This window comes from Saccoglossus kowalevskii, chromosome 18 (assembly GCF_978046115.1).
Source record: "Saccoglossus kowalevskii chromosome 18, keSacKowa6.1, whole genome shotgun sequence".
Taxonomy (NCBI): domain Eukaryota; kingdom Metazoa; phylum Hemichordata; class Enteropneusta; family Harrimaniidae; genus Saccoglossus; species Saccoglossus kowalevskii.
In genome coordinates this window covers 2,293,993-2,366,081 of record NC_140658.1, presented here as the reverse complement: position 1 = coordinate 2,366,081, position 72,089 = coordinate 2,293,993, and the positions used below count along the sequence as shown (strand labels likewise).

The following is a 72,089-nucleotide window of genomic DNA, read 5'->3' as shown; positions in this document are numbered from 1 at the left end:
TTGGTTGAATTACTAAGCAACAATCCAATCACAGCAATATGACCACTCTGTGCTGCTAGATGGATTGCTATGGTACCCTAAAACAAATGAAACAGTTGCCATAGAAATATCATTGCCTGTTTTTTATAAAAGGAACATTTACATTATCTAGATAGTCCCATGACTATGACAGAGCCCCATGGCTATGTGCTGATGTTTGTGAAATATGGAAATTATTTTCACACGTGATGCAGTGAACTATATGGCTAATGTATTTATGAACAGAGCATGCATACACTGAATCTTTGCCAAAAATAATTTCCTTACCCCACAAAACTTAAATGTAATTATGATGAGAGTCTCAGTGATTACAGTGAACTGGAGTAATTATGATGAGAGTCACAGTGATTACAGTGAACTGGAGTAATTATGATGATGAGTCACAGTCATTACAGAGAACTGGAGTAATTATGATGAGAGTCACAGTGATTACAGTGAACTGGAGTAATTACTATGAGAGTCACAGTCATTACAGTGAACTGGAGTAATTATGATGAGAGTCACAGTGATTACAGTGAACTGGAGTAATTATGATGAGAGTCACAGTCATTACAGTGAACTGGAGTAATTATGATGAGAGTCAGTCATTACAGTGAACTGGAGTAATTACGATGAGAGTCACAGTCATTACAGTGAACTGGAGTAATTATGATGAGAGTCACAGTGATTACAGTGAACTGGAGTAATTATGATGAGAGTCACAGTCATTACAGTGAACTGGAGTAATTATGATGAGAGTCGCAGTGATTACAGTGAACTGGAGTAATTACGATGAGAGTCACAGTGATTACAGTGAACTGGAGTAATTACTATGAGAGTCACAGTCATTACAGTGAACTGGAGTAATTATGATGAGAGTCACAGTGATTACAGTGAACTGGAGTAATTATGATGAGAGTCACAGTCATTACAGTGAACTGGAGTAATTATGATGAGAGTCAGTCATTACAGTGAACTGGAGTAATTACGATGAGAGTCACAGTCATTACAGTGAACTGGAGTAATTATGATGAGAGTCACAGTGATTACAGTGAACTGGAGTAATTATGATGAGAGTCTCAGTGATTACAGTGAACTGGAATAATTATGATGATAATCTCAGTGATTACAGTGAACTGGAGTAATTACGATGAGAGTCACAGTCATTACAGTGAACTGGAGTAATTACGATGAGAGTCACAGTGATTACAGTGAACTGGAGTAATTATGATGAGAGTCACAGTGATTACAGTGAACTAGAGTAATTATGATGCAAGTCACAGTGATTACAGTGAACTGGAGTAATTATGATGCAAGTCACAGTGATTACAGTGAACTGGAATAATTAGATGAGTCGCAGTGATTACAGACAACTGGAGTAATTACTATGAGAGTCACAGTGATTACAGTGAACTGGAGTAATTAGATTAGTCGCAGTGATTACAGTGAACTGGAGTAATGAATATGAGAGTCGCAGTGATTACAGTGAACTGGAGTAATTACGATTAGAGTCACAGTCATTACAGTAAACTGGAGTAATTATGATGAGTCACAGTCATTACAGTGAACTGGAGTAATTACGATGAGAGTCACAGTGATTACTGTGAACTGGAGTAATTATGATGAGAGTCACAGTCATTACAGTGAACTGGAGTAATTATGATGAGTCACAGTCATTACAGTAAACTGGAGTAATTATGATGAGTCGCAGTCATTACAGTGAACTGGAGTAATTATGATGAAAGTCGCAGTGATTACAGTGAACTGGAGTAATTATGATGAGAGTTGCAGTCATTACAGTGAACTGGAGTAATTACGATGAGAAACATTACAGTGAACTTGAGTAATTACGATGAGAGTCACAGTGATTACAGTGAACTGGAGTAATTATGATGAGAGTCACAGTGATTACAGTGAACTGGAGTAATTACTATGAGAGTCGCAGTGATTACAGTGAACTGGAGTAATTATGATGAGAGTTGCAGTGATTACAGTGAACTGGAGTAATTATGATGAGTCACAGTCATTACAGTAAACTGGAGTAATTATGATGAGTCAGTCATTACAGTAAACTGGAGTAATTACGATGAGAGTAGCAGTGATTACAGAGAACTGGAGTAATTATGATGAGAGTCGCAGTGATTACAGAGAACTGGAGTAATTATGATGAGTCAGTCATTACAGTAAACTGGAGTAATTACGATGAGTCACAGTGATTACAGTGAACTAGAGTAATTACTATGAGAATCAGCAATTACTGTGAACTGGAGTCATTACGATGAAAGTCGCAGTCACTACAGTGAACTGGAGTAATTACAAATACATCTGTACATTTATGACAGGATCTATAATGAATATATAAAATTTGAACATAATCAGTCAAAGCTTGGCAGAGATATGGCACTAAAACTGCAGTGAACTCTATGGCTAATGTTTTTATGAGCAGAGCATGCATACACTGAATCTTTGCCAAAAATAATTTCCTTACCCCACAAAACTTAAATGTAATTATGATGAGAGTCTCAGTGATTACAGTGAACTGGAGTAATTATGATGATAAAATTTGAACATAATCAGTCAAAGCTTGGCAGATGGCACTAAAACTGCATTCATTAAAACAATATGGCCGCCAATCACCGATTTGAAAAACAAAATAATGTGTATCAAGGTCCCATAATGTCCAACTAATGTACCAAGTTTGAAAAAATCCATCTATAAATGCTTGATTTAGATGATTTTTCAGCACAAAAATGGCCACCATTCAGCCATCTTGAATCAGATCGTGAAACAAATTGATGTACATATGTATAATATTATGTATGTACGAAGTTTGAATGTAATCGGTTCAGGCATGTCTAGAATATAGGTCCATGCATGCACACATGGACACCCGGACGCACAGAGTTCAAACCATAAGTCTCCGTTTTCGGACTGTGCCGAACGGGTACTAAAAAAGGTGATAAAAGTGTTTAAGACATACCTTTATGTTTAAGGCAACTTTACAGTAGGTAACTAGCTTGGTAAATAGATCCAGAGAAGCTGGCATGGCTGACGTTCTGTTCATATTACGTATCAGTTGAGCACATCCACTCTGTATCAGATTGTGTTGGATCCTTTGATAAGTGTCACTCATCATAGCAATCAACAAGATGATCAACACAATTAAAGTCACTATAAGTTAGGTGCCAAAAACCATCTTAACTAACATCAGCATGATGTAGGGATTCCTATGCACAGGAGGTAAATTGTCTGGTTCCACTAGTCCGAACAATGAAAAGAAAAGTAGTACCAATGTCTCCAGAGGGGTTTGGACTTCAGCTCCACCACTTCCATCACCATCTCCTTCTACACTAGTATCGTTAGACACTGGGAACACTGGTTGATGTATTGCATGTAGTTGTAACGTAAATCCACTGATAAAAATACTGAGGATAACCATGAATCGTAACAAGTCACACATCAAGTCTCGTATAATAATTGCCCATGCTCCGAAAAGATGGTGTAAGGAGTGAAATTCTGAAACTGCACAAAGTAAAGAAGAAGACATGTAGAAAAGAACAAATTCCTGGCATGGATGATTTCATTACATGCAAATTTAAGTAAATGACAGAAGCAGGCGATCGCTGCAATTGCATTAAGAACATTAATTGCAATCAATATTATATAAAAACATGTGATTGGTTAGATTTCTACACCTAAAAAATTGTCAAATACAATTCTATTTCTTTTCCTCAAGTCACATGACAACAAGCATTTAGTGAAAGAAATGTACATTTGCTCATACCTTAAAATAGATACAGCAAAACAAATGGACACAGATATCCTATTAGTGACTCTACAATATCAGATTTATGGGTATAGTATTTATTCATTTGTTCTTGGTCACTAATTTGATATCATGTTCAATGTAGATATTATCACAGCAATTTGTGAGTATGTATTCAGGGTGCACTGTTCTGTCATATTTGTGTAAATAATCTCCATTCATAGACACTTTTAGTTGGCCTTCTTGCAATAAAACACATCAACATATTTACATTTCAGATACACATTGGTCACTAATTATGAAGACAATTCACTACATGAGAGATGGTTACTGTCTACAGACAAGTTAAAGATGGAAGAAATAGACATGGTGTCTTATACATACAGTATGTTGAACACATATTGAAGCTGATATATAAAACTACCTGAAATATACAAATTACATGCACATACCACCTACATATTGAAATATTGGATTATTTGGAACTTATCAGCCATGATGTCAAAAGTACAATGTGTTTGCATGAACCAATCAGATTTGTTGGTATTTCTGTGTTTATAATATGAAGACACTGAACTTCACTGGTTTTATTTCACAGAACTGCCATGATATATGGGATAAAATGTTTTATTCAATATATCATTGCAGATAAATGCTTGGTCATGTGACAATCCCAGTAATCTGGTTGGTCATGTGACAATCCCAGTAATCTGGTTGGTCATGTGACAATTTCAACAATCTGATTGTTATTTGACAATCCCAGGAATCTGGTTGGTCATGTGACAATCCCAGTAATTTGGTTGGTCATGTGACAATTTCAACAATCTGATTGGTTAATATGACAATTTCAATATTATTATTGATCATGCAACAATTCCAGTTATAAAATTATACTAAGATCTGAATGGCTGGTAATTTTATTTGTTAGGAATTATAATAATTTGAATATTTTTAGTAGTTCCAGATATTAGTTAATGTTTATTTGTTCTTTAAACCTGCATGAACACCAATTCTATTTGTTGTATCTATGTACTTTTGTTTCACCATTGAAGTAAAATTAGTGAAACTCCAAAACTCATGGTTGTTATAGCTACCTTATCAAATGTATTAATATCTGCTCCCTGTCCAATCAATAAAGCTACCATATCATAATGTTCATTAGACGCTGCTAGATGCAAACCAGTTCGACCGCACTTGTCTTTAATTGGTTGATTTACTAAGCAACAATCCAATCACAGCAATATGACCACTCTGTGCTGCTAAATGGATTGCTATGGTACCCTAAAACAAATGAAACAGTTGCCATAGAAATATCATTGCCTGTTTTTTATAAAAGGAACATTTACATTATCTAGATAGTCCCATGACTATGACAGAGCCCCATGGCTATGTGCTGATGTTTGTGAAATATGGAAATTATTTTCACACGTGATGCAGTGAACTCTATGGCTAATGTTTTTATGAACATAGCATGCATACACTGAATCTTTGCCAAAAATAATTTCCTTACCCCACAAAACTTAAATGCAATTATGATGATAGTCTCAGTGATTACAGTGAACTGGAGTAATTATGATGAGAGTCACAGTGATTACAGTGAACTGGAGTAATTACGATGAGAGTCGCAGTCACTACAGTGAACTGGAGTAATTATTTTGAGAGTCACAGTCATTACAGTGAACTGGAGTAATTATGATGAGAGTCAGTCATTACAGTGAACGGGAGTAATTATGATGCAAGTCACAGTGATTACAGTGAACTGGAGTAATTACGATGAGAGTCACAGTGATTACAGTGAACTGGAGTAATTATGATGAGAGTCACAGTCATTACAGTGAACTGGAGTAATTACGATGCAAGTCACAGTGATTACAGTGAACTGGAGTAATTACGATGAGAGTCACAGTGATTACAGTGAACTGGAGTAATTATGATGAGAGTCACAGTCATTACAGTGAACTGGAGTAATTATGATGAGAGTCACAGTGATTACAGTGAACTGGAGTAATTATGATGAGAGTCACAGTGATTACAGTGAACTGGAGTAATTATGATGAGAGTCACAGTCATTACAGTGAACTGGAGTAATTATGATGAGAGTCACAGTGATTACAGTGAACTGGAGTAATTATGATGAGAGTCACAGTGATTACAGTGAACTGGAATAATTATGATGATAATCTCAGTGATTACAGTGAACTGAAGTAATTACGATGAGAGTCACAGTCATTACAGTGAACTGGAGTAATTACGATGAGAGTCACAGTGATTACAGTGAACTGGAGTAATTATGATGAGAGTCACAGTGATTACAGTGAACTAGAGTAATTATGATGCAAGTCACAGTGATTACAGTGAACTGGAGTAATTATGATGCAAGTCACAGTGATTACAGTGAACTGGAGTAATTAGATGAGTCGCAGTGATTACAGACAACTGGAGTAATTACTATGAGAGTCACAGTGATTACAGTGAACTGGAGTAATTAGATTAGTCGCAGTGATTACAGTGAACTGGAGTAATGAATATGAGAGTCGCAGTGATTACAGTGAACTGGAGTAATTACGATTAGAGTCACAGTCATTACAGTAAACTGGAGTAATTATGATGAGTCACAGTCATTACAGTGAACTGGAGTAATTACGATGAGAGTCACAGTGATTACTGTGAACTGGAGTAATTATGATGAGAGTCACAGTCATTACAGTGAACTGGAGTAATTATGATGAGTCACAGTCATTACAGTAAACTGGAGTAATTATGATGAGTCGCAGTCATTACAGTGAACTGGAGTAATTATGATGAAAGTCGCAGTGATTACAGTGAACTGGAGTAATTATGATGAGAGTTGCAGTCATTACAGTGAACTGGAGTAATTACGATGAGAAACATTACAGTGAACTGGAGTAATTACGATGAGAGTCACAGTGATTACAGTGAACTGGAGTAATTATGATGAGAGTCACAGTGATTACAGTGAACTGGAGTAATTACTATGAGAGTCGCAGTGATTACAGTGAACTGGAGTAATTATGATGAGAGTCGCAGTGATTACAGTGAACTGGAGTAATTACGATGAGAGTCGCAGTGATTACAGAGAACTGGAGTAATTATGATGAGTCACAGTCATTACAGTAAACTGGAGTAATTATGATGAGTCAGTCATTACAGTAAACTGGAGTAATTACGATGAGAGTAGCAGTGATTACAGAGAACTGGAGTAATTATGATGAGAGTCGCAGTGATTACAGAGAACTGGAGTAATTATGATGAGTCACAGTGATTACAGTGAACTAGAGTAATTACTATGAGAATCAGCAATTACTGTGAACTGGAGTCATTACGATGAAAGTCGCAGTCACTACAGTGAACTGGAGTAATTACAAATACATCTGTACATTTATGACAGGATCTATAATGAATATATAAAATTTGAACATAATCAGTCAAAGCTTGGCAGAGATATGGCACTAAAACTGCAGTGAACTCTATGGCTAATGTTTTTATGAGCAGAGCATGCATACACTGAATCTTTGCCAAAAATAATTTCCTTACCCCACAAAACTTAAATGTAATTATGATGAGAGTCTCAGTGATTACAGTGAACTGGAGTAATTATGATGATAAAATTTGAACATAATCAGTCAAAGCTTGGCAGATGGCACTAAAACTGCATTCATTAAAACAATATGGCCGCCAATCACCGATTTGAAAAACAAAATAATGTGTATCAAGGTCCCATAATGTCCAACTAATGTACCAAGTTTGAAAAAAATCCATCTATAAATGCTTGATTTAGATGATTTTTCAGCACAAAAATGGCCACCATTCAGCCATCTTGAATCAGATCGTGAAACAAATTGATGTACATATGTATAATATTATGTATGTACGAAGTTTGAATGTAATCGGTCCAGGCATGTCTAGAATATAGGTCCATGCATGCACACATGGACACCCGGACGCACAGAGTTCAAACCATAAGTCTCCGTTTTCGGACTGTGCCGAACGGGTACTAAAAAAGGTGATAAAAGTGTTTAAGACATACCTTTATGTTTAAGGCAACTTTACAGTAGGTATTAATAAACTAGCTTGGTAAATAGATCCAGAGAAGCTGGCATGGCTGACGTTCTGTTCATATTACGTATCAGTTGAGCACATCCACTCTGTATCAGATTGTGTTGGATCCTTTGATAAGTGTCACTCATCATAGCAATCAACAAGATGATCAACACAATTAAAGTCACTATAAGTTAGGTGCCAAAAATCATCTTAACTAACATCAGCATGATGTAGGGATTCCTATGCACAGGAGGTAAATTGTCTGGTTCCACTAGTCCGAACAATGAAAAGAAAAGTAGTACCAATGTCTCCAGAGGGGTTTGGACTTCAGCTCCACCACTTCCATCACCATCTCCTTCTACACTAGTATCGTTAGACACTGGGAACACTGGTTGATGTATTGCATGTAGTTGTAACGTAAATCCACTGATAAAAATACTGAGGATAACCATGAATCGTAACAAGTCACACATCAAGTCTCGTATAATAATTGCCCATGCTCCGAAAAGATGGTGTAAGGAGTGAAATTCTGAAACTGCACAAAGTAAAGAAGAAGACATGTAGAAAAGAACAAATTCCTGGCATGGATGATTTCATTACATGCAAATTTAAGTAAATGACAGAAGCAGGCGATCGCTGCAATTGCATTAAGAACATTAATTGCAATCAATATTATATAAAAACATGTGATTGGTTAGATTTCTACACCTAAAAAATTGTCAAATACAATTCTATTTCTTTTCCTCAAGTCACATGACAACAAGCATTTAGTGAAAGAAATGTACATTTGCTCATACCTTAAAATAGATACAGCAAAACAAATAGACACAGATATCCTATTAGTGACTCTACAATATCAGATTTATGGGTATAGTATTTATTCATTTGTTCTTGGTCACTAATTTGATATCATGTTCAATGTAGATATTATCACAGCAATTTGTGAGTATGTATTCAGGGTGCACTGTTCTGTCATATTTGTGTAAATAATCTCCATTCATAGACACTTTTAGTTGGCCTTCTTGCAATAAAACACATCAACATATTTACATTTCAGATACACATTGGTCACTAATTATGAAGACAATTCACTACATGAGAGATGGTTACTGTCTACAGACAAGTTAAAGATGGAAGAAATAGACATGGTGTCTTATACATACAGTATGTTGAACACATATTGAAGCTGATATATAAAACTACCTGAAATATACAAATTACATGCACATACCACCTACATATTGAAATATTGGATTATTTGGAACTTATCAGCCATGATGTCAAAAGTACAATGTGTTTGCATGAACCAATCAGATTTGTTGGTATTTCTGTGTTTATAATATGAAGACACTGAACTTCACTGGTTTTATTTCACAGAACTGCCATGATATATGGGATAAAATGTTTTATTCAATATATCATTGCAGATAAATGCTTGGTCATGTGACAATCCCAGTAATCTGGTTGGTCATGTGACAATCCCAGTAATCTGGTTGGTCATGTGACAATTTCAACAATCTGATTGTTATTTGACAATCCCAGGAATCTGGTTGGTCATGTGACAATCCCAGTAATTTGGTTGGTCATGTGACAATTTCAACAATCTGATTGGTTAATATGACAATTTCAATATTATTATTGATCATGCAACAATTCCAGTTATAAAATTATACTAAGATCTGAATGGCTGGTAATTTTATTTGTTAGGAATTATAATAATTTGAATATTTTTAGTAGTTCCAGATATTAGTTAATGTTTATTTGTTCTTTAAACCTGCATGAACACCAATTCTATTTGTTGTATCTATGTACTTTTGTTTCACCATTGAAGTAAAATTAGTGAAACTCCAAAACTCATGGTTGTTATAGCTACCTTATCAAATGTATTAATATCTGCTCCCTGTCCAATCAATAAAGCTACCATATCATAATGTTCATTAGACGCTGCTAGATGCAAACCAGTTCGACCGCACTTGTCTTTAATTGGTTGATTTACTAAGCAACAATCCAATCACAGCAATATGACCACTCTGTGCTGCTAAATGGATTGCTATGGTACCCTAAAACAAATGAAACAGTTGCCATAGAAATATCATTGCCTGTTTTTTATAAAAGGAACATTTACATTATCTAGATAGTCCCATGACTATGACAGAGCCCCATGGCTATGTGCTGATGTTTGTGAAATATGGAAATTATTTTCACACGTGATGCAGTGAACTCTATGGCTAATGTTTTTATGAACATAGCATGCATACACTGAATCTTTGCCAAAAATAATTTCCTTACCCCACAAAACTTAAATGCAATTATGATGATAGTCTCAGTGATTACAGTGAACTGGAGTAATTATGATGAGAGTCACAGTGATTACAGTGAACTGGAGTAATTACGATGAGAGTCGCAGTCACTACAGTGAACTGGAGTAATTATTTTGAGAGTCACAGTCATTACAGTGAACTGGAGTAATTATGATGAGAGTCAGTCATTACAGTGAACGGGAGTAATTACGATGCAAGTCACAGTGATTACAGTGAACTGGAGTAATTACGATGAGAGTCACAGTGATTACAGTGAACTGGAGTAATTATGATGAGAGTCACAGTCATTACAGTGAACTGGAGTAATTACGATGCAAGTCACAGTGATTACAGTGAACTGGAGTAATTACGATGAGAGTCACAGTGATTACAGTGAACTGGAGTAATTATGATGAGAGTCACAGTCATTACAGTGAACTGGAGTAATTATGATGAGAGTCACAGTGATTACAGTAAACTGGAGTAATTACGATGAGAGTCACAGTGATTACTGTGAACTGGAGTAATTATGATGAGAGTCAGTCATTACAGTGAACTGGAGTAATTACGATGAGAGTCACAGTGATTACTGTGAACTGGAGTAATTATGATGAGAGTCAGTCATTACAGTGAACTGGAGTAATTACGATGAGAGTCACAGTGATTACAGTGAACTGGAGTAATTATGATGAGAGTCAGTCATTACAGTGAACTGGAGTAATTACGATGCAAGTCGCAGTGATTACAGTGAACTGGAGTAATTACGATGAGAGTCACAGTGATTACAGTGAACTGGAGTAATTATGATGAGAGTCACAGTCATTACAGTGAACTGGAGTAATTATGATGAGAGTCACAGTGATTACAGTGAACTGGAGTAACTACGATGAGAGTCACAGTGATTACTGTGAACTGGAGTAATTATGATGAGAGTCACAGTCATTACAGTGAACTGGAGTAATTATGATGAGAGTCACAGTGATTACAGTGAACTGGAGTAATTATGATGAGAGTCAGTCATTACAGTGAACTGGAGTAATTACGATGCAAGTCACAGTGATTACAGTGAACTGGAGTAATTACGATGAGAGTCACAGTGATTACAGTGAACTAGAGTAATTATGATGCAAGTCACAGTGATTACAGTGAACTGGAGTAATTAGATGAGTCGCAGTGATTACAGACAACTGGAGTAATTACTATGAGAGTCACAGTGATTACAGTGAACTGGAGTAATTAGATTAGTCGCAGTGATTACAGTGAACTGGAGTAATGAATATGAGAGTCGCAGTGATTACAGTGAACTGGAGTAATTACGATTAGAGTCTCAGTGATTACAGTGAACTGGAGTAATTACAATGAGAGTAGAGGTCATTACAGTGAACTGGAGTAATTACGATGAGAATCAGTCATTACAGTGAACTGGAGTAATTACAATGAGAGTCACAGTCATTACAGAGAACTGGAGTAATTACGATGAGAATCATTACAGTGAACTGGAGTAATTATGATGAGTCACAGTCATTACAGTAAACTGGAGTAATTATGATGAGTCACAGTCATTACAGTGAACTGGAGTAATTACGATGAGAGTCACAGTGATTACAGTGAACTGGAGTAATTACGATGAGAGTCACAGTCATTACAGTGAACTGGAGTAATTATGATGAGAGTCACAGTGATTACAGTGAACTGGAGTAATTACGATGAGAGTCACAGTGATTACTGTGAACTGGAGTAATTATGATGAGAGTCACAGTCATTACAGTGAACTGGAGTAATTATGATGAGAGTCACAGTCATTACAGTGAACTGGAGTAATTATGATGAGAGTCACAGTCATTACAGTGAACTGGAGTAATTATGATGAGAGTCAGTCATTACAGTGAACTGGAGTAATTACGATGCAAGTCACAGTGATTACAGTGAAATGGAGTAATTATGATGAGAGTCACAGTGATTACAGTGAACTGGAGTAATTACGATAAGAGTCACAGTGATTACTGTGAACTGGATTAATTATGATGAGAGTCACAGTCATTACAGTGAACTGGAGTAATTATGATGAGAGTTGCAGTCATTACAGTGAACTGGAGTAATTACGATGAGAAACATTACAGTGAACTGGAGTAATTACGATGAGAGTCACAGTGATTACAGTGAACTGGAGTAATTATGATGAGAGTCACAGTGATTACAGTGAACTGGAGTAATTACGATGAGAGTCGTAGTGATTACAGAGAACTGGAGTAATTATGATGAGTCACAGTCATTACAGTAAACTGGAGTAATTATGATGAGTCAGTCATTACAGTGAACTGGAGTAATTACGATGAGAGTCACAGTGATTACAGAGAACTGGAGTAATTATGATGAGTCACAGTGATTACAGTGAACTGGAGTAATTACGATGAGAGTAGCAGTGATTACAGTGAACTGGAGTAATTACGATGAGAGTCACAGTGATTACAGTGAACTGGAGTAATTACGATGAGAGTAGCAGTGATTACAGAGAACTGGAGTAATTACGATGAGTCACAGTGATTACAGTGAACTAGAGTAATTACTATGAGCATCAGCAATTACAGTGAACTGGAGTCATTACGATGAAAGTCGCAGTCACTACAGTGAACTGGAGTAATTACAAATACATCTGTACATTTATGACAGGATCTATAATGAATATATAAAATTTGAACATAATCAGTCAAAGCTTGGCAGAGATATGGCACTAAAACTGCAGTGAACTCTATGGCTAATGTTTTTATGAGCAGAGCATGCATACACTGAATCTTTGCCAAAAATAATTTCCTTACCCCACAAAACTTAAATGTAATTATGATGAGAGTCTCAGTGATTACAGTGAACTGGAGTAATTATGATGATAAAATTTGAACATAATCAGTCAAAGCTTGGCAGATGGCACTAAAACTGCATTCATTAAAACAATATGGCCGCCAATCACCGATTTGAAAAACAAAATAACGTGTATCAAGGTCCCATAATGTCCAACTAATGTACCAAGTTTGAAAAAAATCCATCTATAAATGCTTGATTTAGATGATTTTTCAGCACAAAAATGGCCACCATTCAGCCATCTTGAATCAGATCGTGAAACAAATTGATGTACATATGTATAATATTATGTATGTACGAAGTTTGAATGTAATCGGTCCAGGCATGTCTAGAATATAGGTCCATGCATGCACACATGGACACCCGGACGCACAGAGTTCAAACCATAAGTCTCCGTTTTCGGACTGTGCCGAACGGGTACTAAAAAAGGTGATAAAAGTGTTTAAGACATACCTTTATGTTTAAGGCAACTTTACAGTAGGTAACTAGCTTGGTAAATAGATCCAGAGAAGCTGGCATGGCTGACGTTCTGTTCATATTACGTATCAGTTGAGCACATCCACTCTGTATCAGATTGTGTTGGATCCTTTGATAAGTGTCACTCATCATAGCAATCAACAAGATGATCAACACAATTAAAGTCACTATAAGTTAGGTGCCAAAAACCATCTTAACTAACATCAGCATGATGTAGGGATTCCTATGCACAGGAGGTAAATTGTCTGGTTCCACTAGTCCGAACAATGAAAAGAAAAGTAGTACCAATGTCTCCAGAGGGGTTTGGACTTCAACTCCACCACTTCCATCACCATCTCCTTCTACACTAGTATCGTTAGACACTGGGAACACTGGTTGATGTATTGCATGTAGTTGTAACGTAAATCCACTGATAAAAATACTGAGGATAACCACAAATCGTAACAAGTCGCACATCAAGTCTCGTATAATAATTGCCCATGCTCCGAAAAGATGGTGTAAGGAGTGAAATTCTGAAACTGCACAAAGTAAAGAAGAAGACATGTAGAAAAGAACAAATTCCTGGCATGGATGATTTCATTACATGCAAATTTAAGTAAATGACAGAAGCAGGCGATCGCTGCAATTGCATTAAGAACATTAATTGCAATCAATATTATATAAAAACATGTGATTGGTTAGATTTCTACACCTAAAAAATTGTCAAATACAATTCTATTTCTTTTCCTCAAGTCACATGACAACAAGCATTTAGTGAAAGAAATGTACATTTGCTCATACCTTAAAATAGATACAGCAAAACAAATGGACACAGATATCCTATTAGTGACTCTACAATATCAGATTTATGGGTATAGTATTTATTCATTTGTTCTTGGTCACTAATTTGATATCATGTTCAACGTAGATATTATCACAGCAATTTGTGAGTATGTATTCAGGGTGCACTGTTCTGTCATATTTGTGTAAATAATCTCCATTCATAGACACTTTTAGTTGGCCTTCTTGCAATAAAACACATCAACATATTTACATTTCAGATACACATTGGTCACTAATTATGAAGACAATTCACTACATGAGAGATGGTTACTGTCTACAGACAAGTTAAAGATGGAAGAAATAGACATGGTGTCTTATACATACAGTATGTTGAACACATATTGAAGCTGATATATAAAACTACCTGAAATATACAAATTACATGCACATACCACCTACATATTGAAATATTGGATTATTTGGAACTTATCAGCCATGATGTCAAAAGTACAATGTGTTTGCATGAACCAATCAGATTTGTTTGTATTTCTGTGTTTATAATATGAAGACACTGAACTTCACTGGTTTTATTTCACAGAACTGCCATGATATATGGGGTAAAATGTTTTATTCAATATATCATTGCAGATAAATGCTTGGTCATGTGACAATCCCAGTAATCTGGTTGGTCATGTGACAATCCCAGTAATCGGTTGGTCATGTGACAATCCCAGTAATCTGGTTGGTCATGTGACAATTTCAACAATCTGATTGTTATTTGACAATCCCAGGAATCTGGTTGGTCATGTGACAATCCCAGTAATTTGGTTGGTCATGTGACAATTTCAACAATCTGATTGGTTAATATGACAATTTCAATATTATTATTGATCATGCAACAATTCCAGTTATAAAATTATACTAAGATCTGAATGGCTGGTAATTTTATTTGTTAGGAATTATAATAATTTGAATATTTTTAGTAGTTCCAGATATTAGTTAATGTTTATTTGTTCTTTAAACCTGCATGAACACCAATTCTATTTGTTGTATCTATGTACTTTTGTTTCACCATTGAAGTAAAATTAGTGAAACTCCAAAACTCATGGTTGTTATAGCTACCTTATCAAATGTATTAATATCTGCTCCCTGTCCAATCAATAAAGCTACCATATCATAATGTTCATTAGACGCTGCTAGATGCAAACCAGTTCGACCACACTTGTCTTTAATTGGTTGATTTACTAAGCAACAATCCAATCACAGCAATATGACCACTCTGTGCTGCTAAATGGATTGCTATGGTACCCTAAAACAAATGAAACAGTTGCCATAGAAATATCATTGCCTGTTTTTTATAAAAGGAACATTTACATTATCTAGATAGTCCCATGACTATGACAGAGCCCCATGGCTATGTGCTGATGTTTGTGAAATATGGAAATTATTTTCACACGTGATGCAGTGAACTCTATGGCTAATGTTTTTATGAACATAGCATGCATACACTGAATCTTTGCCAAAAATAATTTCCTTACCCCACAAAACTTAAATGCAATTATGATGATAGTCTCAGTGATTACAGTGAACTGGAGTAATTACGATGAGAGTCACAGTGATTACAGTGAACTGGAGTAATTATGATGAGGAGTCACAGTGATTACAGTGAACTGGAGTAATTACGATGAGAGTCACAGTGATTAGAGTGAACTGGAGTAATTATGATGAGAGTCACAGTGATTACAGTGAACTGGAGTAATTACGATGAGAGTCACAGTCATTACAGTGAACTGGAGTAATTATGATGAGAGTCAGTCATTACAGTGAACTGGAGTAATTACGATGCAAGTCACAGTGATTACAGTGAACTGGAGTAATTACGATGAGAGTCACAGTGATTACAGTGAACTGGAGTAATTATGATGAGAGTCACAGTCATTACAGTGAACTGGAGTAATTATGATGAGAGTCACAGTGATTACAGTGAACTGGAGTAATTACGATGAGAGTCACAGTGATTACTGTGAACTGGAGTAATTATGATGAGAGTCACAGTCATTACAGTGAACTGGAGTAATTATGATGAGAGTCACAGTCATTACAGTGAACTAGAGTAATTATGATGAGAGTCAGTCATTACAGTGAACTGGAGTAATTACGATGCAAGTCACAGTGATTACAGTGAACTGGAGTAATTACGATGAGAGTCACAGTGATTACAGTGAACTGGAGTAATTATGATGAGAGTCACAGTCATTACAGTGAACTGGAGTAATTATGATGAGAGTCACAGTGATTACAGTGAACTGGAGTCATTACGATGAGAGTCACGGTGATTACAGTGAACTGGAGTTATTACGATGAGAGTCACAGTGATTACAGTGAACTGGAATAACAGTGAACTGGAGTAATTATGATGATAGTCACAGTGATTACAGTGAACTGGAGTAATTATGATGAGAGTCACAGTCATTACAGTGAACTGGAGTAATTACGATGAGAGTCACAGTCATTACAGTGAACTGGAGTAATTATGAAGAGAGTCACAGTGATTACAGTGAACTGGAGTAATTATGATGAGAGTCACAGTGATTACAGTGAACTGGAGTAATTATGATGAGAGTCAGTGATTACAGTGAACTGGAGTTATTACGATGCAAGTCACAGTGATTACAGTGAACCGGAGTAATTACGATGCAAGTCACAGTGATTACAGTGAACTGGAGTAATTATGATGAGAGTCACAGTGATTACAGTGAACTGGAGTAATTACGATGAGAGTCACAGTCATTACAGTGAACTGGAGTCATTACGATGAGAGTCACAGTGATTACAGTGAACTGGAGTATTTACGATGCAAGTCACAGTGATTACAGTGAACTGGAGTAATTACGATGCAAGTCACAGTGATTACAGTGAACTGGAGTAATTACGACGAGAGTCACAGTGATTACAGTGAACTGGAGTAATTATGTTGAGAGTCACAGTCATTACAGAGAACTGGAGTCATTACGATGAGAGTCACGGTGATTACAGTGAACTGGAGTAATTACGATGAGAGTCACAATGATTACAGTGAACAGCAGTAATTATGAGAGTCACAGTGATTACAGTGAACTGGAGTAACAGTGAACTGGAGTAATTACGATGCAAGTCACAGTGATTACAGTGAACTGGAGTAATTACGATGAGAATCAGCCATTACAGTGAACTGGAGTAATTACGATGAGAGTAGCAGTGATTACAGTTAACTGCAGTAATTAGATGAGTCACAGAGATTACAGTGAACTGGAGTAATTACGATGAGTCATAGTGATTACAGTGAACTCGACGAAAGTAGGTAAAACAATAGACAGATTTAAAAACTGATATGAAATACTTACCAATTCAAAAACAGCTCTCTTAAATTTTTTTTTTTTTTTGCTATTTTTTTTTATTTTTTGTTTTTCTATTTTTTTGTTATTTTCTTTTTTTCTGAGAAACAGCAACAACCCCTGCAAACACAAGAACTTCCAACAGCAGCAGAAAAATTGACATCAGTTAAAAATGCAACAAAACAACCAACTTCAAGAATAGCATCAACTTTTGGCAAGACAAGAACGTCTAGAACAGTAATTAACAAACCAACCAACTCATTCATGACAAGAACAACAATCGCAATCACCATCACCACTCACATCCTCACCCATACTCCACTACCATCAACCCCATTGTTAATCCACTCATGCCATCAACCCAGCTGCATTATTGAACAGTCAAACCTGTGTATATCTAGCCATGAATGATGTTGAAAATTACTGATACTAACACAGGTTTGACTGTAACACATACCTCCCATTGCCCCCCACTCACCATCCCTGCCACAAAAACACAAACCTGCTTTCATCACCACAATGTGTGCTATCATCAAACCATCTGTGCTATCAACGATACCATCTAAGCCAATACATGTATATAGCAGTGTTCTCCTAAAAACATTTTTTCTTTCTTTTCAATAAGCCAAATTATAATTATGCAAATATGAGGGGATATCACTCAAGCAACCCAAATGATGTGCATATGTATAATATTATGTATGATGTATGTGTGAATTTTGAATGAAATCAGTCCAGGCATGTCTAGGATATAAGTCCGGATGCAGGCATAGATAAATGCACAGAATTCAAACCATGAGTCACCAATTTTAGAGTGCATCTGAGCAAAGATATTTAAGCATATGTTCTCATGCTAATATTTCCATGTGACGTGAACATGGCAATGACATGTAGCATCAATGATGACAAAAAAAGACAATGTGGGAAGCATGGATCCAACTATTTTTATATCACAAGATACAAGGTTGATAAGCTTGCGAATTGATATAAAACTGATGAACTCGCGAAAAATGAATCACTAACACTTTTACCACAAGTTATAAAGTATGTATTCTTGCTCAGTCACTCAGTTGATCAACAACTGCCATGGTCCCTGTCAGGCTGTGTCTATTGTATCAACCAATACTGAAGATGACAATATTGTAATTCCTGTGACTGCCTTGGTCCCTGACTGCCTGAGTCTATTGTATCAGACAAAACTGACCATTACAATATTGTAATGCCATGTGACTGCCATGGTCCCTGCCAGGCTGAGTCTATTGTATCAAACAATACTGACCACTACAATACTGAAATTCCTGTGACTGCCATGGTCCCTGACTGCCTGAGTCTATTGTATCAGACAAAACTGACCATTACAATATTGTAATGCCATGTGACTGCCATGGTCCCTGCCAGGCTGAGTCTATTGTAGCAAACAATACTGACCACTACAATACTGAAATTCCTGTGACTGCCATGGTCCCTGACTGCCTGAGTCTATTGTATCAGACAAAACTGACCATTACAATATTGTAATGCCATGTGACTGCCATGGTCCCTGCCAGGCTGAGTCTATTGTATCAAACAATACTGACCACTACAATACTGAAATTCCTGTGACGGCCATGGTCCCTGACTGCCTGATTCTATTGTATCAGACAAAACTGACCATTACAATATTGTAATGCCATGTGACTGCCTTGGTCCCTGCCAGGCTGAGTCTATTGTATCAGACAAAACTGACCACTACAATACTGAAATTCCTGTGACTGCCATGGTCCCTGACTGCCTGAGGCTATTGTATCAGACAAAACTGACCATTACAATATTGTAATGCCATGTGACTGCCATGGACCCTGCCAGGCTGAGTCTATTGTATCAGACAAAACTGACCACTACAATATTGTAATGCCCTGTGACTACCATGGTCCATGCCAGGCTGAGTCTATTGTATCAGACAATACTGACCACTACAATATCGTAATGCCCTGTGAATACCATGGACCCTGCCAGGGGGAGTCTATTGTATCAGACAATACTGACCACTACAATATGGTAATGCCCTGTGACTACCATGGTCCCTGTTTGCCCGGGTCTATTGTGTCAGACAATACTGACCACTACAATATTGGAATTCCCTGTGACTAGCATGGTCCCTGCCAGGTTGAGTCTATTGTATCAAACAATACTGACCACTACAATACTGAAATTCCTGTGACTGCCATGGTCCCTGACTGCCTGAGTCTATTGTATCAGACAAAACTGACCATTACAATATTGTAATGCCATGTGACTGCCATGGACCCTGCCAGGCTGAGTCTATTGTATCAAACAATACTGACCACTACAATACCGAAATTCCTGTGATGGCCATGGTCCCTGACTGCCTGATTCTATTGTATCAGACAAAACTGACCATTACAATATTGTAATGCCATGTGACTGCCTTGGTCCCTGCCAGGCTGAGTCTATTGTATCAAACAATACTGACCACTACAATACTGAAATTCCTGTGACTGCCATGGTCCCTGACTGCCTGAGTCTATTGTATCAGACAAAACTGACCATTACAATATTGTAATGCCATGTGACTGCCATGGACCCTGCCAGGCTGAGTCTATTGTATCAGACAAAACTGACCACTACAATATTGTAATGCCGTGTGACTGCCATGGTCCCTGCCAGGCTGAGTCTATTGTATCAAACAATACTGACCACTACAATACTGAAATTCCTGTGACTGCCATGGTCCCTGACTGCTCTATTGTATCAGACAAAACTGACCATTACAATATTGTAATGCCATGTGACTACCTTGGTCCCTGCCAGGCTGAGTCTATTGTATCAGACAATACTGACCACTACAATATTGTAATGCCATGTGACTACCATAGTCCCTGCCAGGCCGAGTCTATTGTATCAGACAATACTGACCATTACAATATTGTAATGCCATGTGACTACCATGGTCCCTGCCAGGCTGAGTCTATTGTACCAGACAAAACTGACCACTACAATATTGTAATGCCCTGTGACTACCATGGTCCCTGCCAGGCTGAGTCTATTGTATCAGACAAAACTGACCACTACAATATTGTAATGCCCTGTGACTACCATGGTCCCTGTTTGGCTCGAGTCTATTGTTTCAGACAATACTGACCACAACAATATTGGAATTCCCTGTGACTACCATGGTCCATGCCAGGCTGAGTCTATTGTATCAGACAATACTGACCACTAAAATATCGTAATGCCCTGTGAATACCATGGACCCTGCTAGGGGGAGTCTATTGTATCAGACAATACTGACCACTACAATATGGTAATGCCCTGTGACTACCATGGTCCCTGTTTGCCCGGGTCTATTGTATCAGACAATACTGACCACTACAATATTGGAATTCCCTGTGACTATCATGGTCCCTCCCAGGTTGAGTCTATTGTATCAAACAATACTGACCACTACAATACTGAAATTCCTGTGACTGCCATGGTCCCTGACTGCCTGAGTCTATTGTATCAGACAAAACTGACCATTACAATATTGTAATGCCATGTGACTGCCTTGGTCCCTGCCAGGCTGAGTCTATTGTATCAAACAATACTGACCACTACAATACTGAAATTCCTGTGACTGCCATGGTCCCTGACTGCCTGAGTCTATTGTATCAGACAAAACTGACCATTACAATATTGTAATGCCATGTGACTGCCATGGACCCTGCCAGGCTGAGTCTATTGTATCAGACAAAACTGACCACTACAATATTGTAATGCCGTGTGACTGCCATGGTCCCTGCCAGGCTGAGTCTATTGTATCAAACAATACTGACCACTACAATACTGAAATTCCTGTGACTGCCATGGTCCCTGACTGCCTGAGTCTATTGTATCAGACAAAACTGACCATTACAATATTGTAATGCCATGTGACTACCTTGGTCCCTGCCAGGCTGAGTCTATTGTATCAGACAATACTGACCACTACGATATTGTAATGCCATGTGACTACCATAGTCTCTGCCAGGCCGAGTCTATTGTATCAGACAATACTGACCATTACAATATTGTAATGCCATGTGACTACCATGGTCCCTGCCAGGCTGAGTCTATTGTACCAGACAAAACTGACCACTACAATATTGGAATTCCCTGTGACTACCATGGACCCTGCCAGGCTGAGTCTATTGTATCAGACAAAACTGACCACTACAATATTTGAATTCCCTTCGACTACCATGTTCCCTGCCAGGCTAAGTCTATTGCATCAGACAATACTGACCACTACAATATCGTAATGCCATGTGACTGCTTTGGTCCCTGCCAGGCTGAGTCTATTGTATCAGACAATACTGACCATTACAATATCATAATGCCCTGTGAATACCATGGACCCTGCCAGGGGGAGTCTATTGTATCAGACAATACTAACCACTACAATATTGTAATGCCCTGTGACTGCCATGGCCCCTGTTTGGCCCGAGTCTATTGTTTCAGATAATACTGACCACAACAATATTGTAATGCCCTGTGACTGCCATGGCCCCTGTTTGGCCCGAGTCTATTGTATCAGACAATACTAACCACTACAATATTGGAATTCCCTGTGACTACCATGGTCACTGCCAAGCTGAGTATAAAGTAACAGACAATACTGACCACTACAATATTTGAATTCCCTTCGACTACCATGGTCCCTGCCAGGCTAAGTCTATTGCATCAGACAATACTGACCACTATAATATTGTAATGCCATGTGACTGACTTGGTCCCTACCTGCCTGAGTCTATTGTATCAGACAATACTGACCATTACAATATTTGAATTCCCTGTGACTACCATGGTCCCTGCCAGGCTGAGTCCATTGTATCAGACAATACTGACCACTACAATATTGGAATTTCCTTTGACTACCATGGTCCCTGCCAGGCTAAGTCTATTGCATCAGACAATACTGACCACTACAATATCGTAATGCCATGTGACTGCCTTGGTCCCTGCCAGGCTGAGTCCATTGTATCAGACAATACTGACCACTACAATATTGGAATTACCTGTGACGACCACAGTCCCTGCCAGGCTGAGTCCATTGTATCAGACAATACTGACCACTACAATATTGGAATTCCCTGTGACTGCCATGGACCCTGCCAGGCTGAGTCCATTGTATCAGACAAAACAAACCACTACAATATTGTAATGCCATGTGACTGCCTTGGTTCCTCCCTGCCTGAGTCTATTGCATCAGAGAAAACTGACCATTACAATATTGAAATGCTATAAGACTGCCAAGGTCCCTGCCAGGCTGAGTCTATTGTTTTAGACAATACTGACCACTACAATATTTCAATTCCCTTCGACTACCATGGTCCCTGCCAGGCTAAGTCTATTGCATCAGACAATACTGACCACAACAATATCGTAATGCCATGTGACTACCATAGTCCCTGCCAGGCTGAGTCTACAATATCGTAATGCCATGTGACTGACTTGGTCCCTACCTGCCTGAGTCTATTGTATCAGACAATACTGACCACTACAATATTGGAATTCCCTGTGACTACCATGGTCACTGCCAAGCTGAGTATAAAGTATCAGACAATACTGACCACTACAATATTGGAATTCCCTGTGACTGCCTTGGTCCCTGCCAGGCTAAGTCTATTGTATCAGACAATACTGACCACTACAATATCGTAATGCCATGTGACTGCCTTGGTCCCTGCCAGGCTGAGTCCATTGTATCAGACAATACTGACCACTACAATATTGGAATTACTTGTGACGACCATAGTCCCTGCCAGGCTGAGTCTATTGCATCAGAGAAAACTGACCATTACAATATTGAAATGCTATAAGACTGCCAAGGTCCCTGCCAGGCTGAGTCTATTGTATCAGACAATACTGAACACTACAACATTGAAATGCCTTGTGACGACCATAGTCCCTGCCAGGCTGAGTCTATTGTTTTAGACAATACTGACCACTACAATATTTCAATTCCCTTCGACTACCATGGTCCCTGCCAGGCTAAGTCTATTGCATCAGACAATACTGACCACAACAATATCGTAATGCCATGTGACTACCATAGTCCCTGCCAGGCTGAGTCTATTGTATCAGACAATACTGACCACTACAACATTGGAATTCCCTGTGACTATCATAGTCCCTGCCAGGCTGAGTCCATTGTATCAGACAATACTGACCACTACAATATTGGAATTCCCTGTGACTACCATAGTCCCTGCCAGGCTGAGTCTATTGTATCAGACAATACTGACCACTACAATATTGGAATTCCCTGTGACTGCCTTGGTCCCTGCCAGGCTGAGTCTATTGTATCAGACAATACTGACCATTACAATATTGGAATTCCCTGTGACTGCCATGGTCCCTGCCAGGCTGAGTCTATTGTATCAGACAATACTGACCACTACAATATTGGAATTCCCTGTGACTGCCTTGGTCCCTGCCAGGCTGAGTCTATTGTATCAGACAATACTGACCATTACAATATTGGAATTCCCTGTGACTGCCTTGGTCCCTGCCAGGCTGAGTCTATTGTATCAGACAATACTGACCACAACAATATTTGAATTCCCTGTGACTACCATGGTCCCTGCCAGGCTGAGTCTATTGTATCAGACAATACTGACCACAACAATATTTGAATTCCCTGTGACTACCATGGTCCCTGCCAGGCTGAGTCTATTGTATCAGGCAATACTGACCACAACAATATTTGAATTCCCTGTGACTACCATGGTCCCTGCCAGGCTGAGTCTATTGTATCAGACAATACTGACCACTACAATATTGGAATTCCCTGTGACTACCATAGTCCCTGCCAGGCTGAGTCATTTGTATCAGGCAATACTGACCACTACAATATCGTAATGCCATGTGACTGCCTTGGTCCCTGCCAGGCTGAGTCTAATGTATCAAACAATACTGACCACTACAATATTGGAATTCCCTGTGACTGCCTTGGTCCCTGCCAGGCTGAGTCTATTGTATCAGACAATACTGACCATTACAATATTGGAATTCTCTGTGACTGCCTTGGTCCCTGCCAGGCTGAGTCTATTGTATCAGACAATACTGACCACAACAATATTTGAATTCCCTGTGACTACCATGGTCCCTGCCAGGCTGAGTCTATTGTATCAGACAATACTGACCACAACAATATTTGAATTCCCTGTGACTACCATGGTCCCTGCCAGGCTGAGTCTATTGTATCAGGCAATACTGACCACAACAATATTTGAATTCCCTGTGACTACCATGGTCCCTGCCAGGCTGAGTCTATTGTATCAGACAATACTGACCACTACAATATTGGAATTCCCTGTGACTACCATAGTCCCTGCCAGGCTGAGTCATTTGTATCAGGCAATACTGACCACTACAATATCGTAATGCCATGTGACTACCTTGGTCCCTGCCAGGCTGAGTCTATTGTATCAGACAAAACTGACCACTACAATATTGTAATGTCATGTGACTACCATAGTCCCTGCCAGGCTGAGTCTATTGTATCAGACAATACTGACCACTACAATATTTGAATTCCCTGTGACTGCCTTGGTCCCTGCCAGGCTGAGTCTATTGTATCAGACAAAACTGACCACTACAATATTGTAATGCCATGTGACTACCATAGTCCCTGCCAGGCTGAGTCTATTGCATCAGACAATACTGACCACTACAGTATTGAAATGCCCTGTGACTGCCATGGTCCCTGCCAGGCTGAGTCTATTGTATCAGACAATACTGACCATTACAATATTGAAATGCTCTGACTACCATGATCCCTGCTCGACTGAGTCAAGGACACTCAACGACATCGCCAATTGATGTTACCTGCAGCTCAATCAACAATAATATATGATACCATGACAACCTGTCTCATCATAGATCAGAAGAATATACATGTACTTTAATGTTAAGACATAAGGAAGTATAGGAAGAAGTGAAAATCACTGACATTTCAATTCTGTGATTTCTAATGACATAGACCCCATTGGAATTAGAGGAAATGTCATTCATGCCAAAAATAATTAAAAATAATAAAAATGGACCAAAAGCATAGAATGAATAATTGGCTGGTCTAGTATATCAACAGAAATTAGATGTAATATATGACTCTTCCAAAATCAAAATATATGGTCAGAAATTAAACAAGATATGCTACTTATGCATTTTTTGTATTCAAACTGAATTTTTCTTTATGTAGGCTCATGTACAGAGATAATAGTAGTATGGTCAAAAATCAAGATTGCAGGCAGTCAACAATCTTTGATCAGATTGTGCAACTAATTGTCATGGACATGTATCCTAACACGTATACCTGTAATTTGAAAAGATAAACCCATGTCAACGATACATTTTGAAAAAAACTACCTGCCAGTTGGTCATTTTGGATTTGAATATGAAATGAATCATCATGGACATATATCTCAACATGTATATTGATTGTATCGAATTTGAACAAAAATTGACAGATCCTGTCCAAGATACCACATTTTCAACCGAATTATAATAATATCAAATTAACAATTCTGAAAGAAATAAGACTTTGACCATGGGAAATTCAAATGGATTATGGAGATACAACAAAAAATCTTGTCTTGTGGTGAAAAATCTTGCAAAGATCTGAAAGCCGAAATAGAATAAACAACTGAAGCCATTGGACAAATAGTTGTGCAATATTTTGGTAGAAAAAATGGGGGGGGGGGGGGGGCATGTGGCATCTGGTTCTCATGATTATTGGTTTTTTCTCATTGATTATCTGGTTGATTTTAATTTTCCAGCTAATCAAGGTTGATCTCATCAGTATTCAAATGCAACTTGTGTCAGTTCTGATGGTTCCACTCACATTATTCTTTTGTTACAAAGTAATATTGCTGTTTATAAAAATTGGGCTATGAATTTTTAGGAGAACACTACATCAACCCAATACAAATCACCAACACACCATTGTCACAATGCCAAGCACCTACAATCCACACCATACCGACACCAACCTCGCCATTTTACCCTCACTCCCAATCATTCCAAATCTACACCAATAGACCTAACACAAGACAACACCTGCAACATCAATCATACACCTACCATGCCATTGTCACCAGCCACAACATCAAAAACACCAGCCACAGTAACAGTCACCGTAACATTACCTGCATTAGAGCCACTATCAGCACAAAAAACATCAACCAATAGATCTTATATGGCCACAACCCCATCGCTTCCACAACAGATCCCACATCAGTTGACCAAGACATCATGAGCTGCATCTTGATATTATTAGCTGAAAATAATGATTGCAGTCGTATCCTCACCAGATCAGCCGTATCCAGCCAGCCCAGCGATATCCTTTTCTCTGTCCATTGCCATTGAAAGTTTAATTTCTTTCAGATTATAATGAATTATATATTGACTATTTTAGATTGTATTATATTGTTGCACATGATAGAAATGTGTTTTTTTTCCAGTTATTGTAAAACAGAGGAGTGTTGACAACCAACCAATCAACTCAGCAGAACGTGACATCACAAACTGAATTGTCCTATAGGAGCCTTCCATTAAATTTTGCATAAATTATTGCAGTGAATTGCCGGAGTCATTAAGATGATTAAAGCTACACAAATTGTTGGCTTTAAATTCAATATTACAATGTTAAATGGCTAAATAGAGAAATACTACAAAGACAGAAACAAACGACCTTACAGCCAAAAAAAGAGCTGCACTGTAATTTTTAACTGCACATGACATAGATATACCCTGGTGTGACATTAATGATTGGGGGGGGGGTTACACAGCCTCTCCATACACAATGAACACGTGACCTAGTAAAGCCTGTGACCCAACCCTGAATATGGAGGTGGGGGTGAAGGTGACCTTGACATCAGGACAATTAAAGAAGATACGTGACATTTTGAGATTGTGTAAGCATGTCTTCCAGTTTCAACATCAAACCATTTATTAAGAAAAACATTAAAGTAACTGTATTGTAAGTCTTCCAGTTTCAACATCAAATCATTATTCAAGACATACAAGAAACCATATTGTAAGTCTTCCAGTTTCAACATCAAATCATTATTCAAGACATACAAGAAACCGTATTGTAAGTCTTCCAGTTTCAACATCAAATCATTATTCAAGACATACAAGAAACCGTATTGCAAGTCTTCCAGTTTCAACATCAAATCATTATTCAAGACAAACAAGAAACCATATTGCAAGTCTTCCAGTTTCAACATCAAACCATTATTCAAGACGCACAGGAAACCGTATTGCAAGTCTTCCAGTTTCAACGTCAAAACATTATTCAAGACGTACAAGATACCGTATAGTAAGTCTTCCAGTTTCAACATCAACTCATTATTCAAGACGTACAAGAAACCGTATTGCAAGTCTTCCAGTTTCAACATCAAATCATTATTCAAGACATACAAGAAACCATATTGCAAGTCTTCCAGTTTCAACATCAAATCATTATTGAAGACATACAAGAAACCGTATTGCAAGTCTTTTTTTCCAGTTTCAACATCAAATCATTATTCAAGACATACAAGAAACCGTATTACAAGTCTTCCAGTTTCAACATCAAATCATTATTCAAGACATACAAGAAACCGTATTGCAAGTCTTCCAGTTTCAACATCAAATCATTATTCAAGACATACAAGAAACCGTATTGCAAGTCTTCCAGTTTCCACATCAAATCATTATTCAAGACATACAAGAAACCGTATTGCAAGTCTTCCAGTTTCAACATCAAACCATTATTCAAGACATACGAGAAACCATATTGCAAGTCTTCCAGTTTCAACATCAAGTCATTATTCAAGACATACAAGAAACCATATTGCAAGTCTTCCAGTTTCAACATCAAACCATTATTCAAGACATACGAGAAACCATATTGCAAGTCTTCCAGTTTCAACATCAAGTCATTATTCAAGACATACAAGAAACCATATTGCAAGTCTTCCAGTTTCAACATCAAATCATTATTCAATACATACAAGAAACCGTATTGTAAATCTTCCAGTTTCAACATCAAATCATTATTCAAGACATACAAGAACAAATATTGCAAGTCTTCCAGTTTCAACATCAAACCATTATTCAAGACGTACAAGAAACCATATTGCAAGTCTTCCAGTTTCAACATCAAACCATTATTCAAGACATACAAGAAACCGTATTGTAAGTCTTCCAGTTTCAACATTAAATCATTATTCAAGACATACAAGAAACCGTATTGTAAGTCTTCCAGTTTCAACATTAAATCATTATTCAAGACATACAAGAACAAATATTGCAAGTCTTCCAGTTTCAACATCAAACCATTATTCAAGACGCACAGGAAACCGTATTGCAAGTCTTCCAGTTTCAACGTCAAAACATTATTCAAGACGTACAAGATCCCGTATAGTAAGTCTTCCAGTTTCAACATCAAATCATTATTCAAGACGTACAAGAAACCGTATTGCAAGTCATCCAGTTTCAACATCAAATCATTATTCAAGACATACAAGAAACCATATTGCAAGTCTTCCAGTTTCAACATGAAATCATTATTCAAGACATACAAGAAACCATATTGCAAGTCTTCCAGTTTCAACATGAAATCATTATTCAAGACATACAAGAACAAATACCGGGGGGTAGTGCAAGTCTTCCAGTTTCAACATCAAACCATTATTCAAGACGTACAAGAAACCATATTGCAAGTCGTCCAGTTTCAACATCAAATCATTATTCAAGACATACAAGAACAAATATTGCAAGTCTTCCAGTTTCAACATCAAACCATTATTCAAGACGCACAGGAAACCGTATTGCAAGTCTTCCAGTTTCAACGTCAAAACATTATTCAAGACGTACAAGATCCCGTATAGTAAGTCTTCCAGTTTCAACATCAAATCATTATTCAAGACGTACAAGAAACCGTATTGCAAGTCATCCAGTTTCAACATCAAATCATTATTCAAGACATACAAGAAACCATATTGCAAGTCTTCCAGTTTCAACATGAAATCATTATTCAAGACATACAAGAAACCATATTGCAAGTCTTCCAGTTTCAACATGAAATCATTATTCAAGACATACAAGAACAAATAGTGCAAGTCTTCCAGTTTCAACATCAAACCATTATTCAAGACGTACAAGAAACCATATTGCAAGTCGTCCAGTTTCAACATCAAATCATTATTCAAGACATACAAGAAACCATATTGCAAGTCTTCCAGTTTCAACATCAAATCATTATTCAAGACATACAAGAAACCATATTGCAAGTCTTCCAGTTTCAACATCAAACCATTATTCAAGACATACAAAAAACCGTATTGCAAATCTTCCAGTTTCAACGTCAAAACATTATTCAAGACGTACAAGATACCGTATAGTAAGTCTTCCAGTTTCAACATCAAATCATTATTCAAGACATACAAGAAACCGTATTGTAAGTCTTCCAGTTTCAACATCAAATCATTATTCAAGACATACAAGAAACCATATAGTAAGTCTTCCAGTTTCAACATCAAATCATTATTCATGACATACAAGAAACCGTATTGCAAGTCTTCCAGTTTCAACATCAAATCATTATTCAAGACATACAAGAAACCGTATTGCAAGCCTTCCAGTTTTAACAACAAATCATTATTCAAGACATACAAGAAACCGTATTGCAAGTCTTCCAGTTTCAACATCAAATCATTATTCAAGACATACAAGAAACCGTATTGCAAGTCTTCCAGTTTCAACATCAAATCATTATTCAAGACATACAAGAACAAATATTGCAAGTCTTCCAGTTTCAACATCAAACCATTATTCAAGACGTACAAGAAACCATATTGCAAGTCTTCCAGTTTCAACATCAAATAATTATTCAAGACATACAAGAAACCATATTGCAAGTCTTCCAGTTTCAACATCAAATCATTATTCAAGACATACAAGAAACCGTATTGCAAGTCTTCCTGGACCAGTTTCAATATCAAATCATTATTCAAGACATACAAGAAACCGTAATCCAAGTCTTCCAGTTTCAACATCAAATCATTATTCAAGACATACAAGAAACCGCATTGTAAGTCTTCCAGTTTCAACATCAAATCATTATTCAAGACATACAAGAAACCGTATTGCAAGTCTTCCAGTTTCAACAACAAATCATTATTCAAGACATACAAGAAACCGCATTGTAAGTCTTCCAGTTTCAACATCAAATCATTATTCAAGACATACAAGAACAAATATTGCAAGTCTTCCAGTTTCAACATCAAACCATTATTCAAGACGTACAAGAAACCATATAGCAAGTCTTCCAGTTTCAACATCAAATCATTATTCAAGACATACAAGAAACCATATTGCAAGTCTTCCAGTTTCAACATCAAATCATTATTCAAGACATACAAGAAACCGTATTGCAAGTCTTCCAGTTTCAACATCAAATCATTATTCAAGACATACAAGAAACCGTATTGCAAGTCTTCCAGTTTCAACATCAAATCATTATTCAAGACATACAAGAAACCGTATTGCAAGTCTTCCAGTTTCAACAACAAATCATTATTCAAGACATACAAGAAACCGTATTGTAAGTCTTCCAGTTTCAACATCAAATCATTATTCAAGACATACAAGAACAAATATTGCAAGTCTTCCAGTTTCAACATCAAACCATTATTCAAGACGTACAAGAAACCATATTGCAAGTCTTCCAGTTTCAACATCAAATCATTATTCAAGACATACAAGAAACCGTATTGCAAGTCTTCCAGTTTCAACATCAAATCATTATTAAAGACATACAAGAAACCATATTGCAAGTCTTCCAGTTTCAACATCAAATCATTATTCAAGACATACAAGAAACCGTATTGCAAGTCTTCCAGTTTCAACATCAAATCATTATTCAAGACATACAAGAAACCGTATTGTAAGTCTTCCAGTTTCAACATCAAATCATTATTCAAGACATACAAGAACAAATATTGCAAGTCTTCCAGTTTCAACATCAAACCATTATTCAAGACGTACAAGAAACCATATTGCAAGTCTTCCAGTTTCAACATCAAATCATTATTCAAGACATACAAGAAACCGTATTGCAAGTCTTCCAGTTTCAACATCAAATCATTATTCAAGACATACAAGAAACCGTATTGCAAGTCTTCCTGGACCAGTTTCAACATCAAATCATTATTCAAGACATACAAGAAACCGTATTGCAAGTCTTCCAGTTTCAACATCAAATCATTATTCAAGACATACAAGAAACCGTATTGCAAGTCTTCCAGTTTCAACAACAAATCATTATTCAAGACATACAAGAAACCGCATTGTAAGTCTTCCAGTTTCAACATCAAATCATTATTCAAGACATACAAGAACAAATATTGCAAGTCTTCCAGTTTCAACATCAAACCATTATTCAAGACGTACAAGAAACCATATAGCAAGTCTTCCAGTTTCAACATCAAATCATTATTCAAGACATACAAGAAACCATATTGCAAGTCTTCCAGTTTCAACATCAAATCATTATTCAAGACATACAAGAAACCATATTGCAAGTCTTCCAGTTTCAACATCAAATCATTATTCAAGACATATAAGAAACCGTATTGCAAGTCTTCCAGTTGCAACATCAAAATCATTATTCAAGACATACAAGAAACCGTATTGCAAGTCTTCCAGTTTCAACATCAAATCATTATTCAAGACATACAAGAAACCATATTGCAAGTCTTCCAGTTTCAACATCAAATCATTATTCAAGACATACAAGAAACCATATTGCAAGTCTTCCAGTTTCAACATCAAACCATTATTCAAGACATACAAGAAACCATATTGCAAGTCTTCCAGTTTCAACATCAAATCAATATTCAAGACATACAAGAAACCGTATTGCAAGTCTTCCAGTTTCAACATCAAATCATTATTCAAGACATACAAGAAACCGTATTGTAAGTCTTCCAGTTTCAACAACAAATCATTATTCAAGACATACAAGAAACCGTATTGTAAGTCTTCCAGTTTCAACATCAAATCATTATTCAAGACATACAAGAAACCGTATTGCAAGTCTTCCAGTTTCAACAACAAATCATTATTCAAGACATACAAGAAACCGTATTGCAAGTCTTCCAGTTTCAACAACAAATCATTATTCAAGACATACAAGAAACCGTATTGTAAGTCTTCCAGTTTCAACATCAAATCATTATTCAAGACATACAAGAACAAACATTGCAAGTCTTCCAGTTTCAACATCAAACCATCATACAAGACGTACAAGAAACCATATAGCAAGTCTTCCAGTTTCAACATCAAATCATTATTCAAGACATACAAGAAACCATATTGCAAGTCTTCCAGTTTCAACATCAAACCATTATTCAAGACATACAAGAAACCGTATTGCAAGTCTTCCAGTTTCAACGTCAAAACATTATTCAAGACGTACAAGATACCGTATAGTAAGTCTTCCAGTTTCAACATCAAATCATTATTCAAGACGTACAAGAAACCGTATTGCAAGTCTTCCAGTTTCAACATCAAATCATTATTCAAGACATACAAGAAACCATATTGCAAGTCTTCCAGTTTCAACATCAAATCATTATTGAAGACATACAAGAAACCATATTGCAAGTCTTCCAGTTTCAACATCAAATCATTATTCAAGACATACAAGAAACCGTATTGCAAGTCTTCCAGTTGCAACATCAAATCATTATTCAAGACATACAAGAAACCGTATTGCAAGTCTTCCAGTTTCAACATCAAATCATTATTCAAGACATACAAGAAACCATATTGCAAGTCTTCCAGTTTCAACATCAAATCATTATTGAAGACATACAAGAAACCATATTGCATGTCTTCCAGTTTCAACATCAAATCATTATTCAAGACATACAAGAAACCGTATTGCAAGTCTTCCAGTTTCAACAACAAATCATTATTCAAGACATACAAGAAACCGTATTGTAAGTCTTCCAGTTTCAACATCAAATCATTATTGAAGACATACAAGAAACCGTATTGTAAGTCTTCCAGTTTCAACATCAAATCATTATTCAAGACATACACGAAACCGTATTGTAAGTCTTCCAGTTTCAACATCAAATCATTATTCAAGACATACAAGAACAAATATTGCAAGTCTTCCAGTTTCAACATCAAACCATTATTCAAGAAGTACAAGAAACCATATTGCAAGTCTTCCAGTTTCAACATCAAATCATTATTCAAGACATACAAGAAACCGTATTGTAAGTCTTCCAGTTTCAACATCAAATCATTATTCAAGACATACAAGAAACCGTATTGCAAGTCTTCCAGTTTCAACAACAAATCATTATTCAAGACATACAAGAAACCGTATTGTAAGTCTTCCAGTTTCAACATCAAATCATTATTGAAGACATACAAGAAACCATATTGCAAGTCTTCCAGTTTCAACATCAAATCATTATTCAAGACATACACGAAACCGTATTGTAAGTCTTCCAGTTTCAACATCAAATCATTATTCAAGACATACAAGAACAAATATTGCAAGTCTTCCAGTTTCAACATCAAACCATTATTCAAGAAGTACAAGAAACCATATTGCAAGTCTTCCAGTTTCAACATCAAATCATTATTCAAGACATACAAGAAACCGTATTGTAAGTCTTCCAGTTTCAACATCAAATCATATTCAAGACATACAAGAAACCATATTGCAAGTCTTCCAGTTTCAACATCAAACCATTATTCAAGACATACAAGAAACCGTATTGCAAGTCTTCCAGTTTCAACGTCAAAACATTATTCAAGACGTACAAGATACCGTACAGTAAGTCTTCCAGTTTCAACATCAAATCATTATTCAAGACGTACAAGAAACCGTATTGCAAGTCTTCCAGTTTCAACATCAAATCATTATTCAAGACATACAAGAAACCATATTGCAAGTCTTCCAGTTTCAACATCAAATCATTATTGAAGACAATACAAGAAACCATATTGCAAGTCTTTCAGTTTCAACATCAAATCATTATTCAAGACATACAAGAAACCGTATTGCAAGTCTTCCAGTTTCAACATCAAATCATTATTCAAGACAAACAAGAAACCATTGATATTGCAAGTCTTCCAGTTTCAACATCAAACCATTATTCAAGACGCACAGGAAACCGTATTGCAAGTCTTCCAGTTTCAACGTCAAAACATTATTCAAGACGTACAAGATACCGTATAGTAAGTCTTCCAGTTTCAACATCAACTCATTATTCAAGACGTACAAGAAACCGTATTGCAAGTCTTCCAGTTTCAACATCAAATCATTATTCAAGACATACAAGAAACCATATTGCAAGTCTTCCAGTTTCAACATCAAATCATTATTGAAGACATACAAGAAACCGTATTGCAAGTCTTCCAGTTTCAACATCAAATCATTATTCAAGACATACAAGAAACCGTATTGCAAGTCTTCCAGTTTCAACATCAAATCATTATTCAAGACATACAAGAAACTGTATTGCAAGTCTTCCAGTTACAACATCAAATCATTATTCAAGACATACAAGAAACCGTATTGCAAGTCTTCCAGTTTCAACATCAAACCATTATTCAAGACATACAAGAACAAATATTGCAAGTCTTCTAGTTTCAATATCAAATCATTATTCAAGACATACAAGAAACCATATTGCAAGTCTTCCAGTTTCAACATCAAATCATTATTCAAGACATACAAGAAACCGTATTGCAAGTCTTCCAGTTTCAACATCAAACCATTATTCAAGACGCACAGGAAACCGTATTGAAAGTCTTCCAGTTTCAACGTCAAAACATTATTCAAGACGTACAAGATACCGTATAGTAAGTCTTCGAGTTTCAACATCAAATCATTATTCAAAACATACAAGAAATCATATTGTAAGTCTTCCAGTTTCAACATCAAATCATTATTCAAGACATACAAGAAACCATATTGTAAGTCTTCCAGTTTCAACGTCAAACCATTATTCAAGACATACAAGAAACCATATTGCAAGTCTTCCAGTTTCAACATCAAATCATTATTCAAGATATACAAGAAACCATATTGTAAGTCTTCCAGTTTCAACATCAAACCATTATTCAAGACATACAAGAAACCATATTGCAAGTCTTCCAGTTTCAACATCAAATCATTATTCAAGACATACAAGAAACCGTATTGTAAGTCTTCCAGTTTCAACATCAAATCATTATTCAAGACATACAAGAAACCGTATTGCAAGTCTTCCAGTTTCAACATCAAATCATTATTCAAGACATACAAGAAACCGTATTGCAAGTCTTCCAGTTTCAACATCAAATCATTATTCAAGACATACAAGAAACCATATTGCAAGTCTTCCAGTTTCAATATCAAATCATTATTCAAGACATACAAGAAACCGTATTGCAAGTCTTCCAGTTTCAACATCAAATCATTATTCAAGACATACAAGAAACCGTATTGCAAGTCTTCTAGTTACAACATCAAATCATTATTCAAGACATACAAGAACAAATATTGCAAGTCTTCCAGTTTCAACATCAAATCATTATTCAAGACATACAAGAAACCGTATTGCAAGTCTTCCAGTTTCAACATCAAACCATTATTCAAGACATACAAGAACAAATATTGCAAGTCTTCCAGTTTCAATATCAAATCATTATTCAAGACATACAAGAAACCGTATTGAAAGTCTTCCAGTTTCAACGTCAAAACATTATTCAAGACGTACAAGATACCGTATAGTAAGTCTTCGAGTTTCAACATCAAATCATTATTCAAGACATACAAGAAACCATATTGTAAGTCTTCCAGTTTCAACGTCAAACCATTATTCAAGACATACAAGAAACCATATTGCAAGTCTTCCAGTTTCAACATCAAATCATTATTCAAGATATACAAGAAACCATATTGTAAGTCTTCCAGTTTCAACATCAAACCATTATTCAAGACATACAAGAAACCATATTGCAAGTCTTCCAGTTTCAACATCAAATCATTATTCAAGACATACAAGAAACCGTATTGCAAGTCTTCCAGTTTCAACATCAAATCATTATTCAAGACGTACAAGAAACCGTATTGCAAGTCTTCCAGTTTCAACATCAAATCATTATTCAAGACATACAAGAAACCATATTGCAAGTCTTCCAGTTTCAACATCAAATCATTATTCAAGACATACAAGAAACCGTATTGTAAGTCTTCCAGTTTCAACATCAAATCATTATTCAAGACATACAAGAACAAATATTGCAAGTCTTCCAGTTTCAACATCAAACCATTATTCAAGACGCACAAGAAACCGTATTGCAAGTCTTCCAGTTTCAACATCAAACCATTATTCAAGATATACAAGAAACCATATTGTAAGTCTTCCAGTTTCAACGTCAAATCATTATTCAAGATATACAAGAAACCGTATTGCAAGTCTTCCAGTTTCAACATCAAATCATTATTCAAGACATACAAGAAACCGTATTGTAAGTCTTCCAGTTTCAACATCAAATCATTATTCAAGACATACAAGAACAAATATTGCAAGTCTTCCAGTTTCAACATCAAACCATTATTCAAGACGTACAAGAAACCATATTGCAAGTCTTCCAGTTTCAATGTCAAACCATTATTCAAGACATACAAGAAACCATATTGCAAGTCTTCCAGTTTCAACATCAAATCATTATTCAAGACATACAAGAAACCGTATTGCAAGTCTTCCAGTTTCAACATAAATCATTATTCAAGACATACAAGAAACCGTATTGCAAGTTTTCCAGTTTCAATGTCAAACCATTATTCAAGACATACAAGAAACCATATTGCAAGTCTTCCAGTTTCAACATCAAATCATTATTCAAGACATATAAGAAACCGTATTGCAAGTCTTCCAGTTTCAACATCAAATCATTATTCAAGACATACAAGAACAAATATTGCAAGTCTTCCAGTTTCAACATCAAACCATTATTCAAGACGTACAAGAAACCATATTGCAAGTCTTCCAGTTTCAACATCAAATCATTATTCAAGACATATAAGAAACCGTATTGCAAGTCTTCCAGTTTCAACATCAAATCATTATTCAAGACATACAAGAAACTGTATTGTAAGTCTTCCAGTTTCAACATCAAATCATTATTCAAGACATACAAGAAACCATATTGCAAGTCTTCCAGTTTCAACATCAAACCATTATTCAAGACATACAAGAAACCCTATTGCAAGTCTTCCAGTTTCAACATCAAATCATTATTCAAGACATACAAGAAACCATATTGCAAGTCTTCCAGTTTCAACATCAAATCATTATTCAAGACATACAAGAAACCATATTGCAAGTCTTCCAGTTTCAACATCAAACCATTATTCAAGACAAACAAGAAACCATATTGCAAGTCTTCCAGTTTCAATGTCAAACCATTATTCAAGACATACAAGAAACCATATTGCAAGTCTTCCAGTTTCAACATCAAATCATTATTCAAGACATACAAGAAACCGTATTGCAAGTCTTCCAGTTTCAACATAAATCATTATTCAAGACATACAAGAAACCGTATTGCAAGTTTTCCAGTTTCAATGTCAAACCATTATTCAAGACATACAAGAAACCATATTGCAAGTCTTCCAGTTTCAACATCAAATCATTATTCAAGACATATAAGAAACCGTATTGCAAGTCTTCCAGTTTCAATATCAAATCATTATTCAAGACATACAAGAAACCGTATTGCAAGTCTTCCAGTTTCAACATCAAATCATTATTCAAGACATACAAGAAACCATATTGCAAGTCTTCCAGTTTCAACATCAAATAATTATTGAAGACATACAAGAAACCATATTGCAAGTCTTCCAGTTTCAACATCAAATCATTATTCAAGACATACAAGAAACCGTATTGTAAGTCTTCCAGTTTCAACATCAAATCATTATTCAAGACATACAAGAACAAATATTGCAAGTCTTCCAGTTTCAACGTCAAAACATTATTCAAGACGTACAAGATACTGTATAGTAAGTCTTCGAGTTTCAACATCAAACCATTATTCAAGACATACAAGAAACCATATTGCAAGTCTTCTAGTTTCAACATCAAACAATTATTCAAGACGTGCAAGAAACCGTACTGTAAGTCTTCCAGTTTCAACATCAAACCATTATTTCAAGACGCACAAAAAACCGTATTGCAAGTCTTCCAGTTTCAACATCAAACCATTATAATTATTAAAGACGTACAAGAAACCATATTGCAAGTCTTCCAGTTTCAACATCAAACCATTATTCAAGACGTACAAGAAACCATATTGCAAGTCTTCCAGTTTCAACATCAAACCATTATTTCAAGACGCACAAAAAACCGGATTGCAAGTCTTCCAGTTTCAACATCAAACCATTATAATTATTAAAGACGTACAAGAAACCATATTGCAAGTCTTCCAGTTTCAACATCAAACCATTATTCAAGACGTACAAGAAACCGTATTGTAAGTCTTCCAGTTTCAACATCGAACCGTTATTCAAGACGCACAAGAAACCATATAGCAAGTCTTCCAGTTTCAACATCAAACCATTATTCAAGACGTATAAGAAACCATATTGCAAGTTTTCCAGTTTGAACATCAAAGCGTTATTCAAGACATACAAGAACAAATATTGCAAGTCTTCCAGTTTCAACATCAAACCATTATTCAAGACGTACAAGAAACCATATTGTAAGTCTTCCAGTTTCAACATCAAATCATTATTCAAGACATACAAGAAACCATATTGCAAGTCTTCCAGTTTCAAAGTCAAACCATTATTAAAGACGTACAAGAAACCGTATTGCAAGTCTGCCAGTTCCAACATTAAACCATTATTCAAGACGCACAAGAAACCATATTGCAAGTTTTTCAGTTCCAACATCAAAACATTTATCAAGACGCACAAAAAACCGTATTGCAAGTCTTCCAGTTTCAACATCAAATCATTATTCAAGACATACAAGCAACCGTATTGCAAGTCTTCCAGCTTCAACATCAAACCATTATTCAAGACGCACAAGAAACCATATTGCAAGTCTTCCAGTTTCAACATCAAACCATTATTAAAGACGTACAAGAAACCGTATTGCAAGTCTGCCAGTTCCAACATTAAACCATTATTCAAGACGCACAAGAAACCATATTGCAAGTTTTTCAGTTTCAACATCAAACCATTTATCAAGACAAACAAGAAACCGTATTGCAAGTCTTCCAGTTTCAACATCGAACCGTTATTCAAGATGCACAAGAAACCGTATTGTAAGTCTTCCAGTTTCAGCATCAAATCATTATTCAAGACACCTATGAACTGATCAATACTACCATATATTGTGTGTACAAAACTACCTTGGTGACTCGTTTGTTAGATTTACTATGTACCTGCTCAATGTCCAGCAATGTGCATAATTACTTGTATTGTTTGACGCTTCTTACATGCCAAATTCCTGACACAGTGTCCCGGGCATAAGTGTCTACTCTCTGACCATTGATAAGTTATTTAGCGGCATAAATGAACTGATCTAATGCTTAATATTTATTGTTGTATGTTATTATTTATTGTTACATATCGGATAGTGTATTTATAAGTATTGCTGTTTTATTGACCTAAAAAAGTGTTTTGACAGGTTTACTGTACAAACTACAACCCAACAATGTCAATGGACCAGTTTATAACATTAAAAACATGTACTCAAACATTAAATTTTGTGTAAAACTAGGAAACAAGCTGACACCACTTTTTCAAACTGACAATGGAGTTAAACAAGGATGTCCACAAAGTCCAACCCTGTTCAACACTTTCATTAATGACTTTGTTGACGTTTAAAACATCAAAAACAGCGATCAACCAATACTCGACAACAAATCGTTGTCATGCCTACTATTTGCTGATGATATCGCCATGACATCAACATCAGAAGAAAGTCTCCAATCATCACTCACAGCATTGCATAATTACACTGAGAAGTGGGGTTTAAAAGTCAATGTCGCAAAAACAGAAATAATGATTTTTATGAAGAATGGACACAGGCCAGACAATAACATTAAATTCACATATGGTAATAAAATATTAGAAAAAACTAAAATTTCACATACTTGAGTACAACATCAACATCAACATATCACTTATGACAACCATGGAACAACACACAGACAAAGCAAGAAAAGCTGAACGCTTAGTATCTACAACAGTAACAGCAATAATATTCAAATGAAAACCAAATTGTTTGAATCAATTCAGTTACCAATTCTCCTATATGCGTCAGAGGTATGGAGAACTACTACCAATATTAACAATTCTGATACAGAAAAATACCACATAAAATGTTGCAGACATAGAACAAGTACGGTACTACCGATATTGGCTGTAGACTGGAAACTGGTTACTACATTGATCATTAAAGCTCAATATCAAGCAATTAATTATTACAGAAATATTCAAAATAATGGCCCAACCAGATACACATATCATGCAGTCAAAGAACTTGAACATCACTTTTACATGGGATCATGGTTAAAAAGACTCAACACTAAAAACACTAAAACAACTCTTGGCTAAAAGACATTAATAGAACTGACTCAAAATTGAGAACAGCCTACTAAAATATGATATTAGTCGAGCACCATATTTAAAAATTCTCCACAACAGAAATGATATTAAAATGATGTCACAGCGCAGACTGAGTAGCCACAAGGTACAAATTGAACTAGGTCACCACAAACGTCCTAAAATACATTTACCTATTGAGGATAGACTATGCAAAAAGTGCAATGTTGTAACAGATAAAATTCATTTTATTACAACCTATGACAATTACAACAATGAACGTGCAAAAAATGTATAGCCTTTTCTCAAAACAAATTCTAGACTTTCAATTCCTTTCTAAGACAAACAAGTTTATTACAACAATGAACAATCAAGACATACACCTGATCAGACAGGTAGTTCATTATTTAGTAAACATAGTACTCTTTTTTTAGATCTGTTGATTTTATTGTCTTGTATTCTACTTTTTTATTACTTCAACTTAAGATGAACTGTTATTATTCATTACGGTGTAATAAAGATATTCTTATTATTCCCCATTGATAATGTACATGTATTGATAATGTGGTGTTTCTCCCTCTTGCTGGTGTGACTGCGATAGGTGTTGTAATATACCTCGTCTTGTTGTGGCAAGTCGTGCGTATTTGGGATGATACTCTGTGGGTCATCATAATTATTAAATGCATATATATATATATCAATGCTTGTGTTACTAGTAAGGACATGTGGCTAGTGCGTATTCACAGATTGCGAGGCTTTACTCAGGCTAATTGGTGTAGCTGGCCACTACCAGTTTATATATGGTTTATATTTGGCATCTGTGACAGTGATAATGGCAGATATTAATGTTGTCAAAACCAAGTACAAGCTGCGAACAGACTAGGTCTCAGATAGGCAACTGAGAGCCTGTTAACTGACTTTATTATATTTTCTGTTGGTGTTTATTACTGTGAATTTTTTGTTTAAGAATTCATAGTTTTAATTAGCATATTCAAATATTAGGTTATGCCAAATGTACATATGAGATTCATTCTATTCTGCACGAAAAACTCAAAATTACAATAAATATTGTTTGTGTTGTATTGAGATCAATTATCAAGTGTCACCTCCCAGGCCAACATAACCCAGGCAAACCAATGAGCTGCAAGTGTACTACAGTGAAGGGATGAGTGGGTGTCACCTCCCAGGCCAACATAACCTAGGCAAACCAATGAGCTGCAAGTGTACTACAGTGAAGGGATGAGTTGGTGTCACCTCCCAGGCCAACATAACCTAGGCAAACCAATGAGCTGCAAGTGTACTACAGTGAAGGAATGAGTGGGTGTCACCTCCCAGGCCAACATAACCCAGGCAAACCAATGAGCTGCAAGTGTACTACACTGAAGGGATGAGTGGATGTCACCTCCCAGGCCAACATAACCTAGGCAAACCAATGAGCTGCAAGTGTACTACAGTGAAGGGATGAGTTGGTGTCACCTCCCAGGCCAACATAACCTAGGCAAACCAATGAGCTGCAAGTGTACTACAGTGAAGGGATGAGTGGGTGTCACCTCCCAGGCCAACATAACCCAGGCAAACCAATGAGCTGCAAGTGTACTACAACACTGAAGGGATGAGTGGATGTCAGCTCCCAGGCCAACATATCCTAGGCAAACCAATGAGCTGCAAGTGTACTACAGTGAAGGGGTGAGTTGGTGTCACCTCCCAGGCCAACATAACCTAGGCAAACCAATGAGCTGCAAGTGTACTATACTGAAAGGATGAGTGGGTGTCACCTCCCAGGCCAACATAACCCAGGGAAACCAATGAGCTGCAAGTGTACTACAGTGAAGGGAGGAGTGGGTGTCACCTCCCAGGCCAACATAACCTAGGGAACCCAATGAGCTGCAAGTGTACTACAGTGAAGGGATGAGTGGGTGTCACCTCCCAGGCCAACATAACCTAGGCAAACCAATGAGCTGCAAGTGTACTACAGTGAAGGGATGAGTGGGTGTCACCTCCCAGGCCAACATAACCTAGGCAAACCAATGAGCTGCAAGTGTACTACAGTGAAGGGATGAGTTGGTGTCACCTCCCAGGCCAACATAACCTAGGCAAACCAATGAGCTGCAAGTGTACTACAGTGAAAGGATGAGTGGGTGTCACCTCCCAGGCCAACATAACCTAAGCAAACCAATAAGCTGCAAGTGTACTACAGTGAAGGAATGAGTGGATGTCACCTCCCAGGCCAACATAACCTAGGGAACCAATGAGCTGCAAGTGTACTACAGTGAAAGGATGAGTTGGTGTCACCTCCCAGGCCAACATAACCTGGGGAACCCAATGAGCTGCAAGTGTACTACAGTGAAGGGATGAGTGGATGTCACCTCCCATGCCAACATAACCTAGGCAAACCAATGAGCTGCAAGTGTACTATACTGAAAGGATGAGTGGGTGTCACCTCCCAGGCCAACATAACCTAGGCAAACCAATGAGCTGCAAGTGTACTACAGTGAAGGGATGAGTGGATGTCACCTCCCAGGCCAACATAACCTAGGGAAACCAATGAGCTGCAAGTGTACTACAGTGAAGGGATGAGTGGATGTCACCTCCCAGGCCAACATAACCTAGGCAAACCAATGAGCTGCAAGTGTACTACAGTGAAAGGATGAGTGGGTGTCACCTCCCAGGCCAACATAACCTAGGCAAACCAATGAGTTGCAAGTGTACCATACTGAAGGGATGAGTGGGTGTCACCTCCCAGGCCAACATAACCTAGGCAAACCAATGAGCTGCAAGTGTACTACACTGAAGGGATGAGTGGATGTCACCTCCCAGGCCAACATAACCTAGGCAAACCAATGAGCTGCAAGTGTACTACAGTGAAGGGGTGAGTTGGTGTCACCTCCCAGGCCAACATAACCTAGGCAAACCAATGAGCTGCAAGTGTACTACAGTGAAGGGATGGGTGGGTGTCACCTCCCAGGCCAACATAACCTAGGCAAACCAATGAGCTGCAAGTGTACTACAGTGAAGGGATGAGTGGGTGTCACCTCCCAGGCCAACATAACCTAGGCAAACCAATGAGCTGCAAGTGTACTACAGTGAAATGATGAGTGGGTGTCACCTCCCAGGCCAACATAACCTAGGCAAACCAATGAGCTGCAAGTGTACTATACTGAAAGGATGAGTGGGTGTCACCTCCCAGGCCAACATAACCCAGGGAAACCAATGAGCTGCAAGTGTACTACAGTGAAGGGAGGAGTGGGTGTCACCTCCCAGGCCAACATAACCTAGGCAAACCAATGAGCTGCAAGTGTACTACAGTGAAGGGATGAGTGGATGTCACCTCCCAGGCCAACATAACCTAGGGAAACCAATGAGCTGCAAGTGTACTACAGTGAAGGGATGAGTGGATGTCACCTCCCAGGCCAACATAACCTAGGCAAACCAATGAGCTGCAAGTGTACTACAGTGAAAGGATGAGTGGGTGTCACCTCCCAGGCCAACATAACCTAGGCAAACCAATGAGTTGCAAGTGTACCATACTGAAGGGATGAGTGGGTGTCACCTCCCAGGCCAACATAACCTAGGCAAACCAATGAGCTGCAAGTGTACTACACTGAAGGGATGAGTGGATGTCACCTCCCAGGCCAACATAACCTAGGCAAACCAATGAGCTGCAAGTGTACTACAGTGAAGGGGTGAGTTGGTGTCACCTCCCAGGCCAACATAACCTAGGCAAACCAATGAGCTGCAAGTGTACTACAGTGAAGGGATGGGTGGGTGTCACCTCCCAGGCCAACATAACCTAGGCAAACCAATGAGCTGCAAGTGTACTACAGTGAAGGGATGAGTGGGTGTCACCTCCCAGGCCAACATAACCTAGGCAAACCAATGAGCTGCAAGTGTACTACAGTGAAATGATGAGTGGGTGTCACCTCCCAGGCCAACATAACCTAGGCAAACCAATGAGCTGCAAGTGTACTATACTGAAAGGATGAGTGGGTGTCACCTCCCAGGCCAACATAACCCAGGGAAACCAATGAGCTGCAAGTGTACTACAGTGAAGGGAGGAGTGGGTGTCACCTCCCAGGCCAACATAACCTAGGGAACCCAATGAGCTGCAAGTGTACTACAGTGAAGGGATGAGTGGGTGTCACCTCCCAGGCCAACATAACCTAGGCAAACCAATGAGCTGCAAGTGTACTACAGTGAAGGGATGAGTTGGTGTCACCTCCCAGGCCAACATAACCTAGGCAAACCAATGAGCTGCAAGTGTACTACAGTGAAAGGATGAGTGGGTGTCACCTCCCAGGCCAACATAACCTAAGCAAACCAATAAGCTGCAAGTGTACTACAGTGAAGGGATGAGTGGATGTCACCTCCCAGGCCAACATAACCTAGGGAACCAATGAGCTGCAAGTGTACTACAGTGAAAGGATGAGTTGGTGTCACCTCCCAGGCCAACATAACCTAGGGAACCCAATGAGCTGCAAGTGTACTACAGTTAAGGGATGAGTGGATGTCACCTCCCAGGCCAACATAACCTAGGCAAACCAATGAGCTGCAAGTGTACTATACTGAAAGGATGAGTGGGTGTCACCTCCCAGGCCAACATAACCTAGGCAAACCAATGAGCTGCAAGTGTACTACAGTGAAGGGATGAGTGGGTGTCACCTCCCAGGCCAACATAACCTAGGGAACCCAATGAGCTGCAAGTGTACTACAGTGAAGGGATGAGTGGATGTCACCTCCCAGGCCAACATAACCTAGGCAAACCAATAAGCTGCAAGTGTACTACACTATAAAGGGATGAGTGGGTGTTGCCTCCCAGGCCAACATAACCTTGGCAAACCAATGAAAATTACTTTATTGTATATTGGCCTACCCTCTTTAAATAAAGTGTTAAATTAAATTAAAATGAGCTTCTCCATGCTATTGATAGGGATTTTTTTTCTTGTATGGAATTCTCAGTAGGTGCTAGTCATGAGCTCATCTCTGATTCCTGTACACTAATTTTTTTTTTCAAAAATGTGTTTTAAGATGTTTGTATTTTATCCTGCAAATTTAATTTGACTTTTTTGCCATCAACAACAGACCCAGAAATGAACATATCAGAAATGTTATGTACTCAACAATCAAAATACAATATTAAATCTAGATTTAGAAACATTAGATACAACTAAAATAATAAAGTTTGCTAAAGCCATTTCATATAATACAAGAAAGCATATTCCTAATGACAAATACTTTTAATCATCACAGCACCTTAATGAACTAAAAAAACACAAATAAATATACATGTGTTACACCTAGAACATTTATTAAAATTAAATAAATCCTGATTCTGTTTAATCCTAGAGGAAATGTCAAGAAATGTCAAGCATTATTTCTCTGATCTTTATACAGTATAGTTTGATTACAGCTACACCATACCAGTCATCTATATATAACATAAAAAACTGATTTATTACTATATGTCTACTTATGTCACTAAGGTTATGCTTTCTTGTATTACTTGTAATAATTTCTAGCAAATTTATATCTATTGACTTATCAGTCATTGTGGTATACTCAGCACTTCAATTTATCTAGTTTACTTTTTTTATTGAGTCCAAGAGGACATAACATTCATATATTTTTTCTGGGGAATGTATTCTTTGCAGAAATTTCATTTTGTTGTCTAAACTTCTGATCAAGGCTAAAATAATTCTGATTTTCTTGCTTAATTATCTAACATTGTGTTGTTTTTTTCTTGAATTAATGGTAATTTAGAATAAACAATGTTGAGGAATAGGCTGATGATCAAAGCATTTGAGGCAGAATGTAGAGGCTGCTGGGAATGGGTAAATGAAAGAATTGTTTGAGAGAGGGATATGATTAACATCAGTGACAAGCAAAGTATTTGGTAGAGTAACAATTGATGGGATGAGATGTGAACACAAATTTGAGAAATGAACAAGCTGGATCTAAAAAAAAGAAGTACAGTGGAAAAGATATTCATACTTTGCAATATAATCATTGACAAGCAAGATGTGGAATGGCAGTCTACTGTATATGTGACATTTGTGGATTTAGAGAAGGCATGGGAATCTGTACACCAAGAGAGCCTGTGGAGAATAATGTTCAGCTATGGAATTTCACCAAAATAAATTAAAATCTTGTATGAAGAAAGGAGTCTGAATGGTTCAAGGTAAAGACAGGAGTGAAGCAATGAGATGCCACGTCTGGTTTCATTTTTCTAATTGTTGTGAAATGGATTATGGAGTAATCACGTCAACATTAGAAGATTTGAAATTTTCTGATGACATTTCATCAAACATATGCAGTATCTGAGAAATCAGTTTGCAGCCAAGACTGAATACTGTCACGCGAGAATTCGTCTTGTAATTAGATTAGTGAACAGGTGTACATGTATGTAGTGAATGCAGGAACAGGTGTATATTGTATTTAATTTATTCAATAATTCTTTTGTTGTGTTTGCGTGGTGTGGTCAGAGGACACGTCACTCTGACTCAGGATGCCACAGTAGCAGGACTGGCTTTTAGTCGTTCGTGTGCAAACTGAAAGAGACGAGCCAACACCTTTACCACAGAGCGTCTGAGACGCACATGTCTAGGTATAACCTGGGGCCAGGTCATTGTAGGGAAATTAATTCCAATACTTCTGGCGGAAACCGTGCAGGGTTGTGAACCCGGTGTGGGAGCCAGCCTTTAACCGGAGGAAAACTTTTACAGACTCAGCAATCTGTGCTCCAGGGGCTCGTCTGTATAGAGTAATATTGACCATTGTGAGTACAACATTCTTGTAATTTTTACATTTATATTGTTAATTTATGTATTCATTATAACATTTACAATGAAGCACGAGTTTGTTTGTGCTTAGACTGGATAACTATGTACGCACATCTATGACGAAATACTGAGAATTGTATTATGGTATATTATCGCATCATTGTTGAATAGTGACACTTATTGGACCAACGCTCTACATACAGTGAGGTTTAGAACTGTACTATCAAACTTGAGCCTATTGGAACTAGAGACATCTGACAAATGTCCCATTTACAGCATCTACCGGAACCGGATGATATTTCATGTACTTGAGGCAGTAATATCACGCACCGGAATCAGCTACACTGTACATTCGACTGTCATCGTATTCCTATCTCGTGCTCAGCTATTATCACTCACAAAGTCAGGATATTTGGAACACATCTTTACTTTATTTTAACTCTGTCTTGTTTAAGTATAAACTAATTTAAATAATTAACAGTAATGTATACCTTGTTTAATTTATGATCTGGGTATAATTAATATATTATCCTCGCTTGACACTGTAGATAATTACTGCGTAATATATTTCTGATTGTGACGTGGTTAATAAAAATATATTCTACTATACGTCTTGTACATAAACTGTATTTGTGGGAACGTGTGTTAGACCAAACATTGCCAAATTGTTGCCAGCCTATGCCAGTGACAAATATCAAATAACAGATTGTTGAGACTACAGGTAAACAGCAAATCCAACAGCAGAATAGTCATAGACGATGACCAGTTAAATGAAGTTGACCAGTTTACCAAATGAGGAGACAAAGTCAGCCAACACTGTGGTGAGGTGAAGATATAAACAATCACTTGTATTACCTACCTAAGTGCCATGTTTTCCTTCCAGCCTTGTTCTTTTGTCTTACTTATGGATGCGAGACATGGAAAATCAATGAAAGTGACAACAAGAGGCTGGACAAATTTTAATTAAAATGTCTGAGGAAGATACTTAAAATTATGTTGTATTCAATAGTGACATACAAGAAAAACAAATATAAAACAGATCAGCAATGAAGTCAAATGCAGGAGATGGAAATGAATTGACCATATGCTAAAGAATGAAGAATAACTGCCATTGCATGGCAGCCTTCGAATGGGCACCAAGAAAAAACAACAAGCAGCATCTTGGCTGAGATAGCTTCGCTGTCAGCAATGCACATTTCAATTAAAGAACAGAAGATATCATTAGAAATTGAACAATATGTATAGTATCAAAGCAATCGGACTTGCTGTTTTCAACAAGAATTCGAAAATATCACTTTTTACCAAAAAAGACAAAAAATATTCATTAAAATTAAATAATTGAGGATATCATCAAATCTGAGAGAGGTCCACCTGTAGTACTCGTGTATATAATATCAAAGCAATCAGACAAGAAGTCGAAAATATCACTTTTTACCAAAAATATTCACCAAAATTAGAGAATTAAAGGAAACATCATGAAATGAACAAATCTAAGAGACGTCTACCAAGGTACATATACACCCAAGTATCCAAGCTTCAAGAGTTTTTAAGAAGAAGTCAAAAAAATAAAAAGTTGACAAGGACGACAACGGACAATCACGCATATATAAGCTCCACTTGATAAAGTCAACAGCAGAGCTAAATAGTTGAGAGAATATGAATCTGTTTTTGAACACTCCCAGTAAAGACAAAAAGAAGACAATCCAAACAATATCTTAACTCATCAGGACACCAGTATACCCAATTTATCATGGAAATTGCAATGACAATCACCAATTTCATTTCTTGCTGAACAAGTAGTGACCCAGCAATTCCGCTAACGTAATGCAAATCTCAACTATCTACACCATTTTATCTACACCAGTCAAATTACTGGATTGATCCAATATGCTCACATTTCTTGATCACCTCAAAGAATTTAAATGTGTGCAGAAAAATGAATAGCCTGATGAGCCCTTACCAGAACTTGTTTCACATTGGCAGATCATGTCTTGAACTGATTAGTCTGATGAACTCTTACCATCACTGGTTTTACACTGGCAGATTATGCCTTGATCTGAATAGTCTGATGAACTCTTACCATCACTGGTTTTACACTGGCAGATCATGCCTTGAACTGAACAGCCTGATGAACTCTTACCATCACTGGTTTTACACTGGCAGATCATGTCTTGAACTGATTAGTCTGATGAACTCTTACCATCACTGGTTTCACACTGGCAGATCATGCCTTGAACTGAACAGTCTGATGAACTCTTACCATCACTGGTTTTACACTGGCAGATCATGTCTTGAACTGATTAGTCTGATGAACTCTTACCATCACTGGTTTTACACTGGCAGATCATGCCTTGAACTGAACAGTCTGATGAACTCTTACCATCACTGGTTTTACACTGGCAGATCATGCCTTGAACTGAACAGCCTGGTGAACCCTTACCATCACTGGTTTCACACTGGCAGATCATGCCTTGAACTGAACAGCCTGATGAACCTTTACCAGAACTGGTTTTACACAGGCAGATCATGCCTTGAACTGAATAGACTGATGAACCCTTACAACCACTGGTTTCACACTGGCAGATCATGCCTTGAACTGAACAGCCTGATGAACCTTTACCAGAACTGGTTTTACACTGGCAGATCATGCCTTGAACTGAATAGTCTGATGAACTCTTACCATCACTGGTTTTACACTGGCAGATCATGCCTTGAACTGAACAGCCTGATGAACCTTTACCAGAACTGGTTTTACACTGGCAGATCATGCCTTGAACTGAACAGCCTGGTGAATTCTTACCATCCCTGGTTTTACACTGGCAGATCATGCCTTGAACTGAATAGTCTGATGAACTCTTACAACCACTGGTTTCACACTGGCAGATCATGCCTTGAACTGAACAGCCTGATGAACCTTTACCAGAACTGGTTTTACACTGGCAGATCATGCCTTGAACTGAATAGTCTGATGAACTCTTACCATCACTGGTTTTACACTGGCAGATCATGCCTTGAACTGAACAGCCTGATGAACTCTTACCATCACTGGTTTTACACTGGCAGATCATGCCTTGAACTGATTAGTCTGATGAACTCTTACCATCACTGGTTTTACACTGGCAGATCATGCCTTGAACTGAATAGACTGATGAACCCTTACAACCACTGGTTTTACACTAGCAGATCATGCCTTGAACTGAACAGCCTGATGAACCTTTACCAGAACTGGTTTTACACAGGCAGATCATGCCTTGAACTGAACAGCCTGGTGAATTCTTACCATCACTGGTTTTACACAGGCAGATCATGCCTTAAACTGAATAGCCTGATGAACCCTTACAACCACTGGTTTTACACTGGCAGATCATGCCTTGAACTGAACAGCCTGATGAACCTTTACCAGAACTGGTTTTACACAGGCAGATCATGCCTTGAACTGAATAGCCTGATGAACCCTTACAACGACTGGTTTTACACTGGCAGATCATGCCTTGAACTGAACAGCCTGATGAACCTTTACCAGAACTGGTTTTACACTGGCAGATCATGCCTTGAACTGAACAGCCTGGTGAATTCTTACCATCCCTGGTTTCACACTGGCAGATCATGCCTTGAACTGAATAGCCTGATGAACCCTTACAACCACTGGTTTCACACTGGCAGATCATGCCTTGAACTGAACAGCCTGATGAACCTTTACCAGAACTGGTTTTACACTGGCAGATCATGCCTTGAACTGAACAGCCTGGTGAATTCTTACCATCCCTGGTTTTACACTGGCAGATCATGCCTTGAACTGAACAGTCTGATGAACTCTTACCATCACTGGTTTTACACTGGCAGATCATGCCTTGAACTGAATAGCCTGATGAACTCTTACCATCACTGGTTTTACACTGGCAGATCATGCCTTGAACTGAATAGTCTGATGAACTCTTACCATCACTGGTTTTACACTGGTAGATCATGCCTTGAACTGAACAGTCTGATTAACCCTTACCAGAAATGGTTTTACACATGCAGATCATGCCTTGAACTGAACAGACTGATGAATCCTTACCTTCACTAGTTTTACACTGGCAGATCATGCCTTGAACTGAACAGCCTGATGAACCCTTACCAGAACTGGTTTTACACATGCAGATCATGCCTTGAACTGAACAGCCTGATGAACCCTTACCAGAACTGGTTTTACACTGGCAGATCATGCCTTGAACCTTTACAACCGCTGGTTTTGCGCTGGCAGATCATGCCTTGAACTGAACAGCCTGATGAACCTTTACCAGAACTGGTTTTACACAGGCAGATCATGCCTTGAACTGAATAGCCTGATGAACCCTTACAACCACTGGTTTTACACTGGCAGATCATGCCTTGAACTGAACAGCCTGATGAACCTTTACCAGAACTGGTTTTACACTGGCAGATCATGCCTTGAACTGAACAGCCTGGTGAATTCTTACCATCCCTGGTTTCACACTGGCAGATCATGCCTTGAACTGAATAGCCTGATGAACCCTTACAACCACTGGTTTCACACTGGCAGATCATGCCTTGAACTGAACAGCCTGATGAACCTTTACCAGAACTGGTTTTACACTGGCAGATCATGCCTTGAACTGAACAGCCTGGTGAATTCTTACCATCCCTGGTTTTACACTGGCAGATCATGCCTTGAACTGAACAGTCTGATGAAATCTTACCATCACTGGTTTTACACTGGCAGATCATGCCTTGAACTGAATAGCCTGATGAACTCTTACCATCACTGGTTTTACACTGGTAGATCATGCCTTGAACTGAACAGTCGATGAACCCTTACAACCACTGGTTTTACACTGGCAGATCATGCCTTGAACTGAACAGCCTGATTAACCCTTACCAGAAATGGTTTTACACATGCAGATCATGCCTTGAACTGAACAGACTGATGAATCCTTACCTTCACTAGTTTTACACTGGCAGATCATGCCTTGAACTGAACAGCCTGATGAACCCTTACCAGAACTGGTTTTACACATGCAGATCATGCCTTGAACTGAACAGCCTGATGAACCCTTACCAGAACTGGTTTTACACTGGCAGATCATGCCTTGAACCTTTACAACCGCTGGTTTTGCGCTGGCAGATCATGCCTTGAACTGATTAGCCTGATGAACCCTTACAACCACTGGTTTCACACTGGCAGATCATGCCTTCAACTGATTAGCCTGATGAACCCTTGCCAGAACTGATTTCACACTGGTGGATCATGCTTTGAACTGAATAGACTGATGAACCCTCAACATCACTGGTTTCACACTGGCAGATCAAGCCATGAACTGATTAGCCTGATGAACCCTTACAACCACTGGTTTCACACTGGCAGATCATGCTGTGAACCGATTAGCCTGATGAACCCTTGCCATCACCGGTTTCACACTGGTGGATCATGCCTTGAACTGATTAGCCAGGTGAACCCTTACAACCACTGGTTTCACACTGGCAGATCATGCCTTGAACTGATTAGCCAGGTGAACCCTTACAACCACTGGTTTCACACTGGCAGATCATGCCTTGAACTGATTAGCCAGGTGAACCCTTACAACCACTGGTTTCACACTGGTAGATCATGCCTTGAACTGATTAGCCTAATGAACCCTTACCATCACTGGTTTCACACTGGTAGATCATGCCTTGAACTGATTAGCCTAATGAACCCTTACCATCACCGGTTTTACACTGGCAGATCATGCTTTGAACTGATTAGCCTGGTGAACCCTTACAACCACTGGTTTCACACTGGTAGATCATGCCTTGAACTGATTAGCCTAATGAACCCTTACCATCACTGGTTTTACACTGGCAGATCATGCTTTGAACTGAATAGCCTGATGAATCCTTACATTCACTGGTTTTACACTGGCAGATCATGCCTTGAACTGAACAGCCTGGTGAATTCTTACATTCACTGGTTTTACATGGGCAGGTCATGCCTTGCACTGAATAGCCTGATGAACCCTTACCAGAACTGGTTTCACACTGGCAGATCATGCCTTGAACTGAATAGTCTGATGAACTCTTACCAGAAATGGTTTTACACTGGCAGATCATGCCTTGAACTGAATAGCCTGATGAATCCTTACATTCACTGGTTTTACATGGGCAGGTCATGCCTTGAACTGAATAGCCTGATGAACCCTTACCATCACTGGTTTTATGGTGGCAGGTCATGCCTTGAACGCTTAGTATAAATATTAGAATAAATGAAGAATGTAGGAATTGGTGGACATATTGGGTTTATGGTTTGCAAACTTCCTTACCATCTGTACCCAACAGTTAATTGTAAACCATTAACATGTTTACCTGGCAGAAGAAGTATTCCTCAAGGCAAGGTAATTCTGCCATTTCAGGTCAAGATACATTGTAAGTGCCATGGGAAAATGGTTATCATTTTGGACTTGCAATCAAGTTGTGAGTCATGGCTGTAAATTTAGCATGGTGTCACTTTACTCCTACTGCCTCTGTATACCCTGCAGGAGTAAATGGGGACCAAGTATATGTAATGATTGGCACCCATGCAATGCCAGTATGCAGAGAGTTGAGATGGCAAATAAGATTGACTCGGTGATGATTATGATCCCATAAAGATTCATGAAACCATACATATATTGACAATATTACTGAACTACAGAATGATCTGCATCGAGTCTGCAACTGAAAATACCTCAGATACAGTACAAGGTAATTTATTGGGCAATTAATCACACCACTCTACCAAGGATAGAAATCCATGAAAGGGATTGTATTTGGGACCTTGGCATCCCACAAGTGAATAAATGTAAATGAAAAACCAAACACGACAAATCCAGTAATTTAAACAATACTTAAAAGTTTCCTGAAAAACATAAAATGCATTTGAATCCTAAGAATACAAACTACACAACTTGGTGAATGTGCCTAATTTGCATAAATCCAATATGGCTGCCAACACTCATCACAACATTTTTGGCCATTCAGTAAGCAAGCTAATTCAGCAATCGTATCTATATACAGATCAAAATGTATATTGAGCATGGGAAACATTTTTAAAGATGACATTGAGCATAGGTTTACTTTCTTAACTTGCATAATTCCTTTATGGCCGCCATGCAACACTGCTCAGAAATACCTTCCAACATATTAGTTCTCTTATTGGTCAATACTGTGGTCATATTAAATTAGTTTATTACTTAGCTGTGCTTATAATAATAAAAAAAAAATTGTTGGTTTGTTGAGTAAAATTCAATTTAGTTTCATTGATTGCATGCAAATTAACACTCGATGAAAAATTAGATTTTATGTTAAGCATGAGTTGACCAAACACTGCATCATTTGATCTGATAAGTCAAGCCAGTTATTGACCAATTAGAGTGCTGGGTGGTGTATCTGAAAGTATCCCAGAATTTCTAAATATTGAAAATGATGATGAACACAACTCAATGCCAGTTATGGATTATTTTCCATCGTTTTTGATCTGATCACATGTATTGCTACATATCTAAGTGAACGAAAACATTGCATGTATGCAAATTACTGGACATATGACAAAGTAAATTGTTTGAATTTGTAGTGTATAGTCAGTAATTTAGAGTGAAGAATATATGCTAGTTGCATTAAAAATAAGATTTATTAAATGATTTTTAAATTTGCAATCTATCAATTTCATAGGATATATTATTTCTCATATTTATACCATTTCTTTATTTGAAGTAAAATGCATGTATTTAGTATAATAAGTGCGTGGCAGTTACATTGTAATTTATGGAGTAATCCACTTCTTCTAACAATGCTTTCATTGAGGGAAATTAAGGCGTTTTGCATGAGTTGAATATGATTTTGTATCGAGAGACTGACATAAAATGTATTTATAATTCTATCCAAAAGCAGAATATCTTGGTTATAAACATGAGATATACATGATCTCAGATGTATGTCCATGTGATATCAGATTTATACAACTTAACACATCTACTACTGAAAGCCTCCATGGATTGCAATGTGTTACTTGGGATATGACACATACAGTCTATTATTGGAGGTCATTTGAAAATATACAACTTTCCTCACAGCTATAGCTTGTATAATCTATTATACAAGCTAATATACATCTCAGGATGAAATATATATTTATTTACAATTTGTCAATTCATTTGCAATCTGACTCACTCATTCAACGATCTACGTATATTGGAAATTTTTTTTTTTCCATTATGTATATTCAATACACGCTTAGGAATATAATCCAAATAACATTGACGTGTATTATATGATGTATGTGACAACATGAACAAAAATGATACCATATCAGAGATACAAGATTACTGGCAGTAGACCATATATTTTATCTGATTATATCATGCACGTGTTTACATACAAATAAAATGTATATACCAAATTTGAACAAAACCATACAATGTACTATATCACATATTTATTGAGAAAGATGGCCACCAGGCAGCCATCTTTAATGAAATCAAGCATAGAAAATCTATGTATAAGACAATAGTCAATGAAAACACCAGGTGACAGAACTTGAATAGTATGGCAAAAAAATGGCTGCAAGTCGGCCATCTTTGATCTGCTTATAAAACAGACTGACATGTACAGTGTATGATATATGTGCTAAATATGAATCAAATGGTACACAAATCTTGAAGATGTAGTGTAGTATTGCTACCAATCTACCATTTCAATTGTGAAACAAATTGTCATGAATGTAATGGACATCTATAAGTATCTACCAAATTTGAATGAAAAAAGATTATTAAGCATTTTTTATTTTAAAACAATGATGGCACCAGTCAACCATATTGAGACCAAACTGACAAATTGACGTGTATTAAGGTCTTATAAAGTTCAATGTACATGTCAAGCTGGAGCAATCTGTAGAAATCTGTGTCTATGCATGACTGAGATCCAGATCAAGAATTACAGAAATGCCATATTTTGATGAATTTTTAACATTAAAATGGCAGCAATTCGAACATCTTAAAATTGCCAAATGAGAGATGTATATGGTGCAACATGATGTATACTATAAATTTTGAAAAGGTTTGATCAGGAAATGTTAGTTAAGATAATACATGTAGCTCTGAAACCAAATTTGTTAAAACAAAATGGCCACCAAGCAGCCATTTTGAATCCAATCAAAATGGGTTTCATGCAGGTCCCATAATGTCTGATGTTTGTCCTAAATTTGAACGAAATCAGTCTATTTGTAACTGAGATCTGGTTTTGTAATCGCAGAAATTCTTGATTTTCATGAATTTGCAACATTAAAATGGCTGCAATTATATGTTCATATGTATGACATATATAATATATATATAAAAGTTTGAACATGATTGGTCAAGGCATGTCTGGAAAAGCATTCATTAATTTAAAACAAAATGGCCACGAAATGGAAATTTTGAATCCAATCAAAAAAACAAAATGAGATCTATTTATGTCTCGCCACTTCTTGAATCAGATTATAAAACAAATGTTGCCCAAGATATGTGATATATCTGTGAAGTCTGAACGTGATCGAGCCAGGCATGTTTGAGATACAGGGAATGCATGCACACACAAAGGTGTCTGAACAGGAACTAACAATTTTAGGCAAGTTAGGGCAGAGTAAGTAACTATTCTGAAGGTACTGTTGTGCACCTCTTCAAAAACATTTTGATAACTCTGTTACTCAGCATAGTCACTGCATTTAGTGTCAATTAGACCAGCTGGTGAGCTGCAGTCACTTTAAATATATTCATTGGTAATAGTAATTAGCACATGTATTTATAACACTATCACCACAGCTAAATATGTCTTCATCTGTCCTTGTAAATAAATGCATATAATTATCTCCTGTGTGTATCACCGAAAGAGAATCTTACTATTCTGTCTCATCATCAATGAAAGAGTATTCCTGATCAACACCCAACATTAAACGTCTATCCCAGTATTCTCTACATACAGAAGGAGAGTCAGGATCTGCCTTGTCACAGTAGCACCTCATCGTTGAACAGTTTGTCTTACAGGAGTATCTTAGGATGTAAAGAATTGAGTAAAGAATGAAGAATGAAGTAAGTAAAGAATGAAGAATGAAGTAAGTAAAGAATGAAGAATGAAGTAAGTAAGTAAGTAAGTAAGTAAGTAAGTAAGTAAGTAATGAAGTAAGTAATGAAGTAAGTAATGAAGTAAGTAATGAAGAAAGTAATGAAGAAAGTAATGAAGAAAGTAATGAAGAAAGTAATGAAGAAAGTAAGTAAGTAAGTAATGAAGTAAGTAATGAAGTAAGTAAGTAAGTAAGTAATGAAGTAAGTAAGTAAAGAATGAAGAAAGTGAGTGCGCGAGTGAGTGAGTGAGTGAGCGAGCGAGCGATCGAAACTCTTTCCACATCTGTACTTTATAGTCAAATCTGAACTTAAATTTGAGTTATAACACTGTACTGAAGTGCTAAAACCTACTCCGTGGCAGAACTGCCCTTATTTAAAGTATCCTATAGGACTTCCATACAATTGTAAGCAATGCTATAGGATTAAATAACATCCTATAGAACAGTTTGTCCTATAAGATAGTTAACAAATCCTATATAATGCCTAAATCCTATAGAACTGATCTACAAAAGCATAGGATGTTAGTAATATTACTGGCCTAACACTATCCTTTAGGATATTACCAATATCGTAAAGGACTGGATTCTATCATGATTACTAGGAATCATGTAGTATTTTCTAATTAAATCCAATAGGATATAAGAATATCCTTCAAGACTAGATCGGATAGGATTTTAAATATCCTATAGGACTAGATAGGTTAGGTTAGGTTATTAGCTTTATCCTGAAGGAGCAGGTCCTATAGGATGTCAGGTAAATTATATGTTACTGGGTTCTATATGGTCCTATTGATGTAGTTTATAGGATTTTGTGAAATACTATAGGACTGTTTTCAAATGGATCACATAGAACCAGATTTTTTACATAGGATACTTATATAAGGATTGAGCTTGCCAAGGTCCAAGGTGTCTTCTGTTTGGTATCAACTATACAGTCTCGAAAAAAAGACAGATGTGGAAATGATTTGATCTATCACAAATGAATATGGTTTGAAAGCATGGATTAACATTATACTAGTGATGACAGACAGAAATGTAGCACAAGAAGCATTTCTGGAAATCATCAGATACTCCTGCAAAACAGACTGTTCAACAATGAGGTGCTGCTAGTCACAGTGCAGATCCTGTTCTCTTGCATGCATGTAGAGAATACTGGGATAGCGGGTCAATGTCAGCTGATGATTGGGAAGACTCTTTCATTGATGATGAAACAGAATAGTAAGATTCTCTTTCAGTGATACACAGAGAAGTGAATTACATGCATTCATTTACAAGAACAGATGAAGACATGTTTAGCTGTGGTGATAGTGTTATAAATACATGTGCTAATTTCTATTTCCAATGAATATACATGTATTTAAAGTGACTGCAGCTCACCAGTTGGTCTAATTGACACTAAATGCAATGACTATGCTGAGTACTGTGTTATCAGAATGTCTTTGAAAAGGTCATATATTGGCAACTTTTCTAGATCCCACTGATAAACAAGCATGAACAACATTTGATCCCACTTTTCAAGTAAAATCTTTGAATTGTTTATGATTGTAGGTAGGTTTAATGTGATGAGGAAGGTTCAAGTTGAATTCTGATTTTCTTATTTGAAAATATCTGACATAAATCGTTCCCTTCACTGTTCATGCTCACTTTTTGTGTTCAGTTGAGTGTTCTGAGCACCATTAATGATATGCATGACAATTGTCTGAAAGGTGTTAACCATTCTTTTCCAGTAACTCACATTTTGTTAAAGAAATTTGGTGTATAGAGGGGTTCTGGTAACAGTCATTAACATTTTCAAATTTCAGTTTTTACTCAAAAAATGTTACTATTTTTGTCCCAATCTTCTAACGGGATGTGTGATGAAAAGACAAAACTGATGATGAAAAAGTTAACCTTAAAATGAGATATAACAAGCCAAGCATGGCACAGACCTGTTAGTTATCAAATTTAAGATATATAGTTTTGTTTATAGTAATATAGTTTGAACATAAACATGTCAGAGATTTGGATCCAAAAGTTGATGCTTGATTATAATGATTTTCTAACATTAAAATGATTGAAATTCTGTCATTTGGTACCAGATCGTCAAATGAGTACTTGTCCATATTGAGAGATATTGCTCTGGAACAGCATTAATTTTAAATTTTGGCTATCAGTTGGCAATTTTGAATACATATCTATAAGTATAACATGATGTATGATGAATATATAAAATTTTAACATAATCAGTCAAAGCATGTCAGAGGTATGGCACTAGAACTGCATCCATAAAAACAAAATGCCTGCCAGTCAGCCATTTTAAATCCAATTTGAAAAACAAAATGACGTGCATCAAGGAACGTCTAATGTATGTACCAAGTTTGAACAAAATCCATTCATAAATGACCAAGATTCGGTTCTGGAATGCCAGAAATGCTTAATTTTTCAGCACAAAGATGGCCACCATTTGGTCATTTTGAAACCAAAATCTGTATATCTATGACATGATACATTGAGTATGCATAATGAATATACACAGTTTTCACATTACCAGTGAAAGTATGTCAGAGATATGGGGCTAGAACCGCAATCAATGAAACAAAATGGCTGCCAGTCAGTCATTTTGAATCTGATCTGAAAAACAAAATGGAGTGCATCAAGGTCCCATAATGTATGCATCAATTTTGAATAAAATCCATCTATAAACAACCAAGATCCAGTTCCTGAATGCCAGAAATGCTTGATTGTGATGATTTTCCAGCACAAAAATGGCCGCCAATCAGCCATCTTGAATAAGATTGTGAAACAAATTGATGTGCATATGTATAATGTTATGTACAATGTATGTGTGAAGTTGGAATGTTATCGGTCCAGGCATGTTCAAGATATAGGTCTGGACACACACACGAATGGAAACAGACACACACACTCAGGTCAATCGATAAGTCCACGGGGACTCTAATAATGTTGCATACTTCATGATGAATGTTAAGAGCTATATTAACAGTCGGTATTTATCCAAATGTTCTTTTTAACATTTTAGCATTGAAATATTTAATTTAATATTATAATACAAATGATCTGTTTGATCAAAATAACTTTGCTGCTTTATTTTGAAGTAATATCAGCAATCGTTTTCTTAGATTTCAAAAAATTGTTTAATACTGGTTCACTTAAGGGTCTTGATGCGTCAAATATCAAAGCAATAAGCTTGTAGTTTTCAAAAAGAAATTATTTTTTATCAATATGACAAAAACAAGTCATTATTAATGACTTAGTCCTTATTGCTATTAGAAGGAATGATATTCATGTCTAAAATAAAGTAATATGGCCAAAAAGCAAGATGGCTGCAAGTCTTGTTATTTTTTATCTGCCGATAACAAATTGAATTGTATGAATTGTAATCAATTGTTTCCGATTAAATAATGTGCTAGTGTGCTGTACACTAGTTCTTAATTTCGTTATACCGCCCTCAGTTCTTTTGTTTTAGCTAGGGTCAGAGGTCATACTACTTAGGAAAGTTTCAGACAACAAGCAGATCTCAACACATTTTTGTCAACCTGTCGAAATGCATTGTAGATGTAAGCTTATTTTCATTCTTGATGTTTATTTTATGTTTCAACCATCTCTAGGACGAGTTATTTTCAAATTTATATCAAATTTACTGTCGTTTTAGATGTATTTCCTCAGATTAAGCGAATACTTCACCAGGAATGCTCTTCTCGAACCACTGCAATTGGCTTACAAAAAGTATCACAGCACTTGTCAAAGTCCATAGTGACATCTTAAATTCTCTCGACTCTGGCCATTATGTAATTTTGATACTGTTGGACTTATCTGTGGCCTTTGATACTATATAGACCATCGTATATTGCTGACACGACTAGCCAACCTGGGCATACAAGATCTATCCTGGAAATGGCTCTCATCATACATAACGGACAGGCATCAATCTATTGTCATTAACAGTCACTCATCACAACAAGTTAAGCTTCATTATGGGGTTCCCCAAGGCTCGGTACTTGGTCTCCTGTTATTTTCACTGTACATTTCACCACTTGGTCAATTATTCATCAACATCAACTAAACTTCCACCAATATGCCGATGACAATCAACTATACCTATCATTCACCAGAACCAACATCTCATCATCTATTTCCACAACTGAGGATTGCCTCCTTGACATCAAAGATTGGATGACCAACAACAAACTACAGCTGAACGGTGAAAAAACAAAGTTATGCTAATCCATTCCAAATATGACCTGTCTCCCAATCCACTTAAATGTCTTCAACTTGGATCTACATCTATCAAACCAGTACAAGCCGCTCGTAACATTTGAGTAATATTTGATGACATCCTTCAGTACAGAAAACATATCACCACTACATGTCAAAGTATTTACATGCACATTCGACGTATTGGACACATCTGACAGTATCTATCTGCTGAAACTTGTTCTAAATTAGTATGTTCTTGTTGCTAAACTGGACTATTGCAATGCCTTATTATATGGCTTACCCGACACACAAATACATCTACTTCAAAGGGCACAGAACTGTGCTGCTCGTCTCATCAAACGTTCAATCATATTACCCCTGTTCTACATCAATTACATTGGCTCCCAGTTATTTACAGAATTCAATTCAAGATCCTACTCCTCACATACAAGGCACTTCATGGATTAACACCAACCTATAAAGCAGACTTGATTCAACTCTGTCAACCTGGTAGAACTCTTTGTTCAAGTAATACATCTACACTTACAGTGCCCAGAACCAGACTCAAGACATATGGCGATCGCTCATTCTCGCATGCTTCACCACCATTATGGAATCAGTTACCAACAGACATTCGTTCTGCAGCCAGTTTAAACATTTTCAAATCTAAACTCAAAACATACATGTTTCAGAGAGCATTTCTGTGAACTGACAGCGTCATTGGGCATCATCATGATGGATATTAGGCGCTATACAAACTCTTAATTATTATTATTATTATTATTATTATTTATTTTATTTGCTCACATTTAACGCTGTACAAATGTATGCAGGTCGCCATGTTTATTGACAGTGTACTTTTTACACTTTTCTTTTTTTAGTTTCACCGCTTCTTGATTAAACCATACCTATTCTAACGCACTTGAGGGTGGTTATTTCGAGAAGTGGTTGACACACTACGGGTATAGATGCAGCATAGACCTCGGAACAGTGAAAATCGTCTGAAAATATCCAGATACAGGTTGGTAGATAGAATCTCAAACAACAACCTCCACTTGAATGTGAATACTATTGAACCAACATGGCACAAAATGAAGTAGACCATGAGTTACCTCAAAACAATGAATATGATGATCTTGAATCCAATGTGACAGAAAATGATGATAAGGGTATTGACACATGAAAAGAGCGCCCTCAAAGGCAGAAAACCATGACTGCTTGAGCCCTCATTAATGCAATAACTGAAATAACTGATGCAGAGAAACAGATGACAACAATCTGGTCAAAGATAAAAACGACATTGTCTCGTGCACAATTATCATTAGTCCCAGTTGACAACAATGAAATCAGAAAACTCACTGAACAATATGATACTGCATTAAAAGAAGTGATGAGACTCTGCTCTTGACAAATCAGATGAGGCAAAAGATGATGCATCATACATGGAGTCAAAATTCCTCAGAAAAAAAACAGATCATTGATCAGAGTTAGAAGAAAATATAATCAGCCAGAGTGCTTGGACTCTAACCATCAAACCTGAACCCAAAGGCTCACTGTCGGTGTCTGGTTCTTATACATCCAGAACATCATCAAATCTTAGCACTGCTAGAGCACACGCCTTTGCTGAAGCCGCTGCAGCAGCAGAGGAAGTTGAATTTGAAAAAAACATTATAGCAAAACAAGAAGCAGCGCAGGCTGTACAAAAAGCTGACTTTAAAGCTAACATACATGTAAGAATACTGGAAGCTTGAAAGTAAGTGGCAATTGCAAGGGCAACTGCACTCGCCTTGGAGAGAGCAATGGAGGACGAAACTGCTCAACAGTTATTCACCTCGCCTCTACAGTCCTCAAATGCTCACGCCTTACATTTTCGTACCCAAAATATTAATTCAGATGCACCACTGATTCCACCAGACAAGGTACAGATTGTACACACCAATGACATTGATGACACATTAAACCAAGCTGAACAAACACAATTGGAGACACCGATGACACAACCAAGTTTCCCACAACAAGTTCCAAGCACATCAGACAGTCCTATGAATTATGAACCATTGACCAGTGAATACGCTAGAATCTTGGCTCGTCAGTGCAGGAGCCTGAGATTTATGGAGGAGATCCCATCATGTTCTTGCCCTGGAAAAGAGCATTCGAATTAATGGCACAAACTGCATGCATCCCAACATCTGAGAAACTGACAGTTCTTAGCTGATACACTATTGTAGAACCTAAGACTTTGGTTGATAGGTACCACCTCAGATATGTAAGCAACGTTGAAACTGCACAACAAGAAGCCTGGAAAGAATTACAGGAGAGATTTGGTAACCCAGCTGTGATTACAGGTGTTATCATGAGAAAACTGAACTCTTTCCCTAAATTAAGAGTAGATAACAGCAAACGTCTACTAGAATTTTCTGATCTGTGTGCCGATACAGTAGCACACATGGGAGAACTCACCCACCTTAGTACACTGAATGCTCCACATGGATTAAATCCAATCATAGAGAAACTGCCAGCATTCATACTCAACAAAGTACAATGTATCATCACACAAAGACATGGCATATTTCCACCATTTAGCTTCTTTGCAGAGTTCATCAAGAATTATAAGAAAATACACGGTCCTGAACATGAGTAGGAACTCTCAACATGTAGTAGCAAAGAAGAACTCAGAACAGGAAGACGAGGTAACCACATCATTATTGAGTTTATAGATGGTAAGAAAGCATTTCCTTTGCTGGTTCTACTTGAAAATGATGACATACCCAATGACAAAAATGAGATACTCATTCTAGAAATATGTAAATCATTCAGACATTTAGAACCCTTAGCAGATAAACTCCCAACAGTACGGGAAGACATTGGCATACACCTTCTGATAGGTAGAAACTGTCCAGAATCCTTGAAAGTTAGAGAAACCAGAAATGGACCAGTCAATTCACCCTGGGCTCAACGCACTGACCTTTGGTGGACAGTTTCAGGTGAACTCTGTCTAGAAACAGTAAGAGGTGTATTTAGAGCTTCTACACACCGCACCACCGTGACCACATGCTACAATGACATATGCAAAACTCAACCGATGACAGAACCTTTCAGGTATAATAACTACATACACATCAGAGACCCAGCAGTACAGCAACCCATGAAAGTATGTATAAACATATTTGAAGAAACGCCGGAGGATGAGACAAAGGCACTCTCCTTAGAAGGCAAACAGTTCCTGAGCATCATGAAGCAGAATGCTCATGTGAATCAAAATGGCAACTTAGAAATCCTTCTTCCCTTCAGACAATACCCACCATATTTACTGAAAAATAACCATCAGTCAGCACGCAATTAATTTAACAATTTGTTAAATCAGTTCCGTGGCAAACCAGAGATAAGGTACTTAGAATTCATAGGGAAAACTATCGATCGTCATCATGCTAGTCCAGTACCTACAGCTGAGCTTGACACCAACAATGTATGGTATCTACCACTCTTCGCAGTATATCACCCAAAAAACCACAGATACGAGTTGTATTTGACTCTAGTGCCAAACATAATTGAGTATCCCTCAATGATGCACTATTGCAGGGACCTGACCAAATGAAATGAGATTTCGACATGAGACTGTAGCCGTAATTAGTCCCAGTTGACAACAATGAAATCAGAAAACTCACTGAACAATATGATACTGCATTAAAAGAAGTGATGAGACTCTGCTCTTGACAAATCAGATGAGGCAAAAGATGATGCATCATACATGGAGTCAAAATTCCTCAGGAAAAAAACAGATCATTGATCAGAGTTAGAAGAAAATATAATCAGCCAGAGTGCTTGGACTCCAACCATCAAACCTGAACCCAAAGGCTCACTGTCGGTGTCTGGTTCTTATACATCCAGAACATCATCAAATCTTAGCACTGCTAGAGCACACGCCTTTGCTGAAGCCGCTTCCATGTTAACAGAGAACATAGAGACTATCTACGTTTTTTTTGGTTCAAAGACAATGACACAGTAATCGAGTATCGCATGAATGTACATCCATTTGGCAATGTGTCCTCACCTGCCATTGCCACATTTGGTTTGAGAATGATCGCAAAGGAAAACCAGGCTACATTCGGAGCAGATGTTAAAGAATTCATAGATGGACTGACCTCTCAACCAGATACCACAACTGCAGTTAGCCAATTGAGAGAACTAGAGATATGCTAGCGACCAATAATATCAACTTCCATAAAATAGTCTCCAACAAAATGGAAGTCATGACAGCTCTTCCAAGCGACATACATGCTAAAGATCTCCAGTGTCTCGATTTCAGCCAAGATATGTTACCTACACAAAGATCACTCGGCATACAGTGGTCATTGCAAGCAGACACCTTCACATTCAAAGTCAGCGTACAAGAAAAACCTTTCTCACGGCGGGGAGCACTAGCAACAGTGAATTCAATATATGATCTAATGAGAATATTGTCTTCAGTGACGATAGAAGGAAAGCACATTTTACGCAGATTGCTCGCAGACAGAGAACACAAGTCAAACCGTGCTGGATGGGATGACCCAATTCCCAAAGAGTATAATCACTATTGGACTCGTTGGTGCAACAGTCTCTCACACGTGGAGAACATTCATGTACAACGTTGTTACTGTCCAACCGGCTTTGAACAGACCAAGAAAAAAAGAGTGTCATATCTTTTCCGATGCCAGTGATAAAGCTATAGGCGCAGACTTACGACTGGTTAACGACAATGATGAAGTCAGTGTATCATTCTTTCTTGGCAAAGCAAATTTAAACCCAACACATGCCGTGTCAGTACCTCATCTAGAACTTTGTGCTGCAGTATTAGCCACTCAACTAGCACAGAGATTAGACACACTATCGATAGTGTCACCTTTCATACAGACAGTACAATTGTCCTCAGTTATCTAAATAACCAGTCTAGGCGCTTCCACGTGTATGTAGCAAATCGCGTACAGAGAATACAGAACTTTTCATCACCAAGTGCCTACAGATCAGAATCCTACAGATATTGCAACTCGATCAGTTCATGCGAGTAAACTCAACTCTACAATCTGGCTACAAGGACCGCACTTCCTTTGGCAAGCAGATTACAGAATTCAGCCTTTGAGCAGTAGTGAAAATAAAGTTAGTGAGAATTACCCTGAAGTGCCTAAACAGACACGTATATTAGCTACAAACATCAATCAGCACAGAGATGAAACGCCACACAAAACCAACAACCTTGGATCAAGGAGATTCCAACGATTCTCAAATTGGGCTGCTGTCAAAGGTGCAGTTGCACAGATTATAACTAGAATACTACATTGTAAGAACAATGACATTATACCACTCAAGATAGATACATTAGCATGTGCAGACATAACTATACTGCATGGTGTCCAGTAAGAAACCTTTTCAGAGGAATTGAAGATACTGTCAACCAGACAGTCAGACAATGGTAATGGTAAACTGCTAAAGAAAAGTCCCCTTTACCGGTTAAACCCATTCTGAGATGAGGAAGGACTCGTACGTGTTGGTGGAAGACTATGTCATGCAGACATCAACTTTCTGGCCGCCATCCAATTGTACTTCACAAGAACAACCGTATTTCTAAGCTGATTATTGAACATATACACAAAGAGGTACAGCATCAAGGCTGTCTCCTCACACTCTCAGCAATCAGAGCCAAGGGCTACTGGATACTTGGCTTGCACAATTTAGTGAGAAGCATACTTCATCAGTGCAAAACCTGCAAAAGACTAAGAGCAAAAACCGATAACCCTGATAATGGCAGATCTCCCAGCAGACGAAGTGGAGAACACTCCACCATTCACAAATGTTGGTATGGATGTTTTTGGACCATGGAGTGTAGCAACCAGAAATACTCAAAATATCACAGCAGCAGCCAAGCAATGGGCTGTAATTTTTGTGAGTCTTTACACTACCGCTATATACACATTGAAGTCATCAACTCTATGAAATTAAACAATCAATGACAATTCTCTCTTCTGATCTGTAGAAAAAGAAAAAGAAAAACCATTTAGAGTGACATTAGGAGTTTATCAAAAATAATTCTCAAAATTTTCTAAATTTCAAAGAAAATCAGACAGAAATTGGGACTAACCACAAAACATTTTATTTGTATCTTAAAACATTTGGAAACTTTGCAGAGATTCTATAATAAATCTGAGAGAAAGTGTACATCAAAATATTTTGCATGCTTACTCTCATTCGTGTTTAATACCCATATCTATCGGGTGGACGCCGGGTACGAAGAGGATATCGTCTGGGTCGATGGGCTGGATCAGCTGGATCTGGTTGTGGCAGCAGGACTGGCTGTAAATTGAAAAAAATATTATATAAATTCAAGAATCGAAAGTTGAATGTATTTTGCTGTTCATGATTTCATAAAACTAAATAAAACAGTTTGCTAATAATAGATCAACATATACCGGATTGCGTCGTAAATTCGCCCATTCGAAAAATCGCCCTGGGCGGTTCCACGGCTGGTGGGCCCCTTATTTGGGGTTCAAATTTTCAAAAAAATATTTTGGGGGGCTTATATTTTTATTGAAAAATCCACCTACACCGATTTTCAACGCCGGCAGTTGGACCACCCAAAACGAAAGAAACTATTGAAGAAGCTAATCTAAAATGTTATACATTTTTTTTCATGCTGGATTAAGAAGTAGACAGTGCAATTTTCTCCAAAAAAAAAAACATTAACGAACCTCGTGTGCCAAATACAATTATTTTGTTCCATTTTATTAGTAACAAAAGTATATTCTATAAGAAGTTTCAAATAAAAACTAACCCAACTGCATTGCTTAGTAGTAAATGATCGTGGTATCACAATCCGACTATGCTGCGTTTTACAATTGTTTATTATTACTTAGTAATGATTAAAATAACGTGCAAAAAATAAATTCTTTGAATTGTTATGAAAAGGAAATAATTTTCAACTTATTTCATCATAAGCGAATGATTCTGATATCATTTTCAACGCTCAATGCTGTAGAAATGAATATCCGCCATGTTTTGACCTGACCTGACAGGTCATATCGAAAATTAACCAATGAAAACAATGGACGATGCCAAACATTTAAATATGTTAATGTTATTGAACGCAGTATGGAAGAAACTTGCCGATGTTGTTGTACGATCTTTTGGCTTGGATTTTGATGAGAAAGCGGCATGATTTGTTTTTAAATAAAAAAAATTGTTGTTTTCAAAAGATAAACTGAGCATTTGAAGAATAATTTAACATTGTTTACAGCGATAACAGCTCATTGTTGAAACAAAGCTTACCCATTCACGCTAGTCACAATAAGCATCAATACTCTTGGAATAGGCGTCAATGACTACGGCGAAACTTTTAGACACCAGAAAAGATTAAAATAACACATTAAAAAACTGCCGAAAAACCGGTTATTTGGTCCCATTTTATATTTGTATGGGCGAATTTACGGCAGAATCTGGTACTATGAAGGAGGCGGCCAATTTTTGAAAGTCTGAAATATGTACGACTATATATATTATGTTGATCACTGATGTTAATGTCTTAAATATATAGATTACATTCTAAATTGTAGTGATTGATTCCAGATGAATATCAGAATAAAACAAGTACAATGTATTGACTGGCTTTATTCAGGTATGTCCATTTCTACCATGGGAATTTGAGTCATCTACAAAATCAGTCTACATGTATAAACTTATTTGTTTGGGGAGACTCAAAATCGTTTGGAGGAAATAAACGCATGATATTGCCCTCATGACCAAACATTAAGTTTTTTAAGACATCATATACTGACACTTTTTCACTTTTATTTTGGCAATCCATGAAGACTTTCAGCACGTGATGTTTTACGAAGTCAGTCAAAATGAGTCTACAATGATGTATTCAAAAGAAAGCTTGATATTTGCACCATGTCAATCCTTGTGAATACTTTTTAACAGATATTATTAATATGCACATTTTATGTTGAAGAAATTTGAAGACCAAAATGGCTGCCAGTCAGCCATATTTGATCAAATGTACAGTAAATTCATGTGCACTTTTTATTATTATTATTAAAGTTTGAATGTGATTAATCAAAGCATGTCTGAAAAATGGCACTAAAAAGATAACACATGCTGCACAATTAATCTACTTGGGACATCGTCAAATCTAACTAAGTCTGTATGACAACCTGACCTAATTTGTAGCTGAGATGCATTCACCTCACCATTATTTGAAATAAACTTTTATTGTGTTGACAGTTTCAGCATCCAGACATGTGATTTATAGCAAATTCAGCAAGAGTAACCCAAGGCCAAGCTCCATAGATAGCATGCATGTAAATAGAAGTATAGAAATCTTAATATATACCCTAAATTATGTGAAGTAAGAAAACTCATTCATAGCATCTTTAAAATGCTATATTCAATGATAAGGCAACAGACTGAAAATAGTTCAACTTTGTAATGTACTACTGCAAGAAATATTTTCATCAGTGGTACAAAGCAAAATATGGTACACATTAAACTTACTGCAGTGATGTCTATTCCCAACTCCCGCTGCCACCTTCGTTGGTCTAACAGGATACGACGTGCAATACATTGTTCAGCTGTGCGACCATGATATTTTGGACAACCACTGAAGGATCTGTGGTGGGCATACTTTCCAGTAGCATGTCCTAGAGAAATAAAACAAGCCATGCATGGCACAGTCCCAGTTAGTTATCAAATTTAAGATATATAGTTTTGTTCACAGTAATATAGCAGGAACATAAACATGTCAGGAATATGATTATGATGATTGTTTAACATTAAAATGATTGACATTAGTATCTGAGCGTCAAATAATTAAAACAAAATCAGCCATTTTGAATACATGTATAATGAATATATAAAATTTGAACATAATCAGTCAAAGCATGTCAGAGATATGGCACTAGAGCTGCATTCAATAATACAAAATGGCCAGCAGTCGGCCATTTTAAATCTGATCTGAAAAATACAAGCCATGCATGGCACAGTCACAGTAAGTTATCAAATTTAAGACATATAGTTTTGTTTATAGTAATATAGCTGGGATATAACCATGTCAGGAATATGATTTTTAACATTAAAATGATTGACATTTGTATCTAACATGATGTATAACGATTATATAACATTTGAATATAATCAGTCAAAGCATTTAAGAGATATGGCCCAATCATTAAAACAAAATGCCCGCCAGTCAGCCATTTTGAATCTAATCTGAAAAATAAAATGAGGTGCATCAGGAACCTGTAATGTCTAATGTATGTTATAAGTTTAAACAAAATCCATCCATCCATCCATCCATCCATAAATGCAAGCAATGCTTGATATTTGAGGATTTTTTAGCACAAAAATAGCCACCATTTGGTCACTTTGAAAAGGATCGTCAAACCAATATATCCGTATATCTATGACATGATGTATAATGAATATTAAAAATTTGAACATAATCAGTGAAAGCAAGTCAGACATATGGCACGAGAACCACATTCATTTTGAATCTAATCTGAAAAACAAAATTATTTACATCAAGGTTCCATAATGTCTAATGTATATACCAAGTTTGAACAAAATCCATCTGTAAACAGCCGAGAAATGCTTGATATTGATGATTTTTTAGCACAAAAATGGCCACCATTCGACCATTTTGAATAGTAACGTCAAACCAATATATCTGTATATCTATGACATGATCTATAATGAATATTTAAAATTTGAACATAATC

The 72,089-nt window shown here is 37.2% G+C and overlaps 1 long non-coding RNA gene across 1 annotated transcript; it reads right to left on the bottom strand.

The window, feature by feature from the left end:
- Positions 1-17,648: 17,648 nt before the first annotated feature.
- On the bottom strand, positions 17,649-26,853 carry LOC146731487 (uncharacterized). The gene is made up of 2 exons (XR_014927050.1): positions 26,786-26,853; positions 17,649-17,750 (listed from the first exon to the last, which is right to left on the bottom strand). It is a non-coding gene; the product is annotated as an uncharacterized LOC146731487 (long non-coding RNA).
- Between the last annotated feature and the right edge of the window lie 45,236 nt (positions 26,854-72,089).